Consider the following 71,117-nt stretch of genomic DNA (forward strand, 5'->3'; position numbering starts at 1 on the left):
TCCTCCTGACAGTGTCTCAGACAAAGGGAATTGTGCTGCTTGCATTAGCATGGGGAGTGAGGAAGGCACTGAGGGTTGGCAGGGGAACTTTTTATACCCTAGAGCTGATGGCCATGTCAGCTTTGTAGATGTTTCTCAGCTTGTGGAGAGTGGAGCTTGGGCCATGCTCTGAGGGGTGGAGAACTTCTGGGGTCTTCCACATGGAGAAGATAAACTGGGGCTCTGGGGAAACCTTAGAGCCCCTGCCAGGACCTAAAAGGGCTACAGGAGAGCTGGAGAGAGAGTTTTGACAAGGGCCCTCAAGTGGTAGGACAAGGGGCAAAGGCTTCAAACTGACAGAGGGCAGATTTAGATTAGATGTTAGGAAAAAAATCCTTTACTGTGAGGGTGGTGAGGAACTAGCACAGGTTGCCCAAAGAAGCTGTGACTTCCCCATCCCTGGAGGTGTTCAAGGCCAGGCTGGATGGAGCCCTGGGCAACATGGTGTAGTGGAAGGTGTCCCTGCCTATGGCAGGGGGTTTAGAGCAAGATGATCTTGAAGGCCTTTTCCAACCTAAACCGTTCCATGATTATATGATGACACAAAAACAAGATGTGAAAGAGAAGGGCTTTTAAAGAGCCTTGATTTTTCCCATGGAAGGCTCCTGTCATGCTGGGTGGAGAGGCTCTGCTCTGGGACCTTGATCTGCAAAAGCCACATGAGGGGAGAAGGCAAAGGCAAGCACAGGGATCCTGGCAGACCTTGAAAACATGAGAGAGAATTGCATGTGAGAAGGAAGAGCTGGCAGGGAACCTTTCCCCTCCCCTTGCATCTGTCCAGTGCTGAGCAAACACCATCTAATCTTCCTGACACTTGCAGAAGAGAAGGAAGCACTACAGCACCATAGTGGTCAGTCAGTGAAAACCACAGCTGCAGTGACATATGCTGCATAAACCCACCCCTCAGGCAGGCTCAGCCCATCAGGAGCAGGGCTGAGCTGTGTTTCCCACAGCAGGTCAGGGACAGAACCAGAGGGGAGCCCAGACATCCTGTCTTGCAGCTCCTGCTCTTGCTTCTGGGCCTCAATGAGCTCAACCAGCTGGAGAAATAACTTCCCAAGGGGGCTGTAGGGGTGAGGAAATAATTAAAAGCTAAACTGGGCTCCTGCTTTGGAGGAAGAAAACACCCCTCAATTATTTTCTTAACGATTTAAAAACACCCTTTCATCTCCAAACTGGCAGGAACCTTCTATTGTTTGTTTCTCTTATGTTTGCTCCTAATCAGTTTTTGCTCAGCAGAGATGGAGATGTGAGGGCCAATTTATCAGGCACAGCAGAGGAGACACGTGAAATGGAGTGGAGAAAGTTAGTTATCAGCAAATACTTAAAGACTCACTGCCAAAGATTCAGGAGCTTGTTCTTGCTGCTCACGCAGATATTTGACAAATAACAGGAGGAATTTGCTGGGAGTTGATTACATTTTAAACCCAAATCAAAACAAAAGTTGTCCCTTACTGCATCCAGGCTTTCATGCCCACAGCAGCCGTGTGTACCCACCAGTCTGGCACCAAAACACTCGAGGCCAAGTCATCTGTCCAGGGTTCCCTGCAAAGCCATGGAGGACAAGGGATGTCACCAGTTGAACCTCTCCATCCTGTCCCATGTCTGAAAATCACCAGGATCTACTCACTGGCTTTTGTGTCCAATCCTGAGTGTCCTGAGATTGTGTATGGAGTTGTGCTGGGAACTTGCTTGCTTGTTCTGTCAGGTGCCACCAGAATGTGCTGCTTGTGTAGCCCTTCCCTGCCATTTGTTCCTTCTGGTGCATCCATAAAAAACATCCACCTTCCTTCCAGTCTGAACATTTCTGTTATGGAGCCCTGCATGGCAAAGGAAACCTTTTTCACTTGAACAGGGGACAGATACACAGGACACTGTGTTATCTCCACACCTGGAAATTACCAGAAGTCACCTGGGTAAGATCCTGACCAAAGTTTGAAGATGACCCTTCTCAGAGCAGGAGATTGGACTAGAGACACCCAGAGGACCTTTGTGACCTAAATAATTCCATTCTCCTCAGACAGCACTTGAAAGAAATGGTCTTTGTTTAGACAAGAGGAAAGGAAAGAGAAGGGGGAGCAATGACTTCTGTGTCCTTCATTGACCTGACTGATACACTTTGAGTCATCAGCTGTGTATGTGACCCTGCTGGCTGCAGGAGAAACTGTGCCCTTTCCCTTCACAAGGCTCTGAGGGACAGGCTTGGGATGGCTCATGAACAACCCCTGCCTCCTTCAGTTGATTTCAGAGCCCAGTGTGGGGACAGAGCTGTATCCCAGGTTCTGCCAGGAGTGGAGGCATTAGGGAACAGGCAGCTTGCCCAGCTCTGCAGTGACGTGCTGGCAGCAGCCAGACTCCAATCTCTCAGCCCTCTCCATCTCCAGCCAGGCTATCTCCAAGGATAGCCCTGTGCCAGACTGCAGATATGGTTCTCTCCAGGTCCCTCCCCTGCACAAAGCCCCAGAATGCTCACCAGGGTCCCAGAGCAGGCCCAGCCCTGGCTGCAGGCAGGCAGAGATGGTCCCCACCAGATGGGAATGCTCTCCATCTCCTGTCCATCTCTACAATCTGAGGTGTGACTGAGGGTGAGCATCCTCCAGCTTTTCTACAGAGATTTGTCCTCACCTCTGGTGTTATGGAGGGGACAGAGAGACTGTGATCCCATGCTTTGCTTAAACCCTTTGATCCCAAGCACCGTGCTCTCCTCATTCACCATTTGCATATCACGTGTTGAAAAAACCTTTGTTTGGACTTCTGAGAGCCCTGCATTGGTGAGGCAAAACATTGTTGTTCAGGAGCAGAGTTACAGTCATGCACAGCGATTGCATAAGGGGATTTCCTGGCAACTTACGAAACCTGACAGAAATACAAATCTGAGAAAAAAAAAATCCCCTCTTGAAATAAGGTTCCTCAAAGAGCTCAGGGATGTGGTAACTGGGCAGGACAGACACAGAGAAGGACCCTGACCTTGCCCCAGCTGAGCCACCCCGGTTCCCTCAGTCACCCTCCCAGCCTGCCCTCCAGCACCAGCTGAGTCTCTGATCACTGAAGGGATTTATCCCCCACCTGCTCAGAAAGTTTTAGTCATCACCCAGCTGCTGAATAACCCTCTTGTCTGAATTCCCCTGAAGGCCCAGAAGGACTCTGCTTATCTAACACTCATTTGACCGGATAATTTGAAGGCAGTTCCAAGCACTGTGGAAGTGACCTGCTCTAAGTCAGTCCAGCTTTTCAATCCCCTCAGCTGCAATATCAGCAGTTTTCCTTGTATTTTTTTTCTTCTGCCTGGTGCAGGCTGTGATATTTCTATTGTCCCAAGCATCGTGTTTACCCTGCTGGGACTCAGAGGATGAATGGTGGCCCTGGTTCTCTGTGTGTTACCTTGCCTGGACCCATGGAACCTCCATCACAGGGGATCTTTTGCAAAGAGTAATTGATCTTATAAGCCTTTTATTGTGTCATCCTCCAATGCTTGAAAGTGGCTTCCTAGAGCAGGTCTGGCCTCTGAGTACAGTAGTAATGGCTTGTTCCTGCACTGTCTCCTTTTTGGGTGTTATTAATTAATCCTGCTGCTGTTTGCTGTTTTGCTGGAGGGCTTGTGTTGCTTTTTTGCTGCTGGGGAGATAAGCTGCAACCTTGCCATGGGCAGAGCACAACAGGTATTTAGTTCCAGTGCTAATACTTTCCAACAAAAATTTTTTTTTCTACGACCAATCTCGTGCCTGGCTTTGAAACACTTTCAATGGGACCATTCACTGCACAGCCGCCTGTGTGAACGTATGTGAAAGTTACTCAGACAATCGCCTTGTGTTTGCTCTCCTCCTCCCACTGGGTGCCCAGCTTTTCCTGAAAACGCTAACAGGAAGTGGCAAAATCATCCTGAACCTCTGAAATTACTGAGCCATCTTTTCATACCTTTCAGGGGCCAGTTCTTGCAATATCAGAATGCCACAGTCAGTAGCTAAGTATGTTGATTTCTGATCTACTGGAGATAGGAAGCTAATGCTGCCTTGCTTTCTCTTGATATGTCTTTCCTGCTTCATCTTCCATACCTTTGAATCCTTTCCCATTTCAGCCATGTCTGGTGAAGAGCCAATAATGGCAGATATAAAAATTCCTACCACTTTTGTAAATATTAATTGCTGGATAAAGGAAAAGTCTCTTTCAGTGCCTCCAATAGTGGAAATACAATGCTATGAGGATATTACATATTATCCCAGAGCAGAAGTTTCTAAAAATCTCCAAAAACTGTCTGTAAAAACCCTTCCATTCTCTTTAAAGAAGGTTTCATTGATCCACTTCTCCAAGGACAGCTTCTTCATTGCAGTGAATGATTAGCAGGGGTTTGTTAGATCGTCTCCCTTACCTTGTTGCCCTTGTAGTTTTCCAGTCTGGGACCTGGACTTGAGCTGAGAGACCACAAAAACTGCCACTGCAGGAGGGTGGCTTTGTGGCCTGGGTCATGCTGCTGATGGGAGGGAGGACCACAGCAGAATTCTCCATCCTTGATCTCTGTGCTGGTTAAATCAACTCCTTTTGCCACTCATTAGATCCACCTGCAGCCTCAGAAGCAGGGATTTATTTTCTCAAGGAAAGTATTGAGGTTGTGGTGGGGGGACAGGGGGACAAGGGGAAATGGTTTTAAACTGAAAGAGGGCAGATTTCGGTTAGATATTAGAAAGAAATGTATTACTGTGAGGGTGGTGAGGCCCTGGCACAGAGGAGTTATGGCTGCCCCATCCCTGGCGGTGTTCAAAGCTAGGTTAGATGGGGCTTTGGGCAGCCTGGTCTAGTGGAAAGTGCCCCTGCTCATGACAGGCAGTTGGAATGAGATGATCTTGAAGGTCTTTTTCAACCAACCATTCTGTAGTTTATGACACTTCATTGTTTTAGCCACGAAACCCAAGGGGCCTGAATTGAAGCCAGAGAAATGGCAGTGAAAGATAATGTGGGACTTCTAGATCCACAAGTGGATGAGCCTAAATACGAGGTGGGATCTTTTCATAAATAAACTCGTCTGGTTTCATGTTGTTGCTCTGTAGGGAAGAGCCTTTAGGAGGCCCAGACACACCAGCAGGTCACAGCTGTGCTGTAGGTCTGTTGCATGTCTGTTTCTGGTGGGGACTCTCTGGGGACACCCATTTCCTGCCCCTAGTTCTCTGTCAAAGTTATTCCTTGTTCCATCTATTTTAACTTGTGCTTGCTTCCCTTCCCTTTCCTGGGAAGGAAGACTCCTGTCTTGCAGACTCTGACCTTGCCATCATGGCCTCCTTCTCCTTGCTTCCCATTTGCCTTCATCCAATTATCATGTTACTATCTGCTCTCTGAGAGGACCTCTGTCAAAAATCCTCCCTCTTCGCTGTGTGCTTGCCAGGTCTGAGCAGAAAAATAGTTTCCTGCTATTTCATTATCAGCAGTCAGGAAAGTTTCTCCCACTGAGGGAAGGCACTTCAGTGAATTACATCCCTCCTCAGCTGACTCAGAGGAGATAATGTATATTAAATCTGGTCCTTTCTGTCCCTAATTTTCCCCTTGTAGCTGCACCATGGATGGCAATAAGAAGAACAGACACATGAGGCTCATCTCAGTTCCTGAGGGGCATCCTCAGAGCCCCTGCACATTTTAGTCTTACCTTCCTTGAGGAGAATATATTTGTCCTAATCTGAGCTGCCAGCTCAAGGGAAAGCCCCAGTGAGGGCAAGAGATCCCACAGCTTTCCTGTAAGGGAGCAAGCCCAGGGTCTCTCTCTGTTGGGGAGCAGACAACAGGGATCTTTTATTCCAGATTTGTTGGCACATTTGCTGGTTCTATAACTGGACATATATGGTTCTTCACGACACATATATGGCTCTTGATGTGATTTTCCCTGGGACAGCTGCTATGTGTAGTGCCAGAGGAGGTGGTGACAAAGCTGCCCATTGCTGTACCAGTTTGTAGAACTGGTACAGCAATGGGTGCTGAAGATGAACTGATGCAGAAGTGCTGCAGATTGTGACAGATTCATCCTCCATTGTCAGAGGAAAACAGGCTTGACTAGGACATCTCATCCTAGGGAATGTCTCCTTATGGATTCTATGGAATCTGGATGAAAGGTCACATGCAGACACCTGATCCTGTCTGCTGTCACCTTAGGATTCAGACAGGAATTGCTGTAATTTGCGGTTCTCGTTGCAGTTTAGGATAAACTGGGAACTAAGGCAGCCTCTGGCAGAGGGAGCAGCAGAACTATTAGTCCCTAAGGGAGCTTGGCTGAGCAGGATCCATTTTGGCAAGCAGCTGGTGAGGTTTCTTTGGCATTTCTGCACCTGCAGGTCTTTCAGCCAGACCCATTCTCCTTTGCAACCTTGTCTGTTAAAAAGGATGGGACATGTGTGTCTGTAAGCACAGTGTCTGGTATGTTGGGGTCTCTGATTCATGAGTCAGAGCTAGAAATCAACCAAAGAGAATAGCCAGCAGGGGTGAGTCACTGCAGGGTTAAAATCCTCTTTCCAGGTCAGTCATGCAATTCAATCCAGCCACCTTCCCTTCCTTCCCATGGATGTGTGTTTGTGCACTTACACTACAGCATCTGTTTAATGAAAAGGATTTATTTTGATAGATGGAAGGCTTCTGGTTATGTAATTGCCCTTGTAAGGAAGCACAAAGGAGAATTTTAACAATATTGCTGGCTCTTATGCAAGAGTGTTGCCAGTGTTTACTCTGTAGACATGTGAATCTCCTCTGTCATTTGGGCAGAAAATGATGCCTTAATCTTCTAAGACATTTATGAAACATTGGATTACGCCAGGATCAGTGTGCTATCATCTGCAAGAAATATACTGGCTGATTGGATTGCACAGAACTTTTCAAGGCAGGTTTTATATTTAAACTTTGCATTTCCTTGCTGGAAGAACAGCAGATATCAAGCTCTTAAGAGCCTTGGATAAATCATGAGGTCCTGGTTCTCAAGCAATTACTATCAGTGGAAAGCTGGGCTTGTGCATCTGTCAAGAATAGAAGCTGTATGGCTGATTACTGGTCTCCTAGCTACATTTTCATCATATTTCTTGGCTAAAGGGAATTATAGAGACCTAAATTGCACAGTAATGCTGAGAGGCCATCCTGAATCTTATCTGTTCCCCGGAGAGCTGTGAGATGATTTAATGACACAGGTTTAGTGTATCAAGTCACTGGCTGAAGCAGTGACTTGAGAGCTAAATTAGGAACATAATAAGATATAGGACACCAAATCAACTTCAGCTAAGTTTGCTCTGGCATGTGCCAAAACTATTGTTCAAATTTGAGAAAAAAAAAATCCATTTTGCTTTTATTTCTTTCTTACTGCTTCTTTGTCATATTGGAGGGCTCTGGGATGTATGTTGTAACGCTGTTATAATGCATTATATGGGTTTATTGTGCAGGAGAGCATCTGGGTTTCAAAGCCTTGTTTTCAGCCTCCTCATGTTCATGGCTCCTCATGTTTTCCAGCTGAGGTGCAGCTCATCCATGGTTTCAGACAGCTGAAATAGGTTTGTGCCTCTGCATGAGCACCAGCACCCAAATTACTTTGATACTCACAGCCCATGTTGGAGCCTTTGTCACCTTCTGTCTTCAGACTGTTCTTGACCAGAGACCTGGACCCACAATAACCAGTTTTTGAGGCTCAAGACGTCTTTCAAGGCAGTAGAGTTCAAATCTTGAGGTTGTAAGTGCCATAAAAATGCTGTTCTTTTAAAAACACCCTTTTGGGTGTACTTGGAATAATGTACTCAAACAATTGTCAGATCCATGCAGTGTTGAACACAAATAATGATCCTCTTGCCACTCTGCTGACTTCAGTCAGATGCTGGCCTAATCTAGCAAATGTTGGCCTTTCTTAGGAAGTCCAGCTCTGTGATTCCCACACTTCTCCATGCTCAATGAAATAAAAAAGCAAGCTTGCTACAAGTTAAAAAGTGATATTTGGTATCCTTTGGAAATTGGGTCACAGTTCCTGCCCATAGGTACACAATAATCCAGGCTTATTTATTGCTTTTCACCAGATGTTTGTGAATCATCAGTCACCAGCCAAAGGTCTCCCTCCCCACTTGTTCCCTCTCCAGTAACACAGCAATGGATCCACTAGTTCTGACCATTCCTCCTTTTACAGGTAGGGAAACTGAGGCAGAAACTTGTCAGAGCTGGAGGCAACAAATATTGTGGGCCTGGATGTTCCAAAGGCAGGTTAAACTGAGAGTTCTCAGGACTGGTTCAGGCATGCTTGATCTTGCCTTGGGGCAGAGGGAAGGACAAGGTCACCTCCTGGTGTCCTTCCCAATCCTGCTCTCAGTGGTTTGAAGATCCACCCAGTTACTTTGGAAACAAGGCCCTCCCATCAGTGACACACAGGTTTCTTACAGTCTGCTTGTTTATGTCTTACCAATGTTCTTTTTCCCACAGTGTTTTCAGTGCTTGGGACTCTGGGCTGTGAGTGGAGGATTCAGGGAATGACACACACTGAGATCCTCGAGCATGGTGCTCAGCCACCAGGAATGTGAGTACCCCCAATGCATGGCAGTGGGGAAGGGAACTGCAGAAGTGCTCCTGATCCCAAGGGAGGTACTGGGATGCCCACTGGCACATTTTGGGGTTCAGAGAGAGAGTGTCAGCATTGTGGACAGAGATTGTGTCACCAGGAATGGCCAGGGCTTCCTGGGTGTGAAAGGGAATCTTGCCGTGGGTGGGAAGGAGTTAATTTCTCCTTGGGTGGGGAGGGCAAAGAACTGGGTGTGGGTCAAGTAGGCACATAGTGTGAAGCAAAAGAATGGCATTACCTGGGAGATCTGAGGCTGGATGTGGAGTAAACAGTGTTTTGAAACCCGTTTGAAAGAACTCAGCCTTCCCAGAGAGCTCTGCCCAGCAGGGGAGGAGTCCCTGGGTCAGCCTTGTGTGGGGTTGCAGGAGAGGGATGGGCAGGCTGGGAGCCTCTCCAGTGTGACACCTCCCCAGGCACTGAGAGCATGGGGACACTGTGCCTGCCCCACCTTTACCCTGCTATAAATGATTAAACAGGGTGCCGAGTAACAAAGAGTCCTTCCCATGGCCCTGGGCCAGGAGGAGGAAATCACGAGGTCCATCCAACAGCCATCACCAATGTTAATTCCTGGAATGGAGATCCAGGCTGGCTGTATAGCCATAGCCCAAGGCTCAGAGTCACCAGCCTAAAGAAGCACGTAAGGAAAGACAGCTGAAATAGAATCCATAGAGTCATATAGGTCGGAAAATACCTCTAAAATCATTGGCTCAGCATTGCCAATTCCACCACTAAATCATCTCCCCAAGTGCCACATCTACATGTCCTTTGAATCCCATCAAGGGTGGTGACTCTGCCACTTCTCTGAGTGGCCTGTTCCAATGCCTGACTACCCTTTCTGTGAAGAAATTTTGCATAATATCCAACTGAATTCTGCCCTGGTGCATCTTGAGGCCATTTCCTCTTGTCCTGTCACATGTTACTTGGGACAAGAGACTCACTCCCACCCGGCTACATCCTCCTTTCAGTGAGTTGTAGAGACCTAGAAGACCATTCTTGCAGCTCCTTTTCTCCAGGCTGAGCCCTCCCAGTTCCCTCAGCTTTTCCTCACCAGACTTATGCTCCACACCCTTCACAGTTCTGTTGCCCTTCTCTGGACGTGGGTTAACTGCTATTTATCTGTCTGACTCACAAATAAATACTGATTATGGGTCTTGTTGCCAAAACCCCTGCTCAGAAGCAGGAAGGTCAATGACCTGCTGGAGGGGGGCCAAAAACAACGCTCTGGCCCTGCTGTGCTGTTTCTCAGAGCTGGATGGAGGCAGAGGTGAGCCCCAGCCACACTGCCTTGGCAGGCTTTCCTCAGCCAGGTCTGCCCAGGGTAACCTGAGGTTTGCTGTCAAGGCAGAGCCCCCCAGGTCTCCTGGCACAGAAGAGATATGAGAGAAGGACAAATGGCACAAATGGTGTTATTCCAGAATCAACAAAATATGCCCTTTAAAGAACCCTTCCTGACATGAGGCCACACTGGTGGGCACAACATTCACATTGTGCATCCATGCTTTGTTGCAGGAGTCTGTGATCACAGGATAATTCAGGTTGGAGTGGACACAGGAATGTCTTTAGTACAACCTGTGGCACACCCTGGGGGAAGGACAAAGAATCTCATTTGTCATATGTCACTCCTGGGGAGCAGAGGGTGGCCAGCAGGACCAATGCTGGTTTTTGCAATGTTCCTGACTGGAACAGTGAATCACTGTTATTGATGTGGTCAGCATATGTAGCTGGGCTTGTCTTCTCATTCACAGATGTTTTAAGCTTCCAGGATGGGTTGAAATGTGTAAATATATTCAAAATATAGATGTGTTTGGCTCATCTTGAGATTTCCATGCAGATATGAGGTTCATATAGAAGCCCAAAATTGAGTTAATCAGGTGCTGACATTGTGGCCTTGCCACAAAGCAAAACTCGTGTTGTTACAAATATAACTGATGTTTCTCATTTGAGGACAGAGCTCTGTGCTCCTCTTATCATGGGGAGTAGGATGTCAGAACACTTAGCTGTAGGGGAGCGAGCTGTAATATCTCCATGTAACTGCTGGGGAGCTGCACCATGAAGAGATTCAGCAGGTTTCAGTCAGAGATACATTCAAGCATCTCAAATAACGTGTGGTGCTTATGTTTAGGCAAATGGGTTAGCTGTACATTCACTCAGTTAAATTGCTAATTAGTCTGCGCTGACAGTGCTGATGAGCTCCTTGGCGGCTGTAATGTGAGACCAGGCATTAACACACAAGGAGACACCTGCAATTAAGCATTGTAAGCTGCATCTGCCTCCTGTCTCCAGTGGCTTTCCAAATACCTCTTTGGAGGTCACACAGGAAGGTTGTGATGGAGATGGGGAATGCTTCTGGATCTCTCAATTTGCACACTTTCACTGTGCCAGGGTGCTGACATGTCTCATGTCCCCACTTCTTCACCTCCCTCCAGCATCTCCCCAAGGAGCCTCTTGGCTTGTGCTTTGAGGCTCAGGTCACCATGGCTGGCCCAGAGAAAGCCTGGAACAGTGTCCTCTCCCATGGTGAGCACTGTGATGTGCTTCAGGGTTAGAGGTCAATGACAGCATATAATATCTGCAATAACTCTATTCTTCTAATTGACAGAGGAATAACAACAATTGCTATCATTAATATTAACAGCGGGAGTAAAATGAGGCGTTAATATCTACCGTAAATTCCCATTACTCTGAGAACTCATGCAGTTCAACAAGGCTAAGTGCACAGTTCTGCACATCCATTGGGGCATTCCCAAACACAAATACAGGCTGGGCATAGGATGGATTGAAAGCAGCCTTGGTGGTGGTGTTGGTGGATGAGAGGCTGGATATGACCTGTCAATTTGCACTGGCAGCCCAGAAATCCAGTTGTGTCCTAGGCAGCTACAAAAGCAGTGAGGGCAGCAGGTATGGGAGGGGATTCTGTCCTGTGCTCTGCTCTAGTGAGACTCCACCTGGAGTGCTGCATCCACCCCTGATGGCTGCAACTTTAGAAATAAATGGGTATGTTGCAGTGAGTCCAGAGGAGGCCATGAAGATGCTCAGAGTACTGGAGTATCTCTCATATGAAGGCAGAATGAGAGAGTTGGGATTTTTCAGCCTGGAGAAGGCTCCAGGGTGACCTTACAGCAGCCTGCCAGTACCCAAAGGGGCTACAAGAGACTGGAGAGGGACTTTTGACAAAGGTAGTGATAGGACAAGAGGGAATGGCTTCAAGATGAAAGATTATATTTTAGGTAGAAATTCTTTACTGTGAAGGTGGTGAGGCCCTGGCACAGGTCACCCAGAGAAGCTGTGGCTGCCCCATTCCTGGAAGTGTTCAAGGCCAGGCTGGATGGGGTTTTAAATAATGTGGTCTGACCAGGGTGGTCAGGCATCAGAACAAGCTGCCCATGGAAGTCAAGGAGTCATCATACCTGCAAGTATTTAAAAGATGTGTAGATGTGGCACTTAGGGACATGGTTTAGTGCTGGACTTGGCAGTGCTGGGTTAATGCCTGTAAATGATCTCAGATGTAATAGTCAACGTAAATGATTCTGTGATTCCATGATTCTCTGTGCAGGGATATGGTAATAGTGTCAACTTCACCCACAGTGGGGGACAAGGCTTCTCTTGGTTCCCATTAGCAGGTGGGTTCTGCAGGTGCAGGAGAGTCACTACTGTGGCCATATCCCACCCTGACTGATGTCCTGTCACCAGTAATTCATATCGTGGGTGCTTTGGAAACTGAGCACTGCAGATCAATTTTTAATTGTTTAGGGATTATGCCAGCTGTGGGATTGTATCTGAAGCTCAACAATGTTGCAGTTTGCAAGCTGCACTGCTGACATCTGCCGCTTGCTGCTCGGTTTCCTGCATGGGCTTTCGACAGTGCTGCAGAAAGGACTGGATGTGAAGGGAAATAGCCTCAATTCTCATTGCCCTGATGGAGCACTCAGTACTGCCAGGCTGGTTGCTCACTATGGATAATTCATCACTACAGCATAAGGATTTCCTTAACCATACTCCCACTCCACAAATTGCCCAGTAGTGCCATGTGCTGTGAAACTGGTGGATATGGAGCACGTTACAGACATCCCCAGGATGGGGCAGAGAGAGCTTCTGCTCTGTGGAATGGTGCTGGAAGAAAGAAGGCAGGGGTACTGTTGTCTTACCCCTCTCTGGGATAAAGTCACAGCAATCTCTGCCACCAAAGATAAATGTTCCCCTAGGGACAACTCAGTGTGAACATGCCACCCGTGGCTCAGGGTGTTTCTTGGCTGATTACACCAGAGCAGTTAAAAGTTTACAGTTGTTTGTAGCAAAGGGACTTGAAGAGCAGTAGCCTGTACTTGTCGATTGTGCAGTATTTCCCACAGGAACTTGGGACTGTGTTTGAAATGTCTCAGCTGATGAGGTCTGTGTGGGCAGATTCCTGTGTGGCAGCATCTTGTCCCATCTTGAAGGTGTTGTTATGCTGTCAGTAGGAGAAGGGACTTTGTGTGTGTTGGGGAATTATAATAAAAATGCTGGGACTGGAAAGAATGGAAATTGGATGAGGATTGGGGTAGGAGCACCAAAAGAGACAAACAGCAGAGGGCTGCAAAAATGGCAGATGTACATGGCCACTAGATGAGCAAATCAGCAAGATCCCAGCACAGCTATGTGCAATGTCTCAGGACACCCAGACTGGGAAAGAAAAGCCAGTTAGTAAATCCTGATAACTTGCAAAGGTAGTTCAGGTTGGAGACATCAACCACTGGCAGCTCCTTCAGGGATAAATAGGTACATCCAAACCCAGCACACTGTCACCAGCCTGGGAGAAACTCAAGAAATGTGCTGAGGGCTTGATTGTCATTGCCCCCGGTGCCTGGAGCAGAGAAATGCTGAAAGGTGATGGACACTCATGGCTTAGGATGTGACAAGATCCCAAGAGTGTGCTGCAGTGGGAGTAAGCCTCATCCATTCATATTTCTGTAACCAGTGAAGAGCTGTCCTTGGATATAAAATTGGATGTGAAATTGCCTTTGCCTCTGAGTCATTCCTGAATGTCTCCCCATTGCTATTTGTCAGATGCAATCACTCCACAAATAGCAAGTAGTGGCAGAAGCAGCAGCTGTGGCCCAGGGAATACACTGTAGACTTCAGGAAAATGGTGTCTGTAATGTGCCCAGCTGATGCAGAATTAATCAGGTTTGAAAAAAGAACACGGCTCTCACACCCTGGGGGACTGTACCTAAAAATTCCTGCCTATGCGGATCTTCTCATCCTTGACATAATTTCTAAGAGAAATAAATGAGTTTATCTCCCACATTGCCTGCAGACCTTTCACATGGAAATAGTGGGATTAAGGAGATTAAGATTTAGCTTCAACTTGGATAAAGAACAACAAAGAATGATTAACACTTGAAATGGTTCCCAGTCATCAGATCTGAACTCCAGTCTCTCTGTATTTCCTCCAGTGAAGAGCTTTTCTATTGTGTTCACTGCTGTCACGTCTGATCCCATAAGACACAAGAGTAAACCAAATTGTTCCCTATATTGTGATGGGCTGGCTCTAAAACACCCAAGGTTTGGGCCATGGAAGATGTAGAAGGCATGAAAGAAAAAGAAGACTGGTGAGGTTTACGAGAGGGATGGAGGGAAGTCTGCTCTTGAAAAGGACCAGGAATCAGGGAGAACAGGGTCAAGGAGGTGGAGAGTAGAGTCCAAGTTTTGGGATCTTGGTTTCAGGTGAGCCAGAAGAAGAAGGTGAAAGGCCATAGGCTTGGAGGGGATCTGGGTGATTGCTGGGAGTTTTACCATTCAGAGGAGATCCAACTCCTGCATGATTCAACCATTCCTACATAATCCAGGCTTTCTTCCTGAGCAGCTGGCTGCTTACACAGGATGATGCTCGGTATCTTAACTGGATGCAGCATGTGAGGTCAGGAAAGGGCATTGGGTCCCTTCCAGGCTTGCACATCCTCATACATTTAGTAATGTTCTGGAGACTGCAGATCAGTGCAGACCAGCTTAAAGCCTTCCCTGTCTTGGCCTGACCATCAGGTTTCTTTATAGAATAACTTGGTCCCTTTTTGTGCTGCCCCATGTGTTAGATGAGACACAGATGTTTGCTCTGACAATGAGTGATTACCACAGCTGTAGCTGTCAAGAACGGTGGTGATTTTTGCATCTGGATCAGGGAAAGTCCCAGCCTTTAGCATACTTCAAACTGCAGAAGTTCATGTGCTTTTTTGGGAGTCTGGGATCAGCCAGACAGATCAGTCCCAGCAAAGGAATCTTCCTCTGTGACTAGTGCAGTAATACATTTAGAGTGAAGGGGCTTTGAATCTCTTCTTCCCCTGCCCAGCACTGTCTGTGCCTGCTCTGTCCTCTGCCCTGCCAGTTTATCCTACTTCGATCAGGGATTCACCCCAACTCCACAGGACAGTACAGCAGGGTCTTGCTGGCCTCTAAGATTTTCTGGTGTCATGCAATGGCAGTTCTAGGGTCACCCCATGTGTGTGTGAGTTGTATTTTCAAACACATGAGGAAAAGGGACTCAGATTCTTCCTAGAAAAACAATTTGTGCTAATGGCTTTTATGACTTATCTGCAGGACCTGACCTTCACAGAGGTCCCTGGGTACACCTCTTTCTCACTCTCAACCCTGCTGGATTCTCATATCCCATTCCTGTCTCCTCTAATATTCACTGTGGTTCTGTAATTTACAACTGTTTGTCAAAACCAAGTAACATTTATAGACTGTCAGAAATAATTCATGAGCTTTTAAGCCAGTGCAGAGAGGCAGTCTCTGCATTTGCCACTTAGAGCCAGAGCCAGGTGAAGGCACTGACAAAAGAAAGAAATGGGAAAGTGGTAGGAAGAAGCAGAAAATTTAGATCTCTTGAGCAGAAGTAATTTTCCTGGTCCATTGCTGTCATGCTGTCTAGGCAGTGCAGATGTGTTTTCTCTTAGGGAAGAAATGCAGCTCCTGGAACACTTCCTTCTCTTTACAAGGGAAGTAAAAAACAGCCTCTGGGACTTTCAGGGATTTCATGTGTTTCATTTAGAGGGAACAACAGAGGACACAAGCGATGTCATTCTCTGCCAGGGGTGTGCACTGAGAGCTCACACGTTCATATAAGAATTAAAAGCCTTAAAGTAAGAGGATAACTCTGAGGATGCTGGAAAAAAGAAAGGGAAAAACACTGAGCTAAAGCTGTGTACATGTAAGTAGGAGTCAGAGAAGTGAGGGAGAGTGACTTCTTGCCCTCATAAGAAGGACATGGAAATCTCTAGGGTAAAAGCAGAGGAAAACGGTACATGCCCCGAGGGAGATTTGTATTTGGCTCTCCTGGAGAAATAGCCACTGTAAAGCTAAAGAAGGGAAGTTATCCATAACCTAGAAAATACAGGGAAATATTTTCCATGCCGCTCTGGGAGACCAGGAAGTTATTTTTGGTTTCTGTAGCACAGTGAGTGTCGTTGGGAGCATGTGCAACAACAGAGTTTTCAGCAGCTCCCATTGTAATTTCTCCCATTGACCTTATCACTAATAAGTGCAGGATGTGAATTATAACGGCAAAGATGTAATCGGAGAGGCCTGGAGACAGCTCGTCTGCAAGGGACGAGCAGTTGCCATGACAGAGCCTCTCACGCTGCTCCTTCTCAAGTGGAACATCAGGTGAAACAAGGACTCTGCTGCTTCTGTTGATTTCTGTATAATTTAGGGGATAAGTGACTTCACTATTTCCCTGGATGTGGGAGGAGAGAACATTTTTATGATCGTGAAGGACAGAAGAAAGTCGTGTTGCTGCACTCCTGGTGAATTACTTTGATACTCTGCACAGCACTCAGGCTGTGAAGCTAAATGTTATTCTTAGTTATTGCTTATAAAGTCACGACACATGCAGGGATGCACCAGAGGCAAAGGATCCAGATCCTTCCTGATTTACAGCAGCTTAGACACCTTTGCTGGTGCTATAGCCATTTGTAACAGCTCAGAGACTGGGCTGAAGAAGTTTCCATGAGGTGTAGTACCAGGGGTTTAGGAGGGGAAAAACAAGCAGCCTCTGATCCAGCACCTTCCCTGTGCTGAACAGCGCAGCTGAGTGAGCAGTGCCTGACACTGACATCCTTTCTTATAAACAGGCCAAGGCAAAAAGATCTGGAGCTGTGCAACGTGTGCTTTATGTCTGCTAGAGGAGCATGTCCATTCAGCCCCTCAGTGCCCAAGGTGTGGTGAGAATACTCAACCAGGGATGTTCCACAGGGTTTCTGAAGGTCTTGGAGGCACAGGTGTCTTCCAGATGCCTCTGCTTGATCCTAAGGGCTTGGAAGCTGTTAGGGAAAGGAGTCTCTGGAAGTTTCTGTGAGCGTCTTCCTCCCTCCTGTTTTGCCTCTGCTGTAAAAGCATCTTTGAAACAACAGGAGCTGCCACTCTTATGGCAGTGGAGCCATAGGGCAGGCTAAGGGCTGGTAGGAACCTGCAGTCTCTAGAGAGAAGTGAGAAAGATGGTCTGAAATTTAGCAGCAATGATGGATGTAGATATTTTTCCAGGGCATAATGGTTTGAAAGGAAAGAAGGGGTAGAAAACTTTCCTTGCAGTGATACATGTGGCTATCTGGTTGACTCTGGGAGGATTTATCAAAAGATAGGAAAACAGAATTATAATCTGCAAGTGTTCATGTGTCCAAAAGAACAGTGGGAAAGGGGACAGTTTGAAGGGGAATGGGATCAGCAGGCAGTAATATTGTAACTGTGAAGTATATCAATGCCAGTGATTCTTGTTTGAAAAGCAAGGGATACATTGTCATTTTAAGAGGACAGATTGTTCTTCCTTGACAGCATCTGATTCACATCACAGCACCTGAATCCAAAAGTGAAGGTTTTCAGATGGAAAAGAAAAATCAGCACAAAGGAAGTGCTAAATAAACAGAAATGCAGGGATCTTGGGGGTTCAGACCTTGTGCACTTGGAATAAAACAGACATAGCCTTTCCTTTTGATCTGAGAAATGCTGTTGAACTACCACATGCATGCACCAGGTAAACAAGTCCCAGACATCTCACTGTGTCTTTTGCCAAGACCCCACAATATTTCAGGAACATCAAAAGATCTTGATGTTTATCTGACTGTGGTTTTGTAAGGAAAGAGGCAAAAGAGAATTTTGTCTAACTGGCGTCTAAGCAGACATCTGCTGTAGCTCAGCCTGTGCTCACCTCTGAGACAGATTTCTGCCACCTCCTCCAGCCATCATTCGATTTGCATCACTTTTATGGACTGCTCAAATTTGCCGAGTGGGTGTTATCCCCAAAAGAGGAGAATGAAGGCTGGTGTCTCTCAGCAGAACTTGTTTTCCATGTAGGCCACCTTCCACTTTTGGCCTGTGTCTGAATTTCTTTAGCTAGTCCCAAAGAGCCTCGATACTTGCTGAAGTTTTGTAGCACATCACTGGTGATAGCAAGGATGTTCTTCTGCAGAGCTTGGTGAGGTGAAGCACAGGGTGTTGTGCTGAGCAATATCCTGGAGATCTGGGAAAGCACAGGGCACAACTCTGTCCTTGTCTGCATCAAGTAGTTTTCTCTGTTTTCTTACATCTGCACATCTGAGCAAGGCTTTGCTGCCAGTTTTGGGGCAGCCGTAGAGATGTGGCTGTGATACACCCATAGCTTTATTTTGCAGGAATGAAGAGTTGTTGGCATTGCTATAAACAAACTGCATCACCAGCTCCTGAACTTGGTTGCAATGAACCAAACTCCCAGGCTCTCCAGAGCACCACTGACTTTTCCAACTGCCTGTGTCTCTCAGTGGGGAAGCGGGACTCAGTGGGTGAAACTTCATCTCTGAAGGCAGTGACCGCTGTGCCATAGAATGCTGGGAATGATGGGGTTAAAGGGAAAAATTTGCAAGCATTCTAATTCTTCACCTGTAGCAACCATGTGTCACATGTGAATACAATCTATGCACAGTAAAGTCTTGTGCTGTGTGTGGAGGGGATTGTATAAAATCATAGAATAGTTTGAAGGTCAGAAGGGTCAGAAGGGTCATGCTTTAAAGTAGGCTGAATCTGAGCTTTACAGCTCAGTTGCAGGCTCTTATTTTTATTCCTGTAGCCTTATTCCTATAGCCTCAGACTATAAATACCATACCTATTTATTTTGACCATTTGGGCTTTAAAAGCCTGTCAGAAACACACCTTGCCAATTTGCTGTGGAAAAAGGAAGAAGGAAGGGAAGCTGATGGTAAATGCTCACATATGCCTGTTGTCTGCATAAATGTTATGTGAAGTATGAGCTAAAACTCAAATGCAAATCCATGGTGCTTGATCCAGTGCCAAGGGAAAGCTTGAGTTCAATTGCTTCAAGGCACGTCTGTGTAGACAGAGGCAATTTGAGGTTAACTGAGATGAAGCCACTGCTAATTTCACTTATTGGTTATAACCCTGGGCAGACTTGAATCTTCTCCCAGAACCAGAATATCAGCTGAAAGACTGTGGCTGCTTGTACTGCAGCAGAAGGGAGCAGTTTGTCTCAGCTGGGGGTGATTTTGGAGAAGTTTGTGTCTGGAGAGCACAAAGGCTTCCTTCAAATGATGCATTTCCTTGGATTAATGAAGACTAAGCTTTTATGGAGATACAGATCAGCTTGGACATTCCTGAGAATGCAGTTTCCAATCTGTGGGAAATATGATGTACAAGCAGAGGCATTATTTACACTTTTAAATATACAGTACCTCATTTCATCTCACTGTGAGCTTCCCTCTGCATGCTTAATAGCCCTCCTGAAGACATCCATCATGTTCTCTGTCTTGTTAGGACCTACATGCAACACAGGCTGGAAGCTGGCAAATGTTGTCCCAGTTTTTAAGAAGGGCAAGTGGAATGACCTTTGGTCACTAAACTGGGAGGAGCTGTTGATTCCCTCAAAGGCAAAGAGATTTTGATTAAATGGAGGTCTAGACAAACACCAATCATATGGAATTCAACAACAGCAAGTGATGGGTTCTGACATGGGATGGGAGAACCTTGGATGTATGGACAGCATACATGGGATCAGTGCTGCAGAAAGGGACCTGTGGGTCCTGGATGATGGGAAGTTAAATGTGGGTCAGCAGCACCCTGGCAGCCAAGAGGGTCAACCCTGTCCTGGGGCCATCAGGTACAGCATCACCAGCTGGGCAAGGGAGGGGGTTGTTCTACTCTGCTCTGCACAGGGGTGGCCTCACCTTGCATATTGCATGCACTTTTTTTGGGCACCACAATTCAAGAAAGATATTAAGCTGTTAGAGAGCATCCAAGGAATGGTGAAGCAGCTTTAGGGGAAGTTCTACTAGGACTAGTTGAAGTCACTTGGCTTATTTCACTTGGAGAAGAAGAGACTGAGGATAGTCCTTATGAAAAACTACAGCTTTCTCAAAAGGGGAAGCAGAGGGACAGCACCAGTGTCTTTCTTCTGGTGACCAGTTATAGGACCCAAAGGAATTACATGAAGCCAACTCAGGATATTCTATGATTCTGTGATTGTATGCTTTGCTGGCTTCTGTACTCTCAGCAAGCAATTTGGGATGCAGCAGGGCCTCTTCATGAAAGTCATTAATGCTTTTTCTTCTTCCTTGTCTTTGGCTAGGACCACCCTCTACTGAAGAGGTTGACTTGGGTGTTGTTTCCTCAGGGAGGGAAGGAGGAGCGTCTCCCACCACATTTCCCTGCATGCAAAGAATGGACTCAGAGTTTTGAGTGAGTCAGACCAGAACACACTATCTATTGCTCTCTGAGCTGTTAGCACTGTCCTCTTCCCTTCAACCACCATGGCCCCAGACTTGACAGCAACCCCATAGTCTGAGAGGGACACCTGATGTACCCAACACCCCTGCCCCATTCATTCTGCTCCTGCTGGCTTGTGCCAGCTCCTCTCCCTGGATGGCTGTAGCTGTATTTGCCCTTCTCCCTATCTCTCTCTGCCTTCTTACAGCTTTGGTATCAACTCAGATCTGAAGGGCTGGGCTCAGCTCACCAGATGGATGTGAGTGGGAAGAGGATTAGGTGGGTCTTGTGTGATCAAATGCAGGGAAGAATAAGTACAGTTAACATTTTTGTTGAAATTGTCTCAGCCAGGATGTAGATAGCACCCTACAAATACTAGCCAGGTTAGTCCTTCCTGCTGGAGTTTCCAGAGCTTCCACTTCCAGAACCAGGCTAAACTAAAGTGCAGAGAAAGAAACCTGTGATGTGTGCCAAGGCAGTAGCACAGAGCAGTTAGGTGGGAGCTCATCTCTGCAGAGAAATCTTTGCATTTTAAATTAACTACCCAATGGGTGAATTGAAAGAGTGTGCATTAAACCAGGACAAAGGAACGAAACTGCTTGGAAATAAAGTTACTTTAGTTCTCACAGTGCAGACATAGAAACTTAATGTGGTCTAAGCAAGATGTCAGTATACTGAGAAAACCATAATATATACCAAGGTAGGTTAATGTTTTAGGGTAGAGGGTATAGGAGACCCTAGAGCTCTGATGTACAGCAGTGCTGAGGTGGTAATGATGGCACTTCTCCACATGGATATTTAGCCACATGTAGCCACTCATGGCACCTCCTCCATGGAGTCTACATTCATCTGCAAGGATGGGGACTCTGCCTCTGAAATAACAGCCTATGTTGACCCATGGGACACAACTCTGCAGAGAACAGGGAAAGGGACAGGTTTTGGTGTTGCCTGGCTGCTGCACACAGCTCTTTCTGACTGATGCATCACCATGTTTTTCTGCATTGACTTGTCACTCAGAAACAGATCAAATCCCCAGCCAGGTGAGCTGCCCCCCTCCTTAGGCTGGGCTGTAAAAGAGGCTGCTTATGTCAGATCTGTGCTCTGTTTTGGACTTGTGTGAATTGCTGTGTCACCATTTCACTGTGGACCTGTTTGGAAACAACTCTGCAGCTGCCTCTCCTTCTCCTGTTTTACTTGGAGAGAAGCAGCCGAGTGTTGTCCTGAGCCATTTTGTGTGTTCTTCCTTTGTGGCACTTTGCCTGAGAACGAGATGAGTCACAGGCAGGTTACATGCCCTGTCCTCGTGAGTGTGAATTAGAGGGAAAGGCTCCGGGATTACTGGTGATTGTCTCCCCGAGCACCCCACCGAATCACGAATTTCACAGGGCTGGAGGTTGTTGTGGCCTCCTGGTCCTTTGGGTCCTGTCCTGCTTTAAGGGGGATGAGCTCTTCTTTTCTGTTCTGCCAGCTGGGAGAAAAACCTGTTAGGTCTGCCTGACCTGTCAAATTGTAAGGGGTTCAAATGGATTAGGAAAGGAACGTCAAAAAATGTTCCCAGCCTATGGATGCCTCGTGGCTTTGCAGCAAGGCTGTGCCACTATGTGCAATGAGGGACAGAAGTGGGATAAGGGAAATATTGTCTCCCTTGATGCATTTTGAACCGTAGAAGATTCTGCTCCTAAGAAAAAAACAAGGAGGAATTAATCACCGAGGGTTACAAGTAGGTCCACAGAGTGCAGTACAGTCTCAGAAAATTCAGACTATGCTTGGATCAGGCAAAGCAAGATGTATTTTTTGTTAAAAGCATCCAAATCACTTAGGCAACCAAAGCTGAAAGATGCTGTTTGTAAGCAAAGCAAAAGAAGTCTGGGTGAAAAAGAAATATTTATATTAAATATATTGTACTAAAAGAGGTATTTATGTTAAAAGGTAGAACTAGTGGAGGATCAAGTGGGGATAAATTAGACATGGATATCTTTAGTTTGAGAAGGAGAATAGTGTTTCTAAGCCTCAAAGACTCTTTAGGAAATCTTTCCAAAGAAAGGCACCAAGCCTCTTTCAGTGTCCAAGAGGTAAAGTTGAGGAAGGGACTGCACAGGGAGTGAGGGTGTGGAATTAATCAATATTCTGAGCAAGGCGTTGGAAGGAGATGATCATTGCTGCTCTCAGTTTATTACATGCCATTTTGACTGGGTTTAACTATTCCCCTGTTTCAGGGTTTCTGCCAGGAGGAATGCAGAACTTTGCTTCAGGTTCAGTTTGTTCCTGGGATTTTTTTCTCTCTTTTACCAGTTAGCATTGGATGGACTCACATCAAAGTTAGCTTGAGGCAAGGCTGAGCACTCCACTTGTGCTTTTAGAAGAAGAAAGAAATGTTTTGAGTGCCCAGCTCATTCTCACACCCAAAAATTGTCCCAGAGTCAGACCTAACGTCAGAGAGGAACTGGGCTGGGTCCTTCCTTCTCTGTAATGCAGAGGGTGGGTGACATCATTTGACATGGATCCATGACCTTGGCAACATACTTGCTGTCTCTTGCCTTTTTTCAATGGCACATCGTACTTGGAGGCTTTTAAGTTCCTTACATTTCAAGTCTTTTCTTGACTGTGGACTGCCGGGGATGCCCATGAAGGGCTGTAGTTGAGCAAGACCCTGAACAGAGCTTTTGGGGAGCTTTTTCAGACATGAAGTTACTGCCTGGGAACAATGCATAAAGTGACCATGGTGATCTGTTTTGGAGCTCTGTGCTCCAAGGTAGATGGTTCCCAGGGCTGGTGTGTGGTGACTTATTTCCGTCAGAACCTTTTCTTCCTGCAGTGACTTGGTAACCCAAAGGAAATTCCTGATGCAGGCATTGCCTACCCAGGAGCACTTTGTGTTTGAGGGTGGAAGGGATAAGTCATAGCATTTCCCCCCCCACTCTGATTTACTAGCAACTCAAGAAGACGACAAATGAAACAGTTTCAGACAGGAAACTGTCAAAGTCTACTACAGTGTGTAACTGTGCAGGTTTGTATTGGAGATGAAAATGTATTCCCATACATGCTCCAGTGATGTGACTGACCCAGAGCATTTCTCAGTCATGGATCCAGCAGTTCACCCATTCTGGATAACCACAGTTCTCATGGAGGCCTGGGCTTGGACCAGTTGTCCTGGAGTGGAGCATTCCAGACCATGACAGCAGCTCTAGCCAGGTGTTTCTGGGACACTGAACATGGCTCAGCAAACAAGTCAAGACATAGATAGTGACCTCCTCATATGGCTACAGGATGAAAGGGGTCATTTAGACCAAACCGGGCCTTCATCAAATACAGAGGAAGGATTTGTAGTGGGAAAGGTTATCCCAGGGCTATCCCATGGCATTTACAGAAGCATTTGCGAAGGCAAGAACAGGGGAACCCTTCCTGTACAGTTGCCAGCACCACCCATACAGGAGAAGGGTCTGTAGGAGGCTGACATCCCTTCCAGTGCTTGGCTAGAGGATCTATCTCTACACAGCATCACCCAAAGCCAGCTCCCAGCTGTGACCATGCCCAAAGACAATTCCCAGCCATGACCATGTCTCATGCCTCACTGCTGCTGGTTTTGGGAGCATGTAGGCTGTTGAATGCCCAGAGCAGCTGAGTGATGGGGCCACAGCTCAGCTATGTTATGTGTGAGGGTGGCAAAGAGAGGAGAATGTCCTCTTTCCTGTGTCACAGGCTGAGGGAAGCAGAGTTGCCCAGAGCATCTGTGGGGTCCCTCTATTGCTGAACCTGTGCTTCTTACTGAGGCCATGGTCACAGTGGTTTTTGCTTTGGCCACAGCTGTCAATATCTGGTCTGGGACCTGCTTCTGACCACAGGTGGCCGGAGGAGTGTCCAGAGAGCTCCATCTCCCTGGGTCTGGTCATCGAGGGGACAGAGTTGGGTCCCTGCCTCTTGGGGGAAGAGGTCTGAGCACTCCACCGAGGGATGGAACAGAAGTCTGGCCCTTGAGGAGACGTGGTCTGAGCTCCACCACAGGGCAGGGTGCTCCTGCCTCTTAGGGGACACAGTCTGAGCACTCCATGTAGGGTCTGAAGGTTCAGGCTTTGAGGGTCAAGGACTGAGCCCCACCACAGAGGTCCTGCCTCTTGTGTGTCTTGAACCCCACAGCAGGATGATCTGAGACGTGATCTGAGCCCCTCCAGCTAAGGGACAGAGAGGGTTCTGCCTCAGAGGATGTAGCCTGAGTCCCTAGTGCAGAGAAGGGGCGTCCTACCACTGAGGGGATGGGCGTCCGATCACTGAGGGGACGAGGTCTGAGCCCCACCACTGAGGGACTGAGGATCCGGTCACTGAGGGGACGCTGTGCCCCGCATCAAGGGACCGAGGGTCCTGCTAGAGAGGGGACGGGATAATGGAGATCCTGTCTGTGGAGGACGAGGTCTGAGCCCGCTCTGGAGGGGCCGCGGTCCCGTCCCTGAGGGGCCGCCGCTCCCGCCTCGGCCTCTCCCTCAGCGCCATCTCGCGGCGGCCGCGCTCCCGTCCCGCTGCGCTCCCTCGGCCCGGGCAGGCCCCGGGAGCCAGCGCCGAGCTCCGGCTGGGGCTGGGGCGGAGGAGAACGAGCAGCGGGGACGGCCCAGCCCATGTGGGGGCCCTGCTGAGGGGCTCCGGGGGGGACATGCCCTGCAGCTCCCCCTCCGTGACAAGCCTCAGCATCAACCCCCTCCCACTGCTGTGCCTGGAAGGTGCTTTGTTCAACACCAGGCTGCCCCAAGCCCTGTCCAGCCTGGCCTGGAACACTTCCACGGATGGGACAGACACAGATTCTCTGGGCAATCTATGCCAGGGCCTCCCCACCCTCTCTCTTCACCTAAATGCAGCTCTGGTGACCATTTCCAGCCATGCCAGGGCTCCTGAAGCAGGGACTGCCCTGGGGTAGTGGTGACTGACCCTTGGGTATTTGGGGACAGGTATACAACAAGCTCTTGAAGGGGACAGGAAATCCCAGAATTATAGAATCATTTAGGTTGAAAAAGACCTTTAAGATCATTGAGTAAAACCATTAACCCAGCACTACCAAGTCCCCCATTAAACCATGTGCCACATTTACATGTCTTTTAAATGCCTCCAAGTTTGTGAATCCTTCACTTCCCTGGGCAGTTTGTTCCAATGCTTGACCATCATTCTAATGAAGACATTTTTCCTGATAGCCAACCTAAACCTATGCTGGCACAACTTGAGTCCATTTCTTCTTGTCCAGTCTCTTGTTACCTGGGAGAAGAGGTTGACCCCTACCTGGCTAAGCCTTCTGTCAGGGAGTTGTAGAGAGCAATAAGCTCCCCTCTGAACCTCCTTTTCTCCAGGCTAATCCCTACAGCTCCCATAACTACTCCTCACAGGACAGCCTCTTCCTCAGCTCCATTGCTCTTCTTTGGACTTGCTCCAGCACCTCAATGTCTTTCATGTCATGAGGAGCCCAAAACTGAGCACAGAATGTGGGGTACAGTCTCCCCAGTGCTTACTGTCCCGGCTCATGAACAAACAATGCTCTCTGTTATCAGCAGTGAGCTGGAGACCTTTCCAGGGATTTCTGTGGGGTCCAGCACACCATGGTGTGCATGAGGAAACACCCAGGGCTCCTTGAGCTCTTATAGCGAGGGAAACTGAATACAAACTGCATTAGTTAACAGAGTGATCAATATTCTGAAGTTGAAGGAGACACTTAAATGAGCTATAAAGATACATCACTGCAGCAGGAATACAACATGGAAGCCATGAAATATAGGATTTTGGCAGCTGACCTGAAGGGAAGATTCATGATCTAAGGGAATAGTTTGAGTTTTTCCATCCTGACAGCAAAATAGGATTATGACTATGATTTTCTGGACCACTGGGACCTCCGTGGGGATTCCAGGCTGCATTCAGCAGAGGGCAGTGGTTGGTTCGGTCACTACTTGGCTGCAGCATCAGGCCTCTTAAAACACTCCCGTGCTGTTTGCTGAGATCATTCTGCAGCAGAATATCCAAAAAAGCTGCAAAAAAGGATGGTGCAAGCAAATCCTCCCTGCCTTGCATCAGTGTAATGCAGACGTAATGGTGGGTCACTGGAGTCTCTTGGGGAAATTCAGCAAACTTCCCTCTTCCCATCCTGTATGAGTTTACAAATATAGACTTTCCAAGGAAAAAGATTATGATCTTCAGTTTAGATCTTCAGATTTACTGCTGTTTTTTTTGAGAAGTTTGGCATTTTGTTATCCACAAGTACTTAATTAAAATAAATAAAAGGAAAGCTTAAACCTGTTGTATGTGTTTATAAAATTTCCCTAAACAGTAATTGTAACCAGCAATGCTCATATGAGTGAAGGATACAATACAGTATCTTGTCATTAGGGCATCCTGTTCCCGTGGGAAGGGAAGAGATGCAGAAAAAAGGAAAGATTCCTTCAGCACAGGGATACCAGCCATCTGGACCAAGCAATGTGTCCTAAGTGGTCTTGGGAAAGTTACCTAAACACAGAAAAATTGGTGTGGAGGTGCTCTGAGCTGCTCCAGAAAGCCGGGGAAGGGGATGCTGGGGGACAACTCCTGTGACAGTCTCCTTGTGGATGCTGGCATGGCAGATACTGCTGTGGGAGGGAAGCCAAGGCTGGGGATTCCTGGCCAGTGTACAGGGCTGGTGGCAGGTGACATGACATTGAACTTATTGGTGCAGAGCAGCCTTGGGGTCGCTGGAGTAGCCCAGTTTTAGGATCCCACCTCTGTGCAGGAAGAGCTGGGTTCCTGGATGCACTGGTGTGAGTGACGATAGGTGAGCAGAGAGCAGGGATGACTGTAACAGGGTTATAAGTGCAGAGCAGAGCTTGTGAGGAACTGGAGACTGGGAGCACTGGAAGTGAAGTTCAAAAATTAAATCAAGCACTTGGCCATGATTTGCCTGCCCACCTGGAGCCCTTTATCCCTCTGTGTGCCTGCCATAGGCCTGTGCCCCTCCCCACACAGGTGTATGGGGTTTTTAAAAGTGAAACCTAGGTCAAAATCTTGTTCAGGGAAAATTAACTATGCATGTTAATCAAAATCAATATATTCTATAGGTTCCATATGGGAAGCACTGTGAAAACACTGAAAGATGAAAGGACCTGGGCCAAATGGAGTATCTCTTCTGGTACAATACCCAGGACAGTTGTAACACAAATTCTGCCTGGTGCTGAGCATCCTCTGGTCCTGCTGCAGGCAAAAGGGATGAGACCTCACAGCATGAAGCCCAAGTCTCAAAAGAACCAATGGGATATTTACACCTGTGTCCCAGCAGCTTTATCTTTTCTCCAGTTGCTGAGGAAAGCCCTAAGACAGGCTGTTTCCTGTGATTTTATGCACTGAGAGCTGGACAAAGAGGATCCCCTGGAGAGCTGTTAGAACATATTTAATCTGTGAAAGATTTTTGCTGATGGCAGGCAAAAAATTGTACCTTGCCACGTACAGGAGAGAAATTTTGTCCTTGAGGGGAACTGGAGGGAGAATGAAGGGCTCTCCTTCCCCACTGAGGCTGCATAAAAAAGCTCCCTCCCCCACAAAAGTTACCTTGTGGTTTTGATCTGCTCATGTCATCTGCTGCTGCCCATGATGCTGTCTGCTGTCCACCACAAACACTCCTGGCAAGAGGGAAACTCCCTGGACCCCTTAGGGACACCGTTTGATGTGGTGTAGATAAACTTTTGACATGTTTCACTAGAACCTGAAAGCAGAGACTGTGCCTTAATTTTCTTCTTGCTTTCACCCCACACTGTACCTGTGTCCTGCCTCTCATCTCTCTGGTCTCTTCAGGGTTTGTGCCTTCATGATGAGTTCATTCATATCTCTGAATCCTGTCCCCAGTCACACTGAAGCATTTCTTTCTCTCACCACATGCACACACAAGCACATTGTTGCACAAACATATCCCTTTTGGATTTATGGTGCATTTTTTCCCCTCATTTTTTGGTGTTTCCATTTGCAGGTGTTCAGCCACGTGCTGGAGTCCTTGGGCAGGAGATTTTGCAAAGTCCCCAACTGCACAATGCCACTGGAATTGCAGTGAGAAGGGCTTCCAGGAATAGGCCAGAACAGACACCAGACACTCCTCTGAAATCCTCCATGGCTGCTAGTGAGTGCTGTGTTGGGATCTGGGTGATGTCTTATCTGTATCACATAGCAAGAATTTGAGGGCATATTAAACAACCTACAGGCTCCTGCTGCCTGCCACAGAGGAGAGGACTTCCCTGCCTGCAGCTGCCTCTGCCATCTCCTTGCCCTGTTTGTCCATCCCACAGATACTACTGCGAACACACACTCCATATTTGCCACCCTTACTCCATAGATATGTTCTGTGCAGGTGTCCTGCTCTCCTCTGTGCATCCCTTCCTTGGGATTCTGCTGCTGTCTTGCTCAGCATTGCTGACAAATAACCCTCCAGGATGCTCATGGCAGAACCATTGATTTTTCTTGCCTCCCAGCATCTTGCAGCACAAACAGCTGTGCTATTGTTCATGAAAGTTAAGTTACAAATGGCACATCCACATCCCTTGCACTGGCAGATGCTGCTGTTGGTGTTAGACATGGCAGCTGTAGAGAAAACAGAGAACACCCTCCCATCCACTCCTCCAATCCCTCTGGGCATGGGAGGGCTTCACATGTGGCTGCCAAGTGCAGAGTATGTGGGCTTTGCTGGGCAGGTCTGGACAGATAGTGTGGTGGCTGAAAGGAAGCAAAGAATGTAAAGGATGGTCTTTGATGCTGGCAGATCTGGAGCTCTGGGTGGTGGGTATGGAAGCACCATGCTTCTGTGTCCTGGAACATCAACTGTGTTCCACAGTCCATCTGTATCACCCCTCTTCTTCCCCAGTGTAAAGAAGGGGTTTAACCTATTTTAAATCAACTGGTGGATTAACTCCCCTCTGTTCCTCATTCCCTTTCTCTCATGCCTCAACCTGGAAAAGGCAGCTGAAACATCTGAAGAAGCTGAGCAAATAACCACCAGAAAGACTGACCGTGGAAACACGCCTCGTAGGAAGAGACAGAGTAATTTAATTTTTTTGGAATGCAGGAATAGAGGGTTGTTTACAAATACCTTTGCTGGGGAAAAAAGGTCTGGCATCTCCTGGCATCTCAGAGTGTAGTTATCTGTTAGACAAAGAGAAAATATCTGTGTCTTTGGAATGTAACGCTGCAAAGACAAAGAAGGAGATGTATCTTCTCTAAATGCCAGAGAAATTAGAGCAGAATTGGAGGCTTTCTGAAAAAGGGGCTCCAGTTTAAATGGGTTGATGCTGGGATGGCTAGGAGTGGCTTTCTTACCTCCATTAGGCAATCAGTAATCTTAGAAAGAAGTCCTGCTGACTTCCAAGTCCTTCCAGCCTTGAGAAACAGCAGGATTGTGCCTGTTTTAATATTCCATGGGTTAATACACCCTACAGTGACTTACTGAAACCTCTGCAGGTCAGGTACAGTACTAGCAGTGGCAGAACTGTTAGGATTGGATAGATAAAACATCCAATCATTTGCTTTAATTATGACAATACAAATCTGCTTGCTTTATGCAGTGTTTGTCGTAAAATGAATCATGGTTACCAAAATTATCGTGTAGACAATTCTGTGTATAATAGCAGGCCAAGAGGTTAGAACAGGAAGGGTTTCCGGGTTGGGCAGGAGGCACAAAGTAAAGCTACCAGATAAACAAGCCATAACTTCTGTCAAGAACCTATCAACAGATTCCCACCACATGCTCTGCAAATGGGCAGCTGTACAGAGGAGTCCGTCTGAGCCGGCGTCTTCAGCGCACCGTGTTTTTCAAGCAATGTGGGCAGGGTGGCATTTCCAGCTCTAAATACAATCAATCAAGAGAGGCCTTCCCTGGGAAGACAGGATTTGGGCAGTCTCCAAGCTATCCAAAACACCAAGGGGTTGGATACTGGGCTTTGGTCTAAGCTCCTGCCTAATGAACTTCAGGAATGAATTTATAAGGATCCTTCTCTGGAGAGATGCTGACTGTGGGATCAAAGGACGGATGAGCCAACAGCTGGGCTCTGGCCCAAGGCTTTCATGCCATGCCCTACTCCCATGTGGACTTCCCCTGGGCAAGTCTCTTGGGGGAATCTGTTTAACTGATCTGCAGCAATTTCCATTTTTCTCCATCTGTAGAGACAAACAAGCACTTCTAGGCCTGTTTTAAAGTCCTCTTTTGGAGGAGATGGAAGTAAAACCACTGTAAACAAAACCATCACCACTATTTTACTCCTGGGTACTTGAACCCCATAGAGGGAAATTTGTTTGTTTGCTTTAAGATCATGTCAGGATTTACTTACTAAGGTCTACTAAGGGATCAAAGAGAAGCCAAGAGGTCTCCTCCAAGCCTTCAAGACATCCCCAAGAATGCTTCTTTTGGGACTGGAGTTCAGACTAGTCCTTGCTCTTTGTCTTTTCCTACTGAGAAGATCACAGGTGATATGCTTGGAGGAGATATGTTTGGATCAGAGTTCTCGGCGCATGGTGTGTGACTCTTGGGGATGGTCCTGCAGGGCCAGGAGTTGGGTTCAGTGATCCTTGTGGGTCACTTCCAGTTTAGGGTATTTTATCATTCCATTACCTTCTCACTGGGATGGCAGAAGCTCCTCTCAGTGAGCTTTCCCTGAGATTGCTGTGAGGTGAACAAGGACTTTCTCCTGCATGTAAACTCATTTTGTTTTTTTTTCATCTGACAGGCTCTTTCTTGTTGCATAGCAGCTGGAAAGAAGAACCTCAGTCCTGAGCTGGGCTGTTAGCTGTGCATACAGCCATGAAGGTAAAGCAAAATCTGTTGTGTTAGAACTCAGACCTATACCTCCATACCTAAATTAATCTGATCTCTGACACTATTAACAAGAATCATGAAGGACAGTTTCATGAACTAAGATCTTGATATCCTGCCAGCATTGGCTGCTTAGCAGAACTTAGAGAAACTCACATCTCTGCCAGGGAAGTTTGGGTGCTTTTTGACACATTTGAAGGAAAAGGAATCAGAAGCATTGGAAGTGTGTGAGTCATCATCCCATGAGGCATTTGAGAGGTATGTGGATGTGGACACATAGGGACATAATGGTGGCCTTGAGGTAGCTGGGGAAAGGGTTGGACTTGATGATCTTATACATCCTTCCCAAACAAATGATCCTACGATTCGATGGTTGCAGTGGATATTCTCCCTGGCATCCCCATTCAGCTCCAATAGCTGAACAGGGCCCACCACAAAGCACTGAAATACTACAGGAAGTCATTGATTATTTTTATTTCTTGTGTTAGGAGACATGCTGTAATCCCAGTCTGTCCTGCCTGGGATGCCCTGCAGAGCATGGGACATGTGCTGAGATGTGACATTTCAGGTGGCACCACCTATCATAAGCCTCACTTAGAACTTCCCGTGATAATCCTGCTTGTCACGTAGCCAGCATTTACAATGGATGCTGATACGAGTCCATGAGCACCCACACCCCACCAGATCCCCTCCTGCATCCCCAGCACCCTCTTCCCAAGGGTGTAGGGATAAAGACGCTTCTCCTCTTTCTCAGCACACTGGAGGCCTTCCTGTTTTCTACTGCAAGACCACAAAAACTCAGATGAATGTGGGGAGATCGCACTTGTCCCCTTCCTGGGCCTCACCATGGGAAGGCGATAAAGTGCCCTGCTTTAAAAGCTTTTTCTTCCTAAAATGGGAGTCTTCCAGCTCTGATCCAAGCACTGGCACCCTCCCCAGAGCTCCTGTTTTTGGACTAATTGTGTCCAGAAGGGGAAAAGCAAGCCAGCCCACATTTGTTTTCCTATGTCGTCCTTTGCAGGGTATCATGTCCATGCATCCCCTGTCTGTTTTCCCTTGTCCTACTTTCCTCATCCTTGTTCTTATTAGCCCTGCCCTTCATGGAACCCAACTTGTTTAACCTGCTGGGTCCCTCTCCTTTCCTTCCTCCTTTATTACTTTGTGGCTTGGGTTCCTCTGCAATGTCTTCCACATTTTCCTCTGTCCCGGAACAGCTGAGGAGATCAGACCTGTCTTCTGCCAAATCCTTGCCCAGAGCTACTCCTGCCCTTACACCTGGAAGACTGGTACAGAAGAGTGACCTGTGACAATTCCATTTTCCTCAGCCTTTCTGCCCACAGAGTCCACACCTGCTAGCAATGCTTACTAATGTTATTACCCTGACTAATGAGAGTCTTGTGCACACATCTCAGAGAGACCAAACCCCAGAGGGACGAGGAAGGAAGAAATTGCCCTTGCACGTGGCTGTGTTGTTTCCTCTTGGCATTTACCAAGAGGTTGTGGAGGGAGGGCAGAGTTTGCTCAGAGCCCAGGAGGAAGCTAGGCTGGCAGATAACCCCACGTGTGGGGTCAGGGGCTCATTTTCTGATGCAGAATTCAAGATCTTCAGCTTTTCTGGGCCCTGATATGTTTGCAGTATGATTGAGGGTTGGCTATTGTACAGCTTTGCCTTGCTACAGATTTCTGGTCTTTAAAAGGAAAAACCTTGCAAAGACAGAGGTGCTTTGAATCATGGACTGTGCTGGATACAATGCAGGTGAGACACACAGCAGGGAGAGAAAGATACTCAATCATTTCTGGATACCCTTCCCCTAGCATGTCAACAGACTGCAGACATCTATGTGTTGTGACTCAGGCTCATGGTCAGAGATTTTGTGTCCCAGGAATGACCAAGATTCCCAAGAAATACATGAGAGATTTTTCACCATCTTTCTTTGCTGGCCTCTGGGCAGCTGATAGAAGAGGATATTTCTAATTCACTTTATAGGATTTTAGATGCACAAGAGAAGCACAGCACATCAAAGAGGAATGAATGCTGTAATTCCCTGAAAGGTCGGGGCTTTTTACAGAGCTCTTTATTGCTGTTAAGCTCTTTAGGGAAAACATTCTGTCTATCACAGATTCGGTGGTGGTAGTATGACATGCAATGCCCATCCATCCTGATTACTATTTCAGCCTCTAGGGAATGATCCAGATCCTCAAAGACTGCTAAGTACTGGATTTAATTTGAAATCATTGGGAATTTGGCATCTAAATCTTTAAATACTCTGCATAAAGGACTGCCCTGCAAAGGCTGGCTTGTGTGTGTGCTTTACCTTGGCAGTCTCTTCATGTATTCAGTGATGCGTGGAATCTCTCACACTGTCCTTGGAAGTGTCCCTATTTTGTCACATGTGGCTGTTCTCATTAGAGAAAGGGCAGGTTGGAGTAGGAACAGGACAATTCCAATCCCTGTTGGTGATTAACAAGAGGCAACCCAAGGAGATACTCTGAGCAGAGGGACAGTGCAGATCAGGAAATGAGAGACCTTGCCCCAGTCTCCAGAAACACAGAGAAATGAGGGATACTTCAGCAGCAATGGAAGCTGGCAGGTGGAAGATGCCCCCCAAAACCATGCTGTTTGGGGAAATATTTCTGATGATAGCTGAGTTTTTGGTTCTGTTTTTCCACTTTGTGCCCTGAGCACAAATGGGTGATTTTAAATAGGACAGAAATTTAGCAAGTACTGTACCCTGAGGAAAAGCGAGATGTTAAACAGTATGGATTAAATAGAAAGCTCAAAAACTCACAGAAAAGTCGGTCAGTTTGTGAAAAAATCGATCTCTTTCCAATTTTCAAAGACTGTGTCTTTGATAAGGGAGCAGATCCTGTTTTGGAGCTGATATAAAATGAAGAAGAACCACTGAAAGCTCTGGACAAGGCAATAGGCATTAAAAATAAAGGGAATTATCCAGTCTCAGGAGGCTTTTATGGGGAGTGAATAATACACTGACAGTAAGGACAATTCAGACTACAAGTGAAGTTTACAGCAGACGGACATAGCTTTGACTTAGACATTGTTTAGGAACTTAAAAAAAATCTAAGCAAATAATCTTAGAGATTTTATACTGACCTCAAATGAACAACTGAACTGAGAAAGATGTTAAGACATTTCTGTATATGGCAAAAATACTCTTGATAGCAAGAGAATGGGAGGTGTGAATCTGTGGGTTGTTGGAACAAAGAAGCTAAAATAAGCTATGCACAGGGCCTGCACATTTTCTACTGTTTCTCTGAGTAGCCTTGGCAAAACAGTGCTGTTAACAGCTCTGTATATATGACACACATTTTCATTACAAGCATCTTGGGAGGCATGGAAAGATCTGAGCATGTGTGCTGGGTTGGTGGGCTTGAGTTTTCAGGAATTTGCAGAGAAGTGCAGACCTCTGAGGCAAAAGATTGTTTTCTCCAAGAGAGGGACTGGTGGAAAATGGTGTCAGAAATGTGAAGTGGCCAGCCTGGCTGAGAAGTCAGAGCTTGATCCGTGTGTGTTGATGCATCATTTGACAGATATTGGCTGTGAGGTGCCTGTATCAGTGATTTACAGGAATAAGGAAATAGCTGAGGCAGAAGGAAGCCATGGTACAATTGGGCCCTGGGAAGTGAAACCATGACCAGGACAACAGTCTTGCCTCCCATGGGATAGTGCCATAGTGCTGGTGGCTCTCATCACCACCCCTGGAGGGAAAATCCTCTTCAGAGGAATAGAAGTCCCAGAAGAAGGGCACTGACTCAGCTGCATTGCTTGGGAAAGAGCTCACATGCCTGGCAATAGGAGTTACTGGCAATTACAGACTCCACTGGAACAGGTACTGGAACACCCAGTTTCCCATATTGCAGTGATATTGATGGTTCAAGTTTTATATTCATTGGGTTGGTCAGGGAAATAGGTTAGGTGAAACATATATGTGTTGCATATATGTTGTGTTCCTGTGGAATAGAGATGTCTGTACCAAAGTCAGACCTCAGGGAAGCCAAGTACTCTAGGATGCTCCAGCTTGGACCAATGCCTCCTTTTCTGACAAGTAACACCAGTGAGTGCTAGGAAAAGCTAATCACTAGACTTGATGAATTCATAGTAGCCTTGCAGATGGAGTGGCCATAGATGTGAGTGAGGAAATGTGAAGCAACAACAACAGTTACTGCTGTTCATGCCACAGGGTTTGCAATTTTCCTAGGATTTTTTTTTTGCATTTGCATTGTTTAATTGATATAATGTCATCTAAAAGATTCCCCCACCACTGGGGATAGAATTTTGCAGCATCCTTAGCCTCTTTAGGCCTTTAAGAGACTTTAAACATAGCTCTTTAAATATCCTAGTGAGTTTGTCCTGGGGTGAATGATTTCAACCTAGATGCCTGAGATGCATTCATTTTCTGTGCTTGGCAGTATTGGCTTTTGGGTGACTGAGTGGATGGAGTGCTGGAGGAATTAGGAGAGCAAGCCCTGATGTTGCAACATGCCAGGAAGAAAAACCAAACCAGAGTATTATAGCATCATAGTCTGGTTCTGGTTTTCATCTTGGCTGTTCCTCAGGGAGACAGAGCAGAACAGCAGAATTTGCTGGGACTCATGTTCATTTTCACAGATTTTTGTATACTCATCTGCAATTCAGGGGATTTAGTGATCCAAATACAGGTGGAGCATATCCTTAATCTCTCCCCAACATAGACAATGTGTATGAAAATATATACACTGACACATATTTTTTTCTTATAGCCAAGAGGAGACTTCACTGCTGGACTTCATCTCTTCCCTGAGAAGGTTCAGACTTTTTCAGGAAAGGAGTAGTCACTAGTGACATGTGGCTGGAATACTTTTTTCCTATTTCATTGGCATCTAAAATCTTTGCAGTGGATAGCTCTGGAAACTTCCTTCTTGTCCTTTATTCTTAAGCATATAGGCACAAAATCTTTCATTACAAACCAGAGCTATCCTGCTTTCTAAGTCATCCTAGAAGTGTTGCATTATGATGACAAACATGCAAAGAAAACCACAGTAAAGAGTTTGTTGCTAGCAAAATGTCTGTATTAAAATACAAAGAAAACTTCCCTGCTGGGAACAGTAATTAATGGACTCTCTTTTGTATGGTACTAACAGCATTGTAGGTTCCATTTCCAAACAGACCACAATGTTCTTGAGGAATAAATTCCACTATTGTCAGTCTGAACCTCAGCCTAAAACACAAAGAGTTCAAAAACTATAGTATTGTGCATCCTATCAATATTCCAGCATCATGGCACTGGCTTACTGCAATGTGTCCCATCAGATGTGGGTTATATCTGAACACTGCTTGGTGATGGCAAGTTCAGAGGGCTTCCTATTGTGTTTGAGAAGGCGATGATTGCGTTGGAGCCCTTGGAGTTCTTGTTCATACCCACGATGTCTGCATTAGTTTGCTCTGGTTCGGTTTTCCTGAAGATGTTTTTCATGGTTGACTGGAAGTTATTGGTGACAAAGCAATAGACAATGGGGTCCATGCAGCTATTGAGGCTACTCAGAGTCACTGTCACATGGTAGACGAGGAGGCTGACGTTGTGGGGCATGTCTGGGTTGATGGAGATTGTGACCTGTAGCACATGGAAAGGAGTGAAGCAGATCATGAAGATGATGAGGACGGTGATAAGGAGCTGCACAGCCCTCATTCTCCTCTCTCGACTCTGGTGCATGAGGCTGGGCTTGGACAGGGCACACATAATCCTGGTGGTGAAGAAGATGATTATGATGAGGGGGAAGAAGTACTCACAGACCATCAGCACCAGGATCTTGGAGAGGCAGCACTCGGCAAACTGTATCGCCATGGTCAGGATGGAGAAAGTCACCACAGTGGCAAAGATCCAAATGAAGATGCAGATCCCCTTGGCACAGGTGGGGTTCCTCCATTTACGTGAGGCTTCCACCTGCACTATTGCCAGGTAGCGGTCAACGCAGATGCACGTCAGGAAGAGGATGCTGCAGTACATGTTGACAAAGTAGCCAAAGATGTGAACCAAGGAACAATTCTTGCAATCCCCTGTGCTGTAGAACATGATGATCCGGACAGGCAAGGAAAAGCCCACCAGGAGATCAGTTACAATCAAGTTGATGGTGTAAATAACAGAGGTGGTTTTTGTCTTGGTACGGAAGCAGAAGACATACAGCGCCAAGCTGTTCAGCACAACACCCACCAGGAAAATGATGGCATTGACTACCATCAGGACAATCCACAGGCTATAAAAATCTGTGAACAGTTGTTTGTCTGAGTGGATGAACTTGGAGAACAAGTTGATGTTGGAGTCAGGTGGCTTGGTGGAGTTGATAGATTCAAGGGCTGGCAGCTGGGTGGAGGAGGTCGGCATGGTCATTGACTTCCAAAATCTGGAAGGAAAGCAACAGATGTATAGTGATAAATATGTCAGCATTCCTTAGGGCTCAAAATCTTGTCACTTAAAAACATTTTAACCAGCCCATTTGCACATCCTGAGTAGTAGATCCCCATCTACCAATATGGGATTACCAATAATTGCAAGAAAAATACCTGGGCTTATAATTAGTGTCTTCCAGTAGTTCCAGATGCATGTTTTAGGGAAGACACACACCCCACTTCACATTTCCCTTCCTCTTCCTTGTACAGAAATTATTTTAAGGCCAGAAGACCTTTGCATAAGCATAACCCCAGCATTTGATTCCTAAAATATCATGTCCCTTGCCTTGAGCAGGTGATCCCATTAGAGTGATACATGCAGCAGTGTTTTCAGGAGCTTTAAGATTTCCCTGAAATTAAAGAAAGGCTGAATTTTCTGAGAAAGCAGAACAGGTTGTGTGGCATCTTCTACAGATCTGTGTTCACAGCAACAACAGCCAGAAGATTTCAAGTTAAGGGTGTAAGCCACTAGTCCTGCCAGGGTTTGACAGTTTAATTTGCAAATCATTCCTGACTTATACACTATTTTAAACTGATTTGTATATTAAAGATTAAAAAAAAAAAGACCCAATATATACAGAGACTTGGCTGGTTTCAATAAAAATAAATGGTTGAAAAATGTCTGGAATATCTCAAAGTGGCTGGGCAGGGCTTTGAGGTTAAAAAATCAGCTTGGATCAGCAGAGAATGATGCTGAAAGAGTTGATTTATGAGGTTTTGAAATCCCTGCTAATGAGCCAAATGCAGAAGGACTGGGAGACGAGGAGCTGCAAACGCATCTCCCAGTGCTCACAGAACTGCAGTGTGCCTGGGCTGGCTGTCTCAGAGTGGAAGTCTGGAATTGCTGAGGGAGTCTGGATGTCCAGCTCCTCCAGGCATACCCCATCCTCTGGCAGATTTTTTTCCCCCTCCTCAAATCTTTTTTGCTGCTTATGGGGATCAGGAGAATGGACCAAAGGTGCTGTATCACCTGTGAGGTGCCTCAAGCTGTTGGTGGCTGTGTACAAAATAGAGGAGGGAGATAGGACAAAAGTGAAAAGTAGGTCCTGAGGAGAGTCCCTGCTGGCCAAAAGAAAATGTTCTGCAGGGACAGTACTAACTGAGTCCAGAGAACACCACAGCAGCTCTGAGCCTGCCTCATGAGTGTCAAAGCCTTCTTCTGCCTGCCCACCATGTCTCTCTGCATACAGCACTCCTAATGTGTCTCACCAGTTTTGGCCAATTGTCAACATTCAAGATCAATAGTCCTCATGGGATGCTACAGCCTAGTTGTGATTACTCTGCTTGCTTCATTCAAGCCAGGTGAGAGCGAAGCAAACATTTGTTGAGAAAAAGCAGAGATTAGGATTGAGAATTTAGAAGACCAGGTGTGAAAATTCTTGGAGAAGTGACTTTGCTGTCATGATGGATCTTGGGTTTGTTAGCCTGGAATCTTGGGTTTGCTCTAGTTTCTTCCTGCCTCTCAGTCTGTGGAACTGGTTTGAAGGAAAAAGCTGTTTTTTTAATATCTTGAGCTCAGAAGGACATTTCTAATAAAATGTAAAATTTCTGTTATTTAGGTAGACACTGAAGCCCAAGGAGCTGAATTGTCCACTGGAATGGCTGATGCTCAAAGATAAAGCCCTCCTGAGATCCAGCCTAGTGCCAGAATACACTGCAGGACTGAAATCCTGAAGCCTGGGGTCAGGCCACCTGTAGTGCCCCAAAGAGCTACTGGGCACAGAAGAACAATGCTACTTTCTGTCCCCTTTACCCTCTAGGCCATCTCCAGCAGAAACCAGACATTGGAACATCATCTCTTTTGGGAATGACCAGATTACCTCACTCTGCACTGAGCTCCGGTGGCAGCCAAAGTAGCACACATATTCATGGTGTTTTGTTTGGGTCTGACTGAGCCTGCAGACTCCTGAGGGAGAGTCTTGTCTCTTCACGTTTTGTGCCAAGCACACTGTCAGAGAAAAACAGGAAAAAACTGGCCCCAAAATAGGCTGAAGGTAGTGGAGTTGCAAAGTCTGGCACCTGAGAAAGATGCATGGGGACGATGCAGAATCCTGGCCTGTTTTTTACTGATTTCCTAAAATTCTCACCATCTTCTCTGTTTGTTTGTTTCACTCTTTAATTATGAAAACAAACTGAAATGAGCAGATGCCTGGATCTGCTCCCAGCTTTCTCTTTGCAGATGCTATCAAGAGGAGCACTGTGGAAGCCAAGGAATAAAGAAAGACTGATGTCCCTGGCGTGCAGTGTGAGCTTGTATATCTGTGTTCAGACACATACCTGAGCAAGGGGAGAAGACAAAATCACCCATCCCATCCCTGAGCTTACAGTAAACTCTATAGAACTGCACATGCATTTTTCTTCTCATTGTAATTCCATGGCACCGGCTGTTTGCTCTGATTTTGCCTCTTGTTAGTAGCTTGCCTCCTCTGGGAGATTTTTGTTCAGTCTGAGATCCCTTATCACAAACACCTGAATAAGATATTAATCTTATTTTGCCTTTCTTGTCTCAATGAAATCAGCAATTCCAAACACATTCAAATGTTCCTCATCTTCACAATGCCTTTGAGGGATGTTGGATGTGTTACAGACAAATTGAAAATTAAAATAATCAGCATATGCAATGTGCTGGCTTACACAGCCACCTTTTCCACTGAGCCCCATGTGCAAGGAAATAAACTCCAGATATTGTAAACTGCTGAAAAACAACAGGTAACATTGTGTTTGCCAAATTGAATATACAAAGAAGTGCTACATTAAAGCTTTCCCAGTCCATTTCTGTCCTATCTGAACTCAAAATCCAAACAATTACATGAAAGAAGTCCCAGCAAATTTAATTAATCCTGAAGATTTCCTCCCTGACAGTCTGTGGAAAAGCTGCCGCTTGGGCTGTGGTGGGAAAAATCTTCCTCTAATCAAATTGTTACTGATGGATGTTTGGGTGAATGGCCTCTTCCTTTCTTTGTGGGACTGCTCTCATCTCATGGCTCACAAGCAGAGAGGATGGAGAACTGGACTAGCAAGCAACAGAATTCCTCTGAGTGTTTTTAATGAGATGGAGCTGGACCAAACCCCCAGTTTACAGTTTCTAAAGATTTTTCCATTGTGGGACTCCAAGCCTGTGAGAAAGGTGCATTGCCCCATTTTGCAGCACGGAAAGGCAGCCTGACCTTGTGTCTGAGCAAAGCTAAACATTTCCAAAGATTTTGAATTCTTCCCCTCTCTGAGTCCAAATACTATCTCAACCAAGTCTCTTTCTCTATCATCAGACATACTCATGCAGGTATGAAAGTGAGTCATTTCAGCTACTCATCACCATGACGTGGTGGCATATGGAAGTCAGTGAGGGGCATGGCTAAATTAATGAGAAGCTTTGCAGCCTCTGCAAACCTTTATTTTGCTGTGTTATGCATATTTATTACTCATGACTATGGCATGAGCTCATGCAGAGTTGCAAGAACCACCTTTACTTATAGAGTAAATAGACTTTGAGTTAACCCCCTTCCTAAAATCCTCAAAGGCCTTGGAGCTTTTTACTTCATACCTTCCTGAGCTCTCAGCCCGGCAGATTTCCATGCAATCCCTATTTCTTGGAGCTGGCAGTCTGCAAAGCCCAAGATAGGTAAACATGCACCCTTTTGAGAGCTGTCTGACTGTGCCAGTTGACCTATGCTGTTATATTATACCTCTCAGGCTGGGTTTTGTCTGTCTGGCTGGGAAACTGGGTAGCATTTCCTTAAAAGTACAGCAGGAATCTGGGTAGAAATGGGATAAAGGGAGGGGCAGAGAATGGAGGTTGACCTGCTTTCCCTCATTCTGATAAAGGTCCCTGTTCAGCACTGGGAGAGGGGGACTTGCTCTGAAACACTTTCTCATTGTTGTGTGACACAACCAGTTCCATCATTCTTGGGCCAAATAGGAAACAGATGGTCACTGTGCTGAAAACAGCCTCTTCCCTCACTCACTCACTGCTTGGCATCACACTTCTTGACTTACCATGGGCAGCTCAGTGCTATGTCTGCTCCAGGAGGAGATCCTTGGCCATCCCATATTCCACTTCACCCTGCCTTGTGCCTGGTGACAGCCTTAAGCCTCACCCTGACCTTGCTGAAATTAACGGGGTTCACTTCCTTAGCCCAGGGGACTTTTGGATCTGGCTCAGCAACTCAAGTAATAAGATACAAAAGAAAAGGCAGGTCAGACAACTGAGTTTTGTCCTAACTGCATGCCAAAAGGATTATTTATTGGTGTGCAGAAAGGATCTCTGTGTGCAGACCCAGAGAACACCAGAGCCACACACTGGGATCGGAAAGTTGAAAAGGACGTTAACAAGCATGAGTGTAATTTAGTATAAACAGCTTCAGCTTTTCTCATCTGCCTGTCCTGAACTGGAACATCTGATATGGCAACCTGGCTCCTCTATCATCCTCCCTGTTCCCCTCACCCTGTCCTGCCTGCTGGTGTTATTCTGCTGCCTGGGGTGGCAGCAGTGTGTGTTTAGCTTTTCAGCCTTCCTGTGTTTAAAATTCCCTGGGTGATTTATCATCATATTTATAAATGAAGGGTTAAACTCACTCTATTTCAATTTAAATTGTATGATTCTCCTTCTGGCAAGCTCTCACTCAACTCTGGATCAAACTGGCCAAATATGGTGTTTTTGTGCATGTCGACCTTGCCCTATACATGGTAGAGCTTGCTCTATGTGTCTCGTGCTTAGCCCTGGGAGGGTGGGTTTGCTGACAAGGGGAACAGAGAAAGGGAGAGAAAAGGAATGAATCCAGCTGCTGAAAGGAAAAAGCTGGTGCCCATCTGGCCACCAGCTTGGGCTGTGAGAAGAGAGAGAATTCTGGGGGAGACAGATTCTACTCTGAAGCAGAAATGGGACTATTCTCAGGGCAGGTGAGATCCCATTTTTGTGGGTATCAGATCTCTGCTCTCTCTTGATTCCTGGGCATTTAGGTGTCCTTTAAACCTCCAGATCTGAGGGTGACTGCAACAAGTGTGTGAAACACCCACCTTCTGGGGATTTGCAGTTAGAAATTGCCAAATCCAGAGCAGAGCTGGATTATTCCTTCCCCTCCAATGCCATGGACATAAAAGGGACTTTGGAGACACAAAACACATAGTTTTATGAGTGTCAGATTAAATGACACCTGATTTCTTGCAGTCTCATGTCTCACAGTGGCTTGCAGGGCTGGGGGAATGCTTTGCCCTGCTTGAGATGCTTATTATAACTTTTTCCCATGTGGACACTTGGCTGCCTTAATGAGCACTCACATTCCAGCTCTTCCCTTGGCTCCAACAATTGTTTGACTTTCTCCTTTCTTTGCTGCCTAATTTCCTGAAAATTGAGGTGATCTTTCCCTTCTGCCAAATTCTAGTTGAAATTAGGCAGCAGATTGAAAAACATTAGGAGGACGGAGGAAATCGGAGCTGACAACCACACAAACAGGCACTGGGAGTGATCCTTGTTTCCTCTAATGTGAACCTGCAAGTCATTTGTTAACACTCTCCACTACACATCCTTTCATTTGGGTCTTATTCCCTGCAAATTCACAATTGCTTTGGCATTGAAACACAGCAAACAGGACTGGATGGTTTCTGTGAAACAGAGTATTGCCTGCTTCTCATTGTTTTCCTGAAGAGAAATAATTTCAGATTTATGCCAAACCATGGGAGAACCAGCCTGACTGGGACAGATGATGGCTAATTGCAGGGTGTTGGAGGTATTCAGCCATGGTCTGCTTGCCCATGTGTCATAGAGTGTGATGGCCAGCAAGTCCTACTTTGTCTGGTGGTTTGAATGGTCATGTGCTGAATTGCAGCTTTTGTCTGGAATCACAGAATATCCTGAGTTGGAGGGGACCCACAAAGATCACAGAGTCCAACTCCTGCCCCTGCACAGGACTATCCCCAAGAGTCATACCATGTGCCCAAGAAAGTTGTCCAAATGCTCCTTGAGCTCTGTCAGGCTTGGTGCTGTGACCAGTTCCTTGGGGAGCCTGTTCCAATGCCCAACCCCCCTCTGGTGAAGAACTTTTTCCTAATATCAAATCTAAGCCTATCTGGACCCCACTTCAGGCCATTACCTCAGGTCCTGTCACAGGTCACCACAGAGAAGAGATCTGTGCTCTGCCCCTCCTTTCACAAAAAAGTTTTACCTTCAGTGAGGCCTCACCTCAATTTTTTCCAGTCTGAACAGACCAAGTGACCTCACCTGCTCCTCATACAACTTCCTCTCAAGGCTAAGAGAGATTAACCCCCCCAAACTGACTTTTGATTCTCTAATGAAAAATTAGAGATTCAAAAATTATGAAATTTAGATTTCCCATCTGGCAAGGGGGAAAACTTTTATGTCCAGTCTCAGGCATAGGGGTAATCCTTCAAAACCTGCAAGCAATCAGAGTGAGGATGTGTGAAGGCTGATGCAGTGCTGGTTGTTGGGCTGGTGTTGATGATGTGCTGTTGAGCTGTTTCTCCTGCCTGAGATGCCCAGTTTGCCTTTGTGTGCTCCTCCATCTCCAAGGCCCTGCTGTGGATGGGGAATGGATATTGCTCTGTGTTGTGATCTGAGCTCCCTCCACCACACCCAGCTCAATGCTGTGGGTACACACGGGTGGATCCTGTGCTCTCCATGGGCCCAAGGCCAAAACCTCATCCTTTGAAGGTGAGGGAGCCACATCCCTAGCTCATTTTGTGACAGGAAATAGTTGTGGGTGCCCAAGCAATGATTTAGTCCTAGGTCACCCTAGGCCGTGAGGGATCACTGCCAGTTAGATGAGGGAGAACACAGCTCTCCAAAGTGCATTCCTTTTCTTCACGGAGCAAAGTGACCCAGATGGGACTGATGCCACTTGGCTTGGACCAAATGCCAACTCTCTGCATCCAGGCTTGAACCTGCTGCTTAAAACCAGGTGACAGATCACAGTCCTGGACACCCCAGAGACAATCTATTTAAAATTTGGAAAGGTCTGCATGGTTCACCCTCAGCCCTTGCCCTGAGCATGCATGAAAACACTGAAAAGAAGCTCCCAGAAATACACAGAAGAGGAAACTCATGTACTGCAGATTTCTTATGAGTTTATACCTCCTCTATGGCCAGTTGCAGCAGCAATGCCTCAATCTTTGAAAGAAAGAGCCCAGATGTGCATGTGCAAGCAAAAAGAGAAATGGGATTGTACATTGCCTCTCCAGACCTACAAATATCCACAGTGGTGGGCACCTAGAAGTCCCCCAGCACATCTCTGAGGAGGCTTGCTAGTACTAGTCACATATAAGAAAGGTAATAATAAAGGGGTTTGCCTCTTTTCACTTGTTTATACCACGCTATGTAGAAAAGTCCCTCCTAAAATATTTGGATGTCTACGATGCCTTATCAATTCCACTGTATCTTTCATGTCCCTCTTTTCTGTGTTATCAGATCTTAGCCTTGGAGTGACAGAAATGCTGAGTGTCTTGGTGAATGCTCTATCTATCATGCTGCTAGCATTTAAAAGACCAGTATCTCATACCCTGTCAGGGCTCGTACCAAGTGCCATCTGTCACAAGGGAGCATGGAATGACATCTCTGCAGTAGGAGCTGTGTGTTTCCAGCTCTGTTACTTTCAGAGAAATCAGAGCATGACTTCCTGAATGCATCCCTCTCTGTCCCTTGTGGACCATTATACATGAGGGAAAGCCACATATTTTTGAGTGATTTTTTTCCAAGATGATTAATTTTCTTTAAAAAAAGTTACATCTTAAACAAAACATATAGATTTGGGCTCTTATGGGTCCAGCCAGTAAAGATGGATTTGAGCCTGTCTTCTTGGGAGGTTGTAACAGTAAAAGAGAAATGCATTTGATTTTATAGGGATTACAGTAATCCATCAAGTGTTTCCAGGGTGCCTGAGACAAAGTGCTGGAAATGTCAGTTTGGAATAACAGCTATTGTGTCTCTGTGCAAGGAGAATCATGCAGTGAAAATTACCATATAGGCACATGCAGGAACTTCACAGGCAAGTGCAAAAACAATAACTGGCCTGTGTACTGCTGCTTGCTTTTAAGAAGGAAATTTTTAATTGCAAATTTAGCACTCTTTGAGCACTTTCTCATCTTTCTGCCTTTAGCTGCCTGCTTGCTCTGTCCTTTGAAAATAAACTGAGAGGGCAGTAAAAGAAGAACAACAGCAGAGTTCTGCTGTTGGGAAATACCTGGGCTCCTGCACAGCCAGTGAATGCAGGACTGGTGAAACAATGCTCACACCCCAGGAGCACAGGGCTCCAGTGCAGGTAGGGATGAAGGGGTGATGCAGAGGGGTCAGGTGTACCAGCTCTGCCTCCCAGCACTCATTCCAAGCTGTGCTGCTCTCTTGGCTGCAGGGAGAAACTGAGGCACAGAGCCATGTGTGGTCTTGGCACGGGGAAAGCAGCAAGGTGGGAGACCCAGTTAGGGAGCAGAGAGTTTTTGAGGCATCCCAGGATGGACAACCATGATTTAACCCTTTGGGAGTCTGGTTTCTGTGGTTTCCTTAGCAAGGCACATATGATAGTGTGCAGACCCCACAGTGCCTCCAGAGTTCTGCAAATTTTGGATTCACTGGAAAAGCTCAGTGATGTTGGTGAGCGTGCTGCTGTGAAAGAAATCAGGGAGCATTTCTGCAGGGGTCTGCTAAGGATCTTGGAAAGGAACTGCTTTCTCCTTCTACTAACCCAGCAAGTGGGTTCAGAGAGGGAAGTCAGCACCTCTCCTAGAGCTGAGCTTGCACCCTGCTGCACAGCCAAACAGGTAAAACATCCCCACTTGCAGCTAACCCCATTCCAGGCAGTGCACCATCTCTTCTCCTGGCTTCCAAAACCTTCCTGAATGCATTTCACCAAAATTTCATTACACCTGGGTTACACATGCACAAATGATATCACCTTCCTCTTCACAAGAGCTGTCACAATACTTTTCAAGGAGGGAAACCCTGCAACTTTGCACTCTCCCACTACCCTCCATCTCCTTGAAGAAAAAACAAATATCCTTACACTGCCACAAATCCCAAGAGCAAAGAAAATCACAAGGGAGAAGCTCCTTGCAGCCCCTGCTAGCTGCTGGCACAGCCTGGCTTTCGGAGTCAGGCACTTCCCAAGGGATTTCCACACCTGCTGCATGGACAGAGGCAGAGACTTCCCGAGCTGCTCATCCATGTGCTCAGTGCAGGACCCTTTCTGCTCCCACCCCTTCCAGGGCTCCCTGTTGCAATAGCCAGGACTTGGAGTCAAATATCCAGCAAATCCTTCCTGGCCCCCCAATGTCTCCCATCCCAGGCTCCCCACTTTGTCTCTGACCAATATCCCAAAGCATTCCCTGCAATGGTCCCTGCAGTGTATTCCTGCATGAAGGACTGACTTACCTCTGGCCCGATCTCCCTTCTATGTTAGAAGAGCTGCTGGTAAGAAAATTTCCTTGTGGACCTGAGTGCTATCAGCCCAGGAAAGAGACATCTGTTCCTACAAGCAGAACAACTGGAGTGACTACAGAATATGAAGAAATGCCTAATCTGTCTCTTGCGTTCTCTCCCTCTCTTCCCCCTCCCCACCCCCCTTCTAAATATAGCCTTGCAACTAATGGGAAAAAATATACACTACCAAAAAAAAAATATTTCCACTTGTCTGTAGTGTTCAGAATTTCTCCCCAAACATCTGGCTCCTTGCCCTAAATCCTTCTGAAATTTATGAAGTGCTGTAAATGCTGAAGAGGGCTCCAGCCGTACTCACCGTGCTAATGCCTGAACATCTCTAGTAAACTAAAACTGATGTTGCTGCCCCCAGGTCAATTTTCTTGTGTCTTTGTGGGAACAAAATCTCTTTGCTGGGAACTCGCCAGCTCAAGGCCACCACAATGCCACCACCATGTGTGACATGAGGAAAATACCCCTCTATTTGTCTTCCTGATGTGAACTGAGATTGGAGAGGAGCATCCCTGGCAGATGCAGGAAGGTGCTGAACCAAAGCCTGTGATGTGCTTTGAACCAACCCAGCTGTCCAGACCCTGAGAAAACCCCTGGCAGAGGGAGCCAAAGGGTGACCCTGCACACTTTGGTAGTGCTGCTGCAGTCATTTGGGAGAGGAGATTATGAGATCTATCCAGGGCTGAAATGGCTGATCATGGGTGGCAATAGAGAGTCTGAGGTCCACCAAGGAGCCCTCCAAGATGTTCCTCCACCATTATACAGCCCTTCCCTGCTGGTGGTAGAGTCATTGTGGGTGTCAGGTGGGGATTTAAGTATCTCTACACCCTTGGCTACATGAGAAGGGACTGACATTGTACAAAGCATAATGAATTATCCCATTTTTGAGATGGGTTCAAGCTAGAGCAGCTTTCAAGACACCTCTGCTGATTGATTCACTAAGGACTCAAAATCCCCCAAGTTCCATCTCAAGTTCCACTTCTTGCTCTAAACTGGTACCAAAACCCAATCTTTTTTTTGGGGGGTTTGCACAGATGTTCTCTCCAGGAGCTTTTCAGTAGCTTTAGAGATTTCCTCTGGGAGGAAAGGCAGAAAAAAGCTAGAGCTTTCATCAAATTTAGTTGTTTAGGAATACAGAGAGGATGGATGCTGGATTTTAGTATCAGCCCTGGCCTGCATCACACTTTAGATAAAGACAACACTGGTGCCAATGCAATAAACACGCAGGATATGGCCTGTCACAACACGACAGGATCAACTGAGAGGCATTGAATTCCAGGTCAAGAGGCCAAATCCATAAATAGAGGAGAGGTAAACTCCACACATGCGTGTCTCACTGGAGCACAAACAGTAGCTATGGTTATTAGAGAAGGTTGACCTCATTTTCTGGAATTACTTTTTCACCCTTGGATCTTTCCCAGGAAGACTGAGCTGATCCTTTTTGTCTGGTTATTTTATTGATTTTCTATTTTGAGTTTCTGCACATTGAGGAGCAGACTGTTCCCCCAGTTTCAGGAACATCCTCCTTGGCTTTATGAGCCCCCTGTTCCAGGGGACCTGATCCAGGCATTCCACAACTGACCTCTAGCTCAGGCAGTTTCTCACTTCCTTATGCTTGGGAAGCAAGTGTGATTAGAAAGTCTTCAAGAGCCCTGTCTGGGTGATCATCTTGCCTTCAGTTCCCTCCATCCTGGAAGTTTAACAGAGGTAAAAACAAAGAGAAGAATCCAACCCATGGTCTAATGTTGGGCAGGGTGGGTGAACTTGGACTCTATTGAGGCACCAGGAGAGGTTTCCCAGAGAAGCTGTGTCTGCCCCATCCCTGGAAGACTTCAAGGCCAGGCTGGATGGGACTTGGAGCAACCTGGTGCAGTGGAAAATGTCCCTGCCATGGCAGGGGGTTGGAACTAGGTAGTCTTTAATGTCTTTTCCAACCTAGACCTTTCTAGAATTCTATGATTCCATCATTCTCAATGCTTAAGTTTTCCCTAGCCTGTCAACAAAATTTTTATATTTAGGGAATGACTCTCTGAAGTTAAAAATGCGAGACTGTAAGAAAAGAGATAACTTTCCTCCAGGATGAGCTATTGGTACCTGCACTCTGTCCACCTTCTCTGGGAATGTTTGGTCCTTCCTGTGTGAGGACTGGTTTGGTTTTATGCTTCCATGTGATACATGAGAGCTGCATTCCCATCCCTGTGCATGGGATAATCAGTGCCCTGCACTCCCCCACTATCCCAGCCTCTCCCTCCTGGCTGGATTTAGAGCTAGGCTCTGAGTGGCAACAGCTGCAAAGTTTCAAGTTGTGCCTGAGATAGTGCAGAACATGCCATATTGGGAAGCAGATGCTGCTGTTAAGGTGGAGAAGGCACATCCGGGCTCAGGGCCATGCTTTGTCCCAGACCCGGTTCCCACACTCAGCTTCAGGAGGAGTTGCAACCATAGCTGATAAATGAAGAGCTTCTATCATCTCTTGATTTTCAGTCATTTATCACCCTCCCAGAGGGAGCGAGAAAGGCAGAAAAAAAAAAAGAAAAGAGTAAAGCTTTATTAAGTGGAAAATTTTCAAGCTTGTTCATTCAATATACAACAGTATTAAATACTGGAGTGAGACTGTAGGTGGAAGAAGGTATTGGCTCAGTCAAAATCAGCACGTAGAAGGATTAATAATGATGTCAGGGAAGGGTGCTACTAGCCCATGGTAATTTTTAGCAATCCCTTACCCTTGCCATATAGAATAGGGCTCTGGTTAAAAGTTTTCTGTGGCACAGTGCAGAAAAGCAGGTGACCAGACAGCTCCTGAGGGAGGTGGAGAGAAAGCTGATACCACACATCCCTCTGGGGAGATGTGTCCTGTTTTTGTCAGGAGAAGGGTGTACTCTTCCAGTCCTATTCAAAAAGAAGAACTGAGCATCCTTTGATCCCCTGCTGCAGGAGAAGAGATTGAGATTGGGCACTGCATAATGAACTTTAACAGACCTGAGATGGACTCAAGGCACATGGCCAGATCAGTTTTCAAGGGTCTCTGTTGGGCAGCTCTGCAAGGATCCAAATCCAATGTCCAAACATGCCTGTGTTTTTTAGAAAGCTGAATTTAGGTTCTGTTATACTGAACAGATCCTAACAAATGAATTATTTTCTTCAGCAGTAAAGCAGAATTCTTACCCCAGAGGGTGTTTGACATAGACATAACAGCTCAGAAAACTGAGGAGCCTTTATCCATGGTCATGACCGTGTGCAGGCCACCAAAGAGTGGGATTCTCACTGATGGAAGACACTGAAGGGTGGGATCTTCACTGTCCTATCTGGAAAACCTCTTTTTAGCAGCAGGCTTGATGGAGAGGCAACAATGTGAGCTTGCCAGGTGAGTAATCCTTTGCCATGGCAGATAAAATGAATGGCATTGAGGAGAGCTTACACCCATTTTACCCTCTCCAACTGCTCCTCCTTCTGGTAAATCTACCTGAGAAAATCCTCAGGCCTTAAAAAGTGCTGGAAAATATTAATGTATGTCTCTATGATATGCATTTGCACTGCTCATGAGCCCTAAGATCTTGGTTGTCCATGGTTTCCAAGGCTATTATGGGATGCTGTGAATCAGAACTAACCCAGAGAACCATGTAGGTTCTCACAGGTGGACCAGGCGTGGATGAATTTCTGCACTGGACCACCCTCCAGGAGTCATCTTTGATTTAGGGAGAAATATGTGGGCAACAGGGCTCTCCCCAAATATGTAGGAACTTTCCACCTAGGTCAGCTGTTCTTCAACCCCACCACATTTCCTTATCATAAAGAAGTGACATGTGTGTGGGAACACACTCCTCTTTGGTGGCTCCTGAGCTGGTACTTTGTAGAAGTGACAGCATTGCAAATGGGCAGACCCTGAAAGCAGATCCAGGGTTTTTCTGGTGCTTTTGGTAGAATCCAAGGGAAGTCCAGTTGCAAGAACCTTGAAAATTGAGGCTGGCATCTGTCTCCAGCCTGGCTTTTAGCTTGTGGCCCTTGCTTCACCTACTGGGCTATTGAGAGGTCATTTTTGCTGTTCTTTCTGTGATCCAGGTCTGTCATTCTGGGACATCTGGGAGATCCTGGGACTGCTTTGGGATCTGCTCCCCGAGACATTCATGCTGGTTATGCCTAATGTGCAGCTGGAAGGACTGGAGGAAAAGATCAGAGCTCTCTCTCTTAATTCTTAGACAGAATCTGTTTCGAGGGATGACCTTTGTCCCTTTCCTGCAGTGCTGAGATAGAAACACCAAATAGACAAAGAAATGTGAACTACTTATCCCTGGAGAAGGAGGGTTTGGATTGCTCCACCAGTGATATTCAGTACCCCCAGGGCTTTTTACCTGACTGCCAGCATGGGCAGCAGAGGCTGTGGAGAGCCACAAAAGATGGTCCAGCTGGCTCTCTTGATGGCATCTCAGCAGGGTCTGGAGACAGCTGTACCTTCCTGACGTCAGCAGCTCTGCGGGACAGTCTGTGTCCTCTGCCAACTGCTCAGGATCACAGACACTTCCCAGCACTCACTGGACTGTCACTTGCTGTCCTCAGAGGACTGCAGGGGCTGGAGGCCACCATAATTTTGTATCCCTGCTTCTGATCAGGCTCCCCATCTGTGTGTTTGTGCAAGAGGGAGATCAGACTTTCACCATATGAGGCCTCTGCTGATGGGATCCAGCTGTGATTCATCTGCTTGAGGGACAGGGAAAGACAAGTGGTGCCCTAAAATGATGGCCATGGCTCCTGTTGGGTGAGTCAGGCACGGGGGAGGAAGAGTGTAGGAGCCAGTTTCCTGCCTGCCTGCTGCATATTTGGGATTGGCTTTGCTGACCACTGGCTCCCCCTGAATTTTTCTCCCCAGGCTTTGGCATTTTTGCTGATGGACCTGTTGAGCTGAAAGAAAAATGAAGATGTCTGCAGTGCATAAAGAGCTGCTTCTCTGGGCAGCCCTGAGGTCTTTTCTGAGTGGTTTGGAGTACATTGGTCCTGCCTGTCTCCAGTTCTTGCATGACAAGGTGTTATAAATGCACCCTGTGGGGGTAAACCAGGATCCCTCTCTCCATCCCACTCTGGCCAGTTTACCACAGGTCTCACAGCTGTGAGGGTTCTGACAAGGTTCCTCAGTTCAAGGCACCAGCAAAGTGAGTCACCCAGACTCTTTGGCCACCCAACAAAGCACATCATGTCTCAGCTGCCCCTACTGATCCAAACCTCATTGGGATCTTTTGCAGGGTCCTGCTGTGACCCTCCTGGCCCCCCAACCCAGCTCTGGCCAGTCACCTCTTGTACTCTTTTTCTTAACTAGATTATTTTTTTCAAAGATACAGAAGCTAATTGCCAAGAACTCAATGTCCAGTGTCATAACCTCACTGCAGAACTCTCCCCATTCCCAGCAAAGTATTTCCTGTTGGTTTTGTTTGTCACTGGGCACACAGGGACACTAGTGCCTGAAGGGGAAAGCTACAGAAGCTTTGGGCTTTGGCATTTCTTGGCCACCATGCCCTGGGAGGTCAATGCTGGGTGGAGTGGCTCTTGCCCAGCTCTGGTTTGAAGGCTGCAGAGCAGGAATTGGCAGGATTGTTGATCCTGGATGGTTGAAGAGCCCCCAGAGAGCTCTCAATGCTCTGCTCCTGTGTTTGTGGCAGTGGGAAGTGCAGCGTGGCAGGGCTGAGCCAGAAAACCTTGGACTCAAGATGTGCTGTGCCTTGCAAGGATGCAGAGGCCAGAGGAACTTTGCAAACCCATGTCAAGGAAGTTGTGGGGAATTTAAAGACTCGGTCTAGTATCTCCACCTGCTCTGATTTAGCAGTGACCACAAATTTGGAAAGGGGCAGCAGGAGGCTCCCAGGGCCATCTGTTCAACTTTTAGGGATTTTTGCTATATGAGTAACCTAGCCCAGGAGGAAGGACACCTGCAACTTGGAAAATCTGGTACTTGGACCCACAAACCTAAAAAAAAAAGGCTTTAGAGAAAGACATCCTCTCCCTGCTCACTCTCTGCAAACATGTTAATCCTCCTCTCCCATTCCCTTTGTTTGCCTGGTTTGGGGAGATTTGGAAGGGCTCAGGGCAGGGCTGTCTTTTGTTAGACGTGCACAGAGCTCAGCAATGCTCTGATCTGGAACAGGGCAGCATAAATCTGGGGGATTATCATAGGAAATGCCACAGTGATGAAAAGCCCTGTAGGAATGGGAAGAAAAGAAAGGGCCCCATTTGGGAAGAAAAAAACCCCAACAACCACCCTGCTGCTTGCTTACAAGTAATTGTTAAAATTGCTGCCTCTAGAAGAAGCTGGTACGTTTGCTGATTTTTTTCCCCCTTTTATTTTGGAGGGGGTGTGTTCCTTTGTGTTCTCAGCTGTTTAGAATTACAGATCCTCTCCTTGAAGCAAGTTCTGAGTGGCCTAATTGGGGACAAAAAAATCCTCATTTTCTGGGGAGGTGCCTCAGTTTCCTTATGGTTGAAACCATCCCTCTAAGCACAATGTGCAGAAGTGCTCTGGGAAATATTCAGGAAGAAAAGGAGGGAAATCACATATGTGATTTACTGGGAACCACAATGCCAAATAATGAATTTTCTCCTAAAAAAAGCAGAACAGGATGCTGGGCAGCAGAATCCAGCTGGTACTATTTGTGGTGGTATGTTTGGGTATGGGGTCATGGATCCTTTTGTCTCCCACCTGGAGCAGAAAAAACCTGCTGAGACCTGAGTTAGATGGAAACATGATGGTTCAGAAATCCAAGGGGATATTTTCTCTGTCTAGGATGTGATTATAGACAGCACCAGGTTGTCCCTGCTGGTGAGGTCTTGAGCTCACTGGGGTGTGGTCAGTGGATGGCATAATGGAGGGAAGACCAAGGCCCTACTCCAGCTTGTGCTTAAGGTCTCAAAGCAAATTTTTTATCAGGAGCAAAAGCTCCACCTGTCACTGCTGAATCATTCCTTTCCATAACTTCACCTTGGTACTGATAGCTTTGGTCTTTGTTATGTTGGGAGTGCTGCAAGGTGCTGTTTGATTTGCCTTTCATGTCACCTGGAGGGATTATTTTCTACAAAAGCACTATTACATGTAATAAATAGTGTTAAATTGACTAATGAAAGGGGGATGTGTTTGTACCTTGGAAAACATCCAAACCAAACCAGCTGGAATGACCTGAAGCCCATCAAGGCAGACCAGCAGAACTGGGCTTGTTTAATTTACAGAAGAGACAAGAGAAGGCAAACCTGATAACAGCTGTGGAGATTCTGGAGATGTTCCAGGCAGCTTCCCTGGGAATGGTGCAAGGTGGGTTCCTCTCACATGGTTTAGTTCATTAACTCCAGTCTGGACCAGACAATCAGCCCAGTTTGTGATGGTCTCAGTGTAGAGACTTCCTTTGGGTAAGAGGAATCCTTTTGCTTGTGTCTCCTGGGGCAGGGATGTGCAATCAGCATCCCTGTCCTCTGTAATTCAGAGTTACAGCCACAGCAGCAGCCAGAGGTTCCCCCACAGTGCTGGAGCCACAGATTAATCCCATGGCTGTAACACAACCTGAGATGGCACCTTCTTTTGGGGAAATTCTGCTGGCTTCTTTAAAGCAAAAATCCAGCCTGCTGTGATTGCTAAACTGGGCTCTGCTTCTTTGGGTGTCTTTCCATTTTCCAAGAAAAATAAACTGCAGGCTCTGTATTTTTAGATATGCCATCTGATCATAGCTAGTCATATATCAGTCCCAATACTGTGAGTCAAGATGCTGGGCTCCACTGCTGAACTCCCTTGGGTAAGAATCAGATGGCTTGAGCCATCCTGGGTGTATTAATAAATCAGAGTGTTTAAAATAATCTTACACTTCCTTAGGTAAGCTGCTCACAAAGAATAATACGGTTGGGAATTATTAATGTCAGCATCTTAGGAGCGCTGATTCTCTGGGTGAATTGATACTGTTGTGAGTGGGAGAAGAGCAGCCCTGGTATGAGACAGATCTAATCTAGGCAGGGGACAGAGGCAGCACGACTCCTCTTCCTTTCCCTCTCCTGCCACTGCCTCTGATTCCTGACGTCTGCCCCTTGCTATTTCAGTCCTGGGTATCCTCTGAGGCGGCTGCTGGTCGGAATGAGCTTTACGGTGGCCCCTTCAAAAAGCAGCTGATCAACCTGCCTTGCACAACAGTGCACAAAGGTGAACTAATTGGTGTATCTTAAGCCTCTTGCTAGTTTTCCTCAGCCTCCAAAAATCTGTGTCTCTAACACCACCGCAGCCTGCAGACAATTTTCTGTGTGTTTGATCGAAGCAGCGGGAAGCCTCGAAGTTGCTGTGTGAAAAATGCCTGGTTCCTGAAAGTGTATTTGTTGTGCTACTTTATCACTCTAACGAGAATCAATTTATCCACATAATTGGTAGCTGGAGACAGCATAACACAGCTTGGCAGCCTGGATTTTTCTCAGAGATGTATTGCTTGGCATATTCAACCCAGGCAAAAGGAGCCAGCCTGGCTGCCGAGGAACTGCAGCTCTGTGAGTGCCAAGCAGGTGAAACCCAGCATGACAACTCAGCTTTCTCTCTCCATCCTGCCAGAAAAAGACTTTGGGGATAAAGGTGAAATTGCACCTGGCTCAATGTCTTGCTTAAGGTCTCTTCCAACCTGAGCTGCTCTATAATTCTACACTTTTTGAACAAGGAGATACTGATAGGACAAGGGGGAATGATTTTAAACTAGGATAGATTTAGATTAGATATGAGCAAGAAATTCTTCACTGTGAAGGTGATGAGAGTCTGGACCAGGTCATCCAGAGAAGCTGTGGATGCCCCTTCCCTGGAAGTGTTCAAGGCCAGGCTGGATGCACCCTGGTCTAGTGGGAGGTGTCACTGCCATGGCAGCAGAGTTGGAAGTAAGGAAGTAAGAAGCTTTAAGTCCTTTCCAACCCAGACTAGTCTGTGTTTCTGTGATTCTGATATGCCTAATAATGCAGTAACCTCTCTGTTGAGATGGATAATGACCAGTTAGACTGTGGTGGGTGCAGGAAAATTGAACTCTGCCTGTTCACTTTGCTCTGCTCAGGATCAGCTGCTGGAGCATGGCCAGACCAGCAAGAGGGTGACCATACATCCCACTGAGAGGAGAGGCTGGCTGCACACTAGTGGCTCTGTGTGGTGGAGGTGTATGACCTCCAGCAATCTCCTGTCCTCTGCACTTGAGTGCTAGAAACCTCCTTCATGTCATGCAATAGGCTGGTTTTCCTGCTGAGGCTGTCTCAGTGCCCAGGTACCCACTTTACTGCATCCTTCTGAGTTCACCACTCTGAGAGGTGGGTTACAAATGCCAGTGCTGGTTTCTGTGTGGGTCAGTGTGCTCAGAGCTGTTTCTCCTTGCTAATGCCTACCTGCAGCAAACAACCTACTCTGATGTCTAGGTCTTTGCAGTTGTTGCTAGCTCTGAATGAAACAAAATTTTGGCAAACCTCCACAGGCATCCATGCGCTCATCTATGAGGCTAAAGACTACTTGTGATAGCCTCAGTATGGGGCAGCTCCCCAAAGTGACCCAAATTCATCTCTATGTGTCCCATAGACAGGGTGACAAATTCAGTACATTCAAGGATGGGAAGCTGTCTGCTGGACCAGCACACTGGAAGCCATTCCCTACATTTTTAGCCTTAGAGGCATTTCCCAGAGCCTCATCTTTTTGGCAGATATTTGTAGAGAAGGTGGCTGGAGCCATGAAGAGGAAGGGACGTTTGACAGTAAATCTTTTTTGCATCAACGTGGAAGAATCCGTCCTTTCTGTTGTGTGGTAATGGTTGTAGTGGTTCTTTTCAGGCTGTGATAGATGAGATGTACATCTTTTATAGATTATGTGTAAGAGGTAATAAAGAATTCAGTTCTTCTGTGTCTATACACTAATGGTGTATTGATCCCAGCAAATATCATGCTGAGACTGAACAGCAGCCTCCCTGGTTAGTGTCATCCTGATGGGTGACATCATTTCTTTGGCTGTCACAACCAGCTCAGCCTAATCCCATCTGACCCCCACAGCTTTACTGATCCTTCACTCTGCCTCTGGGTTTCACTTTTCTATTCTCCTGATTCATCCTTCACCTCAGCACAACTACTTCTGTCTCTGGACTTTGTCATGCTTGGCTGGACTCTGCTGTGCCTCTCTGGGATTTACTGGATGGGAAGTGTTTCCCTGCTAAGCCATCAGTAGGATTTGCTCAGCTATTTGTGATCTGCAAAAATGTACAGCTAAAAGCAACAAATTAAAAAGCAAGGATGAAAAATGGATGAGAGGCAAAAGAGAGAGCAGGAAGGGTCCTTACAGCATTTACAGATGAGTTGGCTAAGAAGTAGCAGACATTTCTCAGAAGGGGCTGTAGATTTTACCATAGATGCCATAGGATGTTCACTAACATGTACCTTTAGGTAATAAGTAGTCTCACCTCCTCCTAAACCTGGTGACTGGACATTTATAAAACCTGCTATAGCAGCCCAGGATGGAAAGATAAATCACAGAATCATTGAACCACAGCATGGCTTGGGTTGCAAGAAACCTTAGAGATTATCTAGTTCCAAGTCCCCTGCCATGGCAGGGACATCTTCCACTAGACCAGGTTGTCCAAAGCTCTATCCAACCTGGACTTAAGTCCAAAAAATGTGAACTTTGAATGTTACTCCCATGGGGAATTTTTGTCTCCCATTTTAGAAAGGGCTCAGGGATTTGGATTCCTGATTTTAGGCACCAAGATTCACATGTCCTTAATGGGTGAGGTTTCTCTGAATGTGATGAGCACCTGCCTGCTAAACATCCCCCTTTACTTGTCTCCAGCCCCTTAAAATGTGGACTGCCAAAATCCTGCAGCCCTTCTGACAATTTGGAGTGCAGGGTTTGGTCTTCCCCCTCTGAAAGGGGATGTAGGGCCAGGTCAGCCTGCATCCCTGTGAGAACCACGTCATCCCAAGGGCATGATGCACTTGAGGGGGAGCAGAGCTGTGGTGGTGTTGTACGTGCGCCTGGTGGGATTTATTGCTGTCTTCAGCAGCCTCCTCCATTCTGCTTGCTCTGCCTCGGAGAGAACGTGCTGTGAGAGATGTTTCATGTGCAAATCCTTCCTTGGCCTTTGCCTCCTGCTTCAAAACTGGGGAAGAAAGACTTTTAGGGTGCTTTTGGCACCTTTAGGCTCTGCGGGGAGGGGAGAAATGGCTCCGTGTCTGTGTTTTATCTCAGTGCACTGGGGATGTGGGGAAGGAGGCTTGAGCAGGGTGAGGGAAAATGCTCTGAAATAGATTAATAAAATAGCTGCTCAATTGCATTGCTAAGTTGCCATGTGTCCTTGTAAGAAAGGAATGAAGGGAAGATGGGGATTTTCCTTCTAACTGTGGGTTGGTAGTGATATCTGTGCACAAAGGAGATGGAAAATGTCTTAGTAAAGAGATTTCTGCCAAAGGGAGACTTCTGCCCTCGTTTGTGCTGGCAGATGCTACAGTGGGAGGGTGGTGGATATTTCTGCCCCCTTTTTCCATGGCTGCCCAGCTCTCCCCTGCTCAGGGAGAGTTTTACAGAGTGAGCTGAGATGCAGCATTGCATCTAATCGTGGGTGACAGAGTTTTTCACCCTGGTGGTTTTCAACTGGGACCGGCACGCGCAAGTAATAGGGATTAAACTTGCATGCCCACTGTTTTATTTCTGAATGGAGGAGTTTTAACTTTGCAGAAGGAGCTGTCATTTCAGGAAGAGGGCTGGCTTTTTGCTGAAGAAGAGCAATTGGCCCTGGCATGTGAGAAATGTTAGAGGAAAAGGCGCCTCCTGTCACCAAAACACAGCTGAAATGATTCCGAAGAGCCACGCTGCCAATTCATCACACTGCCACTGAGTGTGGGTTGTGTAAACACTGGGAGATGCTCTCTCTATGCTGTACTGTGGCCAGACATGTCCCAGTTGGCAGAGACTTGCCGACGGACCTAGTGAGGCCATTCATCCCTTTCAGCCATCCCAGCTCCGGCCCAGCTACTTCCCCCACCCACACAGCAATCAGACTAAGGACATTTCCATACCATTTCCCTGGGGAAAGTTTTCTGCTTCCTAACCTTAAAGTTCATTTTGAGCCTTCTCAGATCACTTTTTCGTGGCCTGAGTCTAAAAATCCTGTGTTTAGCTCTGCATCTTTATACAGGGACACTTGTGGGAGGCACAGGTGTGTGTGCAGCTGGACTTGACTCAAGCAATCTGTATATGGAAGTTTACCAGAAATACTCAAGTTTTCATGCAGAATCCCCCACAAGGCTCTTTACCATCCAAACAGATCAGTTTATAGAAAACCCAACATTTCTCTCGATGAGATGCTCTTTTCCTTTTCACCAGCTCTGAACTCCCCAACCCTCCTCTATCCCTCCAGCACCTGGTGTGGAGCACTCTCCATCCTCTCCAGTGCCCTTCCCACCCATGTGGAGCCACCTCGCATCCAAACCCACGTGCTCCCGGCTTGCAAGTTCTCCCATCCCCACCTGGATGCCTCCAGACTCTCAGCGCAGCCGGGATCAGAGCAGGCTGCCTTCCCCAGCTGCAGCCGGTGGATATCCCTCCCTCTCCCGCTCGCTCCCAGCCCGGATCGCGCCGCAGGCAGGACTCACACGGCCGGAATGAGAAAGCTCAGCTGCTGAGCCCGGAGCCGCTCCGGGTTCCTCGAGTGGCCGTGGGCTCGCTCCCGGCGCTCGGCGCTCGGCGCGGGGATGATACAGGATCCAGACCTCCTTGGTTTACTTTTACGTTGACGTCAGTGTCTTTTCGAGCCTCCACGGCTCGTTTTGGTAAAAAGGATGTCTTCAGGGGAGAGGGGAGGGGTCGGGAAGGGAGAGGAGTGAGGATGAGCTGGAGATGAACTTTTGTGATGTGGGCAGGCAGCGGTGGGAGGTTTTAGGGGCTCATGCTGAAAGAAGAGGTGCTTATGGAGACCTGGGTGTAGCTCATCACCTGAAGATGGGTACACTGGAGACCTGACCCTCACATACAAATTACAGAGTGGCATGGGTTGGAAGGAGCCTTAAAGACCATCAGTTTTAATCCCCTACCATGGGCAGGGACACTTTCCACAAGACCAGGTGGCTCAGAGTCCCATCCAACCCAGTATTGAACACTTCCAGGGATGGAGCATCCACAACTTCTCTGGGCAGCCTGTGCCAGTACCTCACTACCTTCTACATAAAGCATTTCCCTCCCCCAGCCCTGTGCAGCCAAAGTGTGCATGGACATTTTTGGGGGGTGTAAAAAGGCTGATACTTGTGAAGGATTTGGAGAACACTGTCAGGAAGCAGAGCCTGCAAGTGAGATCACTAAAGCCAAATTATTCACAGCAGATCAATCACACCTATGTTTAGGATTTCTTTTGGCCACGAGCAAAGCCAGATGCCTTTGCATGACCACATAACTTCCAGGAATTCCAGACTCAGACTTTCATGCCCTAAATGCTGGTGGGTTTTTTTTTAGGTTTTTGTTGAGCAGTGTGATGCAAACCATTGAGCACTTGGATCTCAGAGCCTCAGGTAAGGCAAATACAGAATTTGCCCCAGTGCTGCTGGACCAACTGTAATTAAACAATAAAACCTGTTCTCTCTTTGGATCATGGATCACTTCTCTAGCTCTTAACACAACTGGTCTGTCATCCATTACTAGACCATCTGTACCTTGATACAAATAATTTATTATGAACTTTTGGGAGCAGGCACTGAGATTGGTCTGTGTGAGTCCAGGTACCAGACTCATAAAGAGCACCAACGACCTGATGACATTGATGTATTTGGTTTGGAGGACACTTGGCTGTGCCAAAAAAACCCTGCAGGGAGCAGGGATTGTAGACAAGGAGGCATCATTTGACCCACCAGGATGATTGGGCTGTACTGGTTTGTTTGGAAAACAGAAGTGAGAAAATAGTTTTTTACTCTGATGTACCATCACTGCAGAAAAGAAGAGACACAGAAAGGGAAAGCTCTTGTTATTCAGCACATCCATGGCAGAGCCAAGTAATAAGTCCAGTTTCTTATCCATTGGATCATGCACTCCCAGTCATAAATAATTCTACTCTCAAAGGTTCCCAGTGTCCTTGTCAGAACCAATACACTGTTCATGGCTGAAGAAAGACAGAGTCTTATAAAAACCAGAAAAAGAGTTCCCTGTAAATCACCACATCTATACTTAGAAATGTGTTAGACTTTTCTAAGCTCCAGTTCAGAGCATATAAAGTGGTTTTTTTTTTTATTATTCCGAGTTGAAAAATCCATCCAAAGGTCAGTCAGAAACAGGAATAAAACTGCCTTTCTAATCTCAAGCTGCTGTAATAGCATTTTTGGCAGTGAATGATAAACTTGAGCAGTTGAGGTTTATATGACAGATGAAGTGAACATGTCTTTGTCTATACATTAAATGACCCAGCACTGGCCCTTTTTCATCTCTTCTCCCAACCTATCAGACTATTTATAGATTTTTACTACAAATGGACCTCCTGAACAGAGGAAGGCAGATCATCTAGATCTGAAGAAAGCAATCACGGTGGAGCTGTGCCCGTAAAGCCATCATTCCTGGGCAGAAATCCTGTTTTAGTGATAACCTCCCAGGAATATTAACTCTTCATTTACCTGACAGGGATTTTTACAGTCTTTCACAGTTTTTAGTGAGTGTGAAGGGTTGTTCAGGGAAATCTTATGGTCATGTAGGTGTTAGATTGAAAGCAAAGTCCCATACCTTGGCTAGAGCCAAGATCTAGGAAATTAGATCTATTGCCACTACACAGGTTGCACCTGGCTGCAGGAACTTGAAAGCCATGATTCAGAGCTCTCAGTTTGAATGAAAAGTGGACACTTCTCATGACATAGTCCTTGATGGGTAGATGGTGATAATACTCAAGGATGGCAGAGATTTGGGGGCTTTTCTCTGTCATGCCTCATGGATAAGAAAGCCTTGCTGGAGACCTGCAGTCCTTACTCTGTTAATTCTGGAAGAATATATTCAGAGTCTGTTTATTTAAAAATGTCTTAATGTTCATTAGAATGGAGACTCTTCCATGACCTTGGCTGTGGAGCTACACAATAATGTGCTCTGTCTATGCAGGGAGTCCTAGTGGAAACCAGGAAATTTCTACAGCAGTGAGTATGAAGTTCTCATCCCTGGATATTTTATCTTGGTGACTGAGGGTCAGGTCATGTGGATTTGAATCAGGAGGGACTTTGCAGTGAGAAAAATAGTTGTCTCCCTGTTTTGAGTGAGTTTCCAAGCTATTGCATAAAAAATATTTGAATAAGCAGGTTCTTCATCTTTTGGTGCTCTTCTGCAGGGCTGGTTGTGCTGAGGTGCCTCCTGGGCTGAGCTGCCACTGATCTCAGCAAGACTCTGTGGTGAGGTGGCTCTGGTGAGCAGACCAGACCTGAAAACACAGGTACCTCTAGGCTTGAGAAGGTGTCTTCAGCCTCACAGTGAAAAATATTGTCAAGCCTTCCCTAGGTACCCTGGAGACTTCAGTTTTCAGAGTAGCTGGTGAAAGAGAGGTTTAGGACCACAGTTTTTGACATATGAGCTTGAGTTGGGAGCTAGGGAGGCTGTAGGCTCCCAAACCTTCCAGGAGGATGGGGTCCCACAGATCCTCTGCTGGGTGGCTGCAGTCTGTGGGATGTTTCTTCTTCAAAGCTGAACAGCAGCTCTCCAGGCCCTGCAGGAAGGACTTGTCTGCTCCTCGCCTTTAGGATGCCCTGGTACAAATTCAGCTGTTCATGGCTCCAAGCAAGATGATCCTTTCCCCATCTTCCCTCTTCCTCCAGGACAGGGGCCCCAGGCAGTGTCAGACTCATAAGGCTTCAAACATCCAAGTGTTTTAGGTACTTAGATGAGCTGAGGAGCTTTCCAATCCCATGCTGTGTAGAGGAACACAGAGCAGCTGGGAGAGTGTAGATTTAGCCTGGCACATATCTGAGGAGTTTTTGAGGGTGGAAGAAAATATTTCCTGCAGTTCCTAGTGCTGGGAGCAAAGGTGGCTCTTGGAGCCTGCAGGAGCTTGGCTCTGTACTTTGAAGACGTGAACATCCAAGGTACCCTGGGGAGGGAGAGCAGAGTGGGCTCTCTCTGCTCCAACAGCTGCTTCCAAACCACTTCTGCAGCCAGGCAAATCTGCATCATTCCAGAAAGAGTAGAGGCCTCTTCAAAAGTGAGCATGCAGAGGTGGAGTCAAACAAGAGTTCAGCCCTTCATGGTGCCAAAGAAATGCCTCTCACCCAGTAGAGGATGGCACACCACTCTTGGAATCCTTGTTAGCACAGTGGGAGCTCTTTGCTTCTGTGACATTTGCAAAAAGCATCCCTTTCCCAGCCACCCTGCTGTGTTGTTTGTCAGAGCCAGGCTGGGCTGTGAGAGGCATCAGAGCTGGCAGAGGCACACAGGACCTTGTGGCCACATCTCCGTGGCTGGTCCCCAGCCCAGCCTGGCATCCTGAGCTCTGCATGTCAGTGCAGTTCATGACATGGGCCAGCATGGCTTGGCTGGGAGGAGAAAGCAGAGAAGACAAGCTTGAGGCTGGATTCTGTCTGTCTGTATGGAGGTGCCTGGCCCACCTGAGATGCTGAAAAGCCACTGAGCTCACAGGTCTTCAGCAGGACTTGTCTCTCATTTCCCAGCCCTGTGAAGAGTGTAGGTTTTAGTAAAACATGTCAGGCATCACTTGACATCAGAGCGCAGATTCTGTCTGGTGTGAAGAATCCCAAGTGTTGGTGTTTTCCTGTCCTCTGGGTGTCCAGATTCCTGCTCCAGTCACTGGACATCCAGTCAAGACAGTTGGATAGCCTAGACAGAGACTCAGGCACAAGCCAGGAGGGTCCTCAGTCTGTTGCCTACATGTAGATGCCATTTCAGACTAACTTCATTTCATGCAAACTTTGTGTTTGCTCTTCTTTGCTTGCATGGGCTTCCACATGACTGAGCACCAAGGGACAGCTCCAATGGCTCAAGGTGCCACCAGGTGCCACACACCCAAACTGAGCCTCAGCACCCTCTCCCAAGCTGAGTGGGCAGTGGTCTTGTCACTTGGCCAACTGATCAATGGAGGGATGAAACAGAGCAGATTTCAGCCTCTTTTGTTTTCATTTAAACCCTTCAGGAGTTCTTGAGCCGTGTGATCAACGTGGGCTGTGTTGGTGGGATGGAAAGCAAGAGGAGCTGCTAGAGGTGCTGTAGCCAAACTTTAGCTCCAAAGGGAAAACTCCACAGCAAAGTTTACAGGAATAAAGGACAGAAGCAGACAGCAAGAGGGTTTGTCCATGAAGACATTTCAACACTGTCCACACAGCTGTCTGGGGTAAATAACAGCTGGATTCTCACAGTGCTCCCATGCTACCCTCACCACTCAGGGATTCACTTATGTGTTTCCAAATGTGTTTTTTCCTCTTGCCTCACAAATGCAGCTTTTTGTGAATGAGAGCAGGTCCATCAGTGGGAAACAATGGCTCATAAAGATGTAATGATTCATTTGGAGCCCTGCCAGGGGTTATTGTTTCTCCCAGTGAGCTTTTGCCTGGGCTGGAGGTTGCATTCAGAGCCTGCAGTTTCCTTGCTTTGCACCTCTGTGAAAGGAGCTTCGCTGTGAGGATACTGGGAACTTGGCTGAGCTCATTTTGCTACAAACTTTTCTTTTTATTCCTTTCCCATATTACAGAAACTTAGGTATGAGACCAGACCCAGGGAAACATGAAACTGTATCAGAGGATTTTCCTTACCACATGAACATGTGGATATTTTTTCCCACAGTGACCAAGTGAAGAAGCAGTTTGCAACCAATCAGTGTCTTCACTTTTCCTCTTCCTCTCCTGTGACGTGAGCAAATCTCCAAGTCTTTAGTCAATATCTACAAAGGCATTTGAACATTCAGTACTGCAGTGCCACTGTGATAAGCATGGTGGAGCAGCCTGGTCCCATGAGCTGTCTGGCTGTGTGATGGCACATCTCCTCCTTTCTTGTGTAGGAGCACATGTTCCCTTCCTTCTAAGCTTGCCACAGTAAATACAGCCCTGAGAAATCATTCTTCTAACACCAATAAAATCTGTCATTTCAAATTTTTTAAAGCACTCTGTTTTGTAGCTATTTTTGGGAGCTCTGCCCTGTGTAAAATTCCATGCCCATTTCAAATACACTCACTACATTTCTTCCATCCTCTTGCTCTGCCATTCTGGCTAAAATTAAGATTAAAAATAAAAATAAAAGCCCAACAGCAATGTTCTGTACAGGCCAAAATGTCTCAGACAAACTGGCAAAGCAGGGAGATTTTGAGGCTCAGTGGCCCAACCTTCAGAGCCCTTGAGGCTTAACTTTCCATTAGTCAACAGCACAACTCATGTAGGTCCTAGTTCAGCTGGTCAGAGAAGGGCACACATGACTGATTGGTTAATGGCAGATCATCTGGCACTTGGGAATTTTCCCTAGTTTAACTTTTGATGGAGGAGCTTGGGTGGAACCACCTGCTCCCATCCCTGCTGTGCAATGGGAAGGGTGCCCAGCAGCACAGCAGCAATGCCAGCACCAGCTGGGCTGGTTCCCAACCTTGACAAGGTCTACCACAGGCTGTGTGTCAGAAAAATGCCAGTTCAGTGCAAAAATGTCCCTTTGTGCACTTGTGCCTTGGCTGCTTAAAGTGACTTTTGACAGGTAACAAGCAATTCTTCACTGCTAGGAATATTAAATGTTGGAATGGGCTGCCCAGGAAAGTGGTGGAGTCACCACCCATGGAAATTCAAGAAACCACTGGACTTAGTGCTGTCTTTTACTTGACATGGTGCACTTAATGATCTTGGGGGTCTTTTCCTATTTCAATGATTCTGTGACTCTGTGGTTTAATTTTATATGTGGGTATTTAATCAGTGCCTGATAATATGTGAGCTTGGACATAAGAGGGATTTATCTATCCCAGAGTAGAAAAATAGGGGGAAAAAAAATCTATTCCCTTTAATTTCCAGCTTCATGGACTCATGTTCTTCCTGCCCTTCTCTTGTTAAGTGTGTCCTTGCTCTCTCTCAGCCAGTTTGCTGTAAGTGTGTAGCAAACTCAAAGATCTATGGCTGGGATGAGGTGAGATGTTTGGGAAAGAAATAACACATTTGTTTTATGTAGATTCCAATGGAGGAATTGCCAGGGCTTTATTGGGCCAAAGTCAGCTGGCTGGAGTTAGTTGGACTTGTTGGCAATCCCATCATGCTGATGAGTAAGTGTCAAGAATCTGAACATTACTGATGCAATGCTGTGGGTTAATTTTTTTGCAGATAAGTCTCCTGTACAAAAAGGTGGAGAGGGACTTTTGACAAGGGCATGTAGTGATAGACTGAGAGGCAACGGCTTTAAATTGACAGAGACTGGATATTAGGAAGAAATTCTTTCCTGTGAGGGTGGTGAGGCCTTGGCACAGATTGCCCAGAGAAGCTGTGGATGTCCCATCCCTGGAAGTGTCCATGGCCAGGCTGGATGGGGCTCTGAGCAACCTGGTCTAATGGGATGTGTCCCTGCCCGTGGCAGCAGGGTTGAAACAAGATGATCTTTAAGGTCCCCTCCAACCCAGACCATTCCATGATTCTATGACTCTAAGAAATCAGTGGGAGTTTTCCTTTCTGTCCTTTGGCTTCCAGGCAGGATCTTCCACATGACTTGTGGCAGGCCATGTGTCATGCCCTGTGACATGAATGCAAGAGCTGTCAGAGGACTTTATGTGTCTTTACTTGAGATGTATTAGCTGTTCTTGGTCTTCTACAGAATAGTCATTTTGGATAAAAGAGTTTCCCAAAGCAATTTGTTAAAAACCAATCAATCAAAACGTGAGATGGAGCTGAAATTATTTTAATTCCTCTTCCGTTTAAATTCCAGGTTGCTCCTGGCTGAGTGCTCCTCTTCCTGTGTGTATCCACTGAGTAGCCTTGTCTACACCCAGAGCAGGGGGTGACAGCAGCCTGCCTTGGAAAGCAAGCTCTCTGGGCTGTCCCTGAACTCAATTTAAAGTGGTCAAGTTCTTGTATGAATATGGCAAACAATCAACATGCTCTGTGGTATGTGCAGGGATATGTTCCATAGACAAATCCACTTGTGAGCCTGAGTCTGAAACATGCAAAATTTCCTCCAGTGATGCAAAGGAGCCCTAAAAGGATGCAAATCTAGTAATTTATTATTATTTTTAAATGTCTGCTCTAGCATGGAGAAAATAGATAGTAACAGAGGAGGTAAAAAGGGTCTGTTAGTAGTGACAAAGTTATTGCTCTCGAGGAGCTGTTCTCTAGGGCTGGAGGTCACATTCTGAAGTTGCCTCTCTGTCTGTGGGTGGACAGAAGTCATGCCTGAGTCATGCCTGGGGTTCTGTTTGTTTCCTCTGCTTCAGTCAGAGCTCTGCAGTCTTTTCACCCTCCCCTCCCACTCCTGCCCCATTTGCACTGGGCAAATGCTGGAGTCGATTCCTAGGAACTGACTGAAGAGAATTGGAAGTGAAAGGGTCTTGGAAAAATGAAACATTGCTTAATTCCACGCTGGAGCAGTTCCTCAATCAGCCTTTCTGCAGAATAGGAGCGTGGGAGCTCATGTGTACTCGGGAGGTTGTGGAGGGTGAAGCAGGACTGACCTTTGCTGCAGCAGTTTGGAGATGGCTGCAAGGCCACACTTGGGCAGATGTTGGTAAGGACACAGTGGGTCATTATCCTTCTGAGTTCAGAAAATGCTTCTTTTCTGATGTGCAAACTTGGCCTCTGACATCACCCCCTGCTCTGCCTGTTGGAGGCAAACTGTGCTGTGCAAACTTGGCTGATGTGGACTGAAGCATTGAGGTCCCTCCATCTACTTACACAACTGGTGGTAGCCACCTACCTGTCTTCAGCCAAAAGCCTGTCAAGAAGATGCACTGACACAATATTTAAGGAATAGCTACTCCATTGGTATATTTTATATTTTTTTTTAATTTGCACTATATAAAACCTTTCTGTGGGCTTGAGCAAGGAATCGAAACTCTTTCCTTTAGGTGTTTACTAGAAACAGGTAGGCTTTCATTCCTGGAAATTATTTCAGTCCTGTTATTGATTTCTTCCTATTGATGGCTTTGGGAGCTTTTGGCAAAAGACCATGGGTATAAAAACAAAGGAAAGAAGTAGATTTCAGCATTATTGTTTTGATTCCACACACCTAATGACTGTGTGGCCATATATTAATGGGAAACTGATGTTACTTATCTTTGTCTGCCAGCACAGCTCTGAGCCAAACTCATATCAAGCACTGAGAAACAAATGGGAGCTATGTGGCTTCTCTGCTATTACCAGAATCAGCCTCTGGTTCTGAGGTCTTCCAAGGTCACTTCTGACTGCTTTGGATGGGATACAATGGCATAAACATGACCTCCCATCTACATTATATTTGTTATGACCTGTCTTTTATGTCTTTGATCTAATTAGGGCTCTAGTGATATCCCATTATTTGTAAAGAGTCTGTATTTGCAAGTGATATTCTGATTTTTTTTGTTCTTAGTTTCAGTTCTGTTCTTTCACTTTCAGCATTACTGAGTCAAAATGACTCCTAAATCTCCTCTTAAGTTATCCTGGGTCTTAAAAGTTCCCTGGCGTGCCTGCAAGGGCAGATGTGGGCTCAGTAGAAGAGGAGACAGTCTCCAAGGGTAGGACCTGGTGGTGCTGAATGTGTTGCTGCAGAACCAGCTCACCCTGGTCCTTTCCAGGTATCCCTGCTGCTCTTCCCATTCCCCATCTGCACTTCCTATCCTCCTCCTACAGTTTTGTAATAGTTATTTACCAGAAAACACTCTGACATGTCCAGTGAAGATCCTACCCATCTGTGAGAGTGAGGATGAGGAGCTTGTTTGCTCCAAGGGAGGAAGAAAGAAGGAGTGACTACCTGATGCTGATCATCTCCTCTCCTGCCTTTGGTGGTTCAGCATAGGTGGGGCATTTTCTCCCAGGTTTCTCCAGAGCCTGGAAAACAGTGTGACCTTGGGGATGTCTGTGGAGAGTGTGATGTTCCCAGTTCTAGGAAGTGCTGGCACTGGACATGCTGTTTCTTTGGTTGGGCTTTGTGCTCTGGCCAGTGCATTTACTGCAGAGTGCTGCTGCAAGGGCAGCATACCAAGGGCTTGACTCAGCCCTTGCTTTGCTTTTTATGGGCTCCCAGTCCAGTAGAGCCAGGATGCTTGTCCAGCCCGAGGTCATCTCCTGAAGTACTCAGATACTGCAGAGAAGTGCAAACCCCTTCATTTCACATGTGGAAAGTGGATTTCTGTGGAGGACGAGTGAATAGCCAGTCCCAAATCACTCTGAAGGAGGCCAAGGGTGGTGCATGTTGCCTTCTCCCTCATCCATCAACCCTGCTCCAGCCTGATTCAAGAAGACTGATAACCTTTTCAAAGCACCAAAGGGAACAATCTGAATCACTTGAGGATGAGTCGAGTTTGGATGGATTCCCCACAGGCAGGCTTGGCACCTGGCCTAGCACCCTTGCAAAAGGATTAACCTGTTCTGTCCCCTCCTAGCAAGTGGGGGAAGAGCTCTTCTCAGAGTGGCTTGTGTTTCCAGACTGGAGCCCACCATTCTCTGCACAGCTGAGGGTTTTTGGGGCAGGCACATCAGGTGCCAAGTGCAATGTTCCTGGCAGCTTGGGACACAGATGGGGTCCATGTGCTTGGGGAGTGGGCTGAGGTGAAGGGGGCAATGACAATGGTCTGGAGGAGCTTTAGCTGAGCTGTTTTCTGTGATTTCCCTCCTCATCCCTTGTCTGTGATGCATTTCCTACCACCAAGGGCTGTGACTTCTGGTTCTTCTCTCTGAGTTCAGTGAGAATTTTGATAGGGACATAAAGGGAAGAAATACCTCCTTATTTCGGGACTTTGAGCAACCAAAGGTCACAGGCTAAACCTCCAAATCTGGTAGAGGTGCTGGGTTTGGGTGTATGGGAAGATCATAGAACATGCTAAGTTGGAAGGGACCACCAGTATTGAGTCCAACTCCTGGCCCTGCACAGGTCACCCCAAAGATCACAACATGTTCCTGGGAGTGTTGTCCAAACATTCCTTGAAATCAAACTGTTAGAGTCAGATGGTCAGGAATGGTCAGGCTTCAGTTACCTCAACAGGGGCATTTAGTGGTATTTGAGATACCTTTGGAAATACTGGCTGATCAGTTGGTTCAGAAGGTCGTGGATATCTTGTAGTTCCTGAGGAGACAAATCTTCCATCCACAGGTGGACTTCCCAGACACTGGCATGAGACACTTTTGGATCTTGGAGTTTGTCCAGGCTGTGGGATGGAGAGCAGTGGCTCTCATCCTTCTGAGGCTGGATGTCCCAGTTTCTCAGCTTGCCACTTCTGGTCACTTCTTGTAGTTCTGTTAGGGAATTTTGGGTAGGATAACTTTACATGGATAATGGTTCTATTTGGGAAATAGCAGACGCATCTCTTTAGCATGCAATGTATTCCAGCTGAACATCCCTCCTGGCTGGAATGCAAGTACAGGTGCTCACCTGGAGGGTCTGTACCTGCCCACTGGACTCCTTTTTCACTTATGCTCTTCCACCTTCAAAGGAGATGAATCTTTGGGTTAAAAGATGAATTTCCAGGCACTGTGTCAGGTAGGACATGCAGCAAACCCAAGCTACAAATTGTGTTCTTCCCCACTCAACCCTTGCTGTGTAATTCTCATGGTACCCACACCCATAAAATCCTTTGGCCAGGTGGGTGGGAATTCACCTCACTGTCTCCAGCGTGGGATTCAGCTCTGGATGGAGACCTAGATGTGTGGGAGTGTCCATGTCTGTGTATCCATGTGTACTAGCTCTGAACTCCCATTATTACCTTGCAGAGAGAGACCAGCCAGAAAAGTCTTGATTCACTTGCAAATGTGTGGGTTCCTAACACTGTGTGAGACACTTTCCGGCATCTCCAGAATCCTGGAGAATCATTAAGGTTGGAAAAGACCTTTTAAATCATCAAATCCAACTCAGCCTCCAGCTGCTCACAGGGATTGGGTTTTTCAAATCCCGGCTGTTTGTTGTCCTAAACTTTCCACCTCTCTAAAACATCCCCAAGGAGCTGGGAAAAACAACCCAGGTACCTCCAACTTTCCTCCAGCTTCTCAGAAGCAAAGGAACAGCACAGCCTGAGCCACTTGTCCCCCTCCTTTCCCC

General features: G+C 46.7%; 1 protein-coding gene and 2 long non-coding RNA genes across 6 annotated transcripts; 1 reads left to right on the plus strand and 2 right to left on the minus strand.

Annotated features, from left to right (window-relative positions):
- Positions 1-1,485: 1,485 nt before the first annotated feature.
- LOC135290231 (uncharacterized) lies at positions 1,486-1,999 on the minus strand. The gene is made up of 3 exons (XR_010352943.1): positions 1,942-1,999; positions 1,670-1,859; positions 1,486-1,584 (listed from the first exon to the last, which is right to left on the minus strand). It is a non-coding gene; the product is annotated as an uncharacterized LOC135290231 (long non-coding RNA).
- A 6,103-nt stretch (positions 2,000-8,102) lies between these two features.
- On the plus strand, positions 8,103-40,843 carry LOC135285981 (uncharacterized). 4 transcript variants are annotated; one of them, XR_010350574.1, is made up of 6 exons: positions 8,103-8,167; positions 8,458-8,551; positions 20,175-20,284; positions 28,269-28,415; positions 31,009-31,088; positions 39,096-40,843. It is a non-coding gene; the product is annotated as an uncharacterized LOC135285981 (long non-coding RNA). The 4 variants fall into 4 exon arrangements; XR_010350573.1 differs by lacking the exon at positions 20,175-20,284 and having other exon boundaries at positions 39,096-40,841; XR_010350571.1 differs by lacking the exon at positions 8,103-8,167 and having other exon boundaries at positions 8,386-8,551; positions 39,096-40,842.
- GPR20 (G protein-coupled receptor 20) lies at positions 33,692-47,046 on the minus strand. The gene is made up of 2 exons (XM_064398808.1): positions 46,910-47,046; positions 33,692-37,490 (listed from the first exon to the last, which is right to left on the minus strand). The coding sequence occupies exon 2, from the start codon at positions 37,475-37,477 to the stop codon at positions 36,410-36,412; it is 1,068 nt and encodes a 355-aa protein (XP_064254878.1). The 5' UTR covers positions 37,478-37,490; positions 46,910-47,046; the 3' UTR covers positions 33,692-36,409.
- Between the last annotated feature and the right edge of the window lie 24,071 nt (positions 47,047-71,117).

This window comes from Passer domesticus, chromosome 1, assembly GCF_036417665.1.
Source record: "Passer domesticus isolate bPasDom1 chromosome 1, bPasDom1.hap1, whole genome shotgun sequence".
In the NCBI taxonomy this organism is placed as follows: Eukaryota; Metazoa; Chordata; class Aves; order Passeriformes; family Passeridae; genus Passer; species Passer domesticus.

Bases quoted from the DNA above. Each gene is read 5' to 3' on its own strand.
- GPR20 (XM_064398808.1), bottom strand. From the start codon at position 37,477: ATGACCATGCCGACCTCCTCCACCCAGCTGCCAGCCCTTGAATCTATC.